Below are 72,089 nucleotides of genomic sequence, written 5' to 3' on the forward strand. Positions count from 1 at the left end.
TTTGTGTCTTTTTGCCTTGATCGATCTAGCTAGGGGTTTATAAAATTTACTGATTATTTTACCATACAACCAACTTTTGGATTTATTAATTTTTTTATCTTTCTGATTCATTGACTTCTGTTTCATTATTATTTCCTTCCTCTGCATGCTTTGGTTTAATTTGTTCTTTTTTGTTTTTTTATGGCAGAAGCCAAGTTGCTAATTTGAGATCTTCTTTTTTAATAGAGGCACTTTAAAATAGCAATTTTTCTCTAGAACTGCAGGTACATCCCACAGATTTTGATTTATTGTACTTTCATATCCTTCAGTTTAGAAGACATCCTAATTTCTCTTGTGATTTCTTCGTTGACAAAATTGTTGATCAGAATTTTGATGATTAATTTCCAGATACTTGGTATGTTTATGATCACGAATCTTAGTCCATTTGGGCTGTTGAAACAGAACACCGTAGTCTGTGTGGCTTATAAACAACAGAAATCTATTTCTCACAATTCTCACAATTCCAGAGCCTGGGAAGTCCAAAGTCGAGACAATAGCAGAGAGAGTGTGTGATGAAGGGTGTGTCCTGATTCACAGATGGTGTCTTTTCTTGGTGTCCTTACATGGTGGAAGGAGCAAAGGAGCTCAATGAGGTCCCTTTTATAAGGGAACTAATCTCACTAACAAGGGCTCTGCCCTCAGGACTTAATCACCTCCTAAAGGCCCCACCTCCAAACACCATCACATTAGGGATTAGGTTTCAATATGTGAATTTAGGGGATGACAACAACATTCAGTCCACAGGATCATCTTATTGTTACTGATTTCTAATGTGTTTCCATATGATCAGAAAATATATCTCATATGATTTCAATATTTTCAAATGTATCATTTTATGGCCTGAAATACAATTTCTCTTGGTAAATGTATCATTTGCACTTGAGACAATATGTATTTTTTCACTGATGTTCATATGTATATAAATCAATAAAGACTGTGTGGCTAATGCTTTTTGGTTTTCTAGGTCTTTGCTGGAATTTTCTATAGTTTTTAAATTTATTGCTAAAGAGAAAGTTTTAACATGTCTAATGTTTAACATGTTTAACATTCTAACCCCTGCCTCCCTGGTTCCAGCAATTCTCCTGCCTTAGCCTTCCTTGTAACTGAGATTACGGGCACCTGCCACTACACCCGGCTAATTTTTTTGTATTTTTAGTAGAGACCGGGTTTCATCTTGTTGGCCAGGCTGGTCATGAACTCCTGACCTTGTGATCCGCCAGCCTCAGCCTCCCAAAGTGCTGGGATTACAAGTGGGAGCCACCGTGTCCAGTCAGATTCTTTTTATTCTATCCATTGTAATAATCTCTGAATTCTGATTGGGGAGTTTAATCCATTTACATTTAAAGTAATTACTGATAAGGAAGGATTTAGTTCTGTAATTGTGATGTTGGTTTTATGCATGTCTTGTAGCTGTTTTGTCCCTTATCTCCTTCATTCCAACCTTCCTTTGTTTTTAGTCGATTATTTTCTAGTGATATGTTTTCATTGTCTTCTCATTTTCTTTTGTGTATAGTTTATGTCTATTTCTTTGTGATTGCTATGGTATTGCATATAACAATACAGTTATGACAATTTTGAATTGAAGCCAATATGAAATTCTGCTTCTTTACGTCTTTTCTCACCCCTCATTTTACATTGTCGATGTCACAAGTTACACCTCGGCAGGCTGGAAAGTCATAATGCTGCAGCCTTCAGTCTAAAATTTGTAGACCAGGCTGGCAGACTGGAAACCTAAACTGTAGTTGCTACTGTCATCTTCAGGCCGAATTTTTTTTCCTCTGGGAAGCCTCACATTTTGCCCAAAGGCCTTCAACTGATTCAAAAAGTCCCACCCAGATTTTTGAGGTTAATTTCCTTATCATAAAATCATCTGATACCAGATTTTAATCACAACTACAAAACACCATCATAACAACATATAAATTAGTGTTTGATTAAATAACTAGGTGCTCTGGTTTAGTCAAATTGACACATAAGACCCATCATCCCAGTTCATGCTTGTGAATTTGGCACCCATTAACGTTTTCTTAAACCTTACTTAGTCTCCAAATAAAAACAAGTATAAAGTCACACATTTGCCAAAGATGATACAATTAGCTTGCATCCGAATAAAAACACACTAACACTTTCCTCAGAAAAAGATTCAAACTGAATGCATGATATGCACTCTTCTCTTCGATGTACTGTAGCCTAAATTCCATGTGTAATAAAAGATACACCATCATTAATAAAAGGGAACTATTGTTAGCACGTCTTATGTTTTATTACAAGATGATCAGGAAAAGATGAAAAGAAAGGTATTTGCTCAAAACATGTCTGGATACATACACACAGACAGAAATATCATTATAAAAACATAAGGAAGTAATGCTGATAACATTTGCTGTCTTTATTTCTGTAAGTGCTCACATGGTTACAGCTGGTTATTTATTTATTTATTTATTTACTTGTTTATTTGAGACAGGGTCTTGTTCTGTTGCCCAGGCTGGAGTGCAGTGGCATTACCTCGGCTCACTGCAACCTCCACCTCCTGGGCACGAGTGATCCTCCTACCTCAATCTCCTAAGTAACTGGGACTACAAGCACACCACCAAGTCTGACTAATTTTTTGTATTTATTTTCAGTAGAGATGGAGTTTCAGCATTTTGCTCAGGTTGGTCTCACATTCCTAGACTTAAGCAATCCACCCGCCTCAGCCTCCCAAAGTGCTGGGATTACAGGCATGAGCCACTGTGCCGGCCACAACTAGTATTTATAAATACTTTTTTTGTTGTTTTTTACTAACCATCCCATATTCCCACTGCTTTCAGCAAGTCCATCAGCTGATCAGGTTTCTTTTCCTGCTTAGGAGACTCAAACCTTCATTTCTGAAGGGAATGGGTCATTAGTAGTCCTGCCTGACTTGGGTTGTTGTAGTTTTTATTGACTTTCATTACAGGGCAGAGTATTACTAAGAGATGCTCTAAAAGATCTCCTGTGTTACAGATATAGTCCTATTACTGCCATTGTGTAGTAGCAGACCAATTCCCCGTGATGACCAGGACCAATCACCCCAGACGGTGCAGTCACTCCTTCCTTTGTTGATTCAGAATCATGAGGAGCTGAAGCCCCGGGTGGCTGTCTTAGCTTCCAGCTCAATGCTTCATTTCTGTGTCTCCTCCTTTTGTAAACCTCTAGATCCTGATCCTGTTCCTCCAGACTGGGAAAGACTTCACAGTCAGGGTCTCCAGCACCTTCTACAGGTGTTTTCAGGCTGGCAACAGGTCTGTATTTTCCTGGAACAGACCTCCCAGAGGAAGGGGCAGACTGTCATCTTTGCTGTTATATACCCTTCACTGGTGATACCTTCAGGTACTGGAAAATTTGAGGTAACTATGGACCTCTGTAGCAGCCCCCAGCAAACTGTACAGCCCTACAGAAAAGTGGCCAGACTGTTAAAAGAGAAAACAAAAGAAGAGAAAAGAAAACCCACTCAAAGGTCAGCAACTTCAAAGATTTAGGGTAGATAAGCCCACAAAGGTGAGAAGAAATCAGCAAAAGAATCTGATAACCAACCTGACAGAGCTGAAAAACACGCTATAAGAATTTCACAGTGCACTCACAAGTATTAATAGCAGAATAGAGCAAGTGGAGAAAAGAACCTCAGTGCTTGAAGACTGGCTTTCTCAAATAAGACAAGAAGATGAGACTAGAGAAAAAAGAATGAAAAGGAATGAACAAAACGTCTGAAAAACATGGGATTATGTAAAGAAACTGAATGTATGAATGATTGGTGTACCTGAAAGAGATGGGGAGAATGGAACCAATTGGGAAAACATTTCAGGATATCATTCATGAAAACTTCCCCAACCTAGCTAAACAGGCCAACGTTCAAATTCAGAAATGCAGAGGATCCCAGTAAGTTGCTCCAAGAGAAGATCATCCATCATCCCCAAGACAAATAATCATCAGATGCTCCAAGGTTAAAATGAAAGGAAAAAATGTCAAGGGTAGCCAGAGAGAAAGGCCAGATCACCTACAAAGGGAAGCCCATCAGACTAACAGTGGATCTTTCAGTGGAAATCCTACAAGCCCGATGAGATTGAGGGCCAATATTCAACATTCTTAAAGAAAAGAGTCTCCAACCCATAATTTCATATCCAACCAAACTAAGCTTCATAAGCAAAGGAAAAATCAGATTCTTGTCAGGCAAACAAATGCCAAGGGAATTCATTACTACCAGACCTGCATTACAAGAACTCCTGAAGGAAGCACTAAACATGGAAAGACAGTTCCCAGCCACTACAAAAACACAGTGAAGTACACAGACTAGTGACACAATAAAGCAACCACATAAGCAAGTCTGCAAAGTAACTAGGTGACATCATGATGATAGGTTCAAATCCACACATATCAATACTAACCTTAAATGTAAATGGGCTAAGTGCCCCATTTAAAAGACGTAGAGTGGCAAGCTGGATAAAGAACCAAGACCTATCAGTATGCTGTCTTCAATACACCCATTTCACATGCAATGACACACATAGACTCAAAATAAAAAGAAGGAAGAAAATTTACCAAGCAAATGGAAAGCAGAAACAAAAGCCAGGGTTGCAATCCTTGTTTCTGACAAAACAGGTGTTAAACCAACAAAGATCAAAGAAGACAAAGAAGGGCATTACATAATGGTAAACGGTTCAATTCAACAAGAAGATCTAACTGTCTGAAATATATATGCATCCAACACAGGAACACCCAGATTCATAAAGTAGGTTCCTAGAGACCTTCAAAGAGACTTAGAATCTCACACAATAATAGGAAGAGATTTTAATACTCCACTAACAATGTTAGACAGATCATCAAGACAGAAAATTAACAAAGATATTCAGGACCTGAACTCAGCCCTGGATCAAATGGACCTGATGAATATCTACAGAAGTCTTCACCCCAAAGCAACAGAATACACATTTTTCGCATTGCCACATGGCACTTACTCTAAAATTGATCGCACGATTGGAAGTAAAACACTCCTCAGCAAATGCAAAAGAACTGAAATCACAACAAATAGTCTCTTGGACCACAGTGCAATCAAATTCAAAATAAAGACTAAGAAATTCACTTAAACCATACAATTACATAGAAATTGAATAATTGTTCTTGAATGACTTTTGGGTCAATAATGAAATTAAAGCACAAATCAGGAAGTTCTTTGAAGATAATGAGAACAAAGATACAATGTATCAGAATCTCTGGGAAACAGTTAAGGCAGTGTTAAGAGAGAAATTTATAGCATTAAATGCCCACATCAAAAAGTTAGAAAGATTTCAAGTTAACAACCTAAAATCACAACCAAAAGAACTTGAGAATAAAGAGCAAACATATCCCAAAGCTAGCAGAAGACAACACATAATAAAAAAGATTAACAAAGGCATTGTCTCCTGAAGGAGGCAGAGACACGAAAAACCACTCAAAAGATCAACGAATTCAGGAGTTTTTTGTTTTTTTTTTTTTTTTTTTTTTTTGAGATGGAGTTTCACTCTTGTTACCCAGGCTGAAGTGCAGTAGCGTGAACTCGGCTAACTGCAACTTCCACCTCCCGGGTTCAAGCGATTCTCCTGCCTCAGTCTTTCAAGTAGCTGGGATTATAGGCATATGTCACCATGCCTCGTTAATTTTTTGTATTTTTAAGAGAGATGGGGTTTATTCATGTTGGTCAGGCTGGTCTTGAACTCCTGACCTCAGGTGATCTACCTGCTTCAGCCTCCCAAAGTGCTGGGATTACAGGGGTGAGGCCATCGCTCCTGGCCTAGGTTTTTTTTTTTTTTTTTAAATTAATAATATCAATAGACCCCTAGCTAGGCTAGTAAAGAAGAAAGGAGAGAAGATTTCAATAAACACTATTAGAAACAATAAGAGGGACAATACCATTGACCACACAGAAATTCAAGCAACCACCAGAAAATATTATGAACACCTCTATGCAAATAAACTAGAAAATCTGGAAGACAAGGATCAATTTCCTAGACACATACACTTGCCCCCTCCAAGACTGAACCAGAAAGAAATTGAATCACTGAACAGACTAAAAATGAGTTCTGAAATTAAGGCAGTAATAAACAGCCTACCAACCAAAAAAACCCAGGACCAGATGATTGACAGGCAAATTCTATTAGATGTACAAAGAAGAACTGGTACTATTACTACTGAAACTATTCCAAAAAAAAAATGAGGAGGAGAGACTTCTCCCTAACTCATTCTATTAGGCCAGCATCATCCTGATACCAAAATGTGGCAGAGATACAACAACAACAGAAAAGAAAACTTCAAGCCAATATTCTTGATGAACATCGATGCAAAAATCTTTGACAACATGCTGGCAAGCCAAATCCAGCAGCACATCAAAAAGCTTATCCACCACAATCAAGTAGACTTCATCCCCAGTATGCAACATTTGCTCAACATATGTAAATTAATAAATATGCCTCATTATATAAACAGAACTAAAGACAAAAAAACCACATGATTATCTCAGTAGATGCAGAAAGGGCTTTTGATAAAATTCAACATCTATTCATGGTTAAAACTCTCAATAATAGTTTAGTGAAGGAATAGACTCCCAAAGTGCTGGGATTACAGGTGTGAGCCACCACGCCCAGCCACTACCACTGACATTCTTCACAGAACTAGAAAAAACTATTTTAAAATTCACCTGGAACCAAAAAAGAGCCTGAATAGGCAAGGCAATCCTATACACAAGGAACAAAGCTGGAGGCATTACACTACCTGATTCTTTTTTTTTTTTTTTTTTTTTTTGGAGACAGAGTCTCACCCTGTTGTCCAGGCTGGGGTGCAATGGTGAGATCTCGGCTCACTGTAACCTCTGCCTCCTGAGTTCAAGTGATTCTCCTTTTCTCAGCCTCCTAAGTAGCTGGGATTACAGGCACATGCCACCATACCCAGCTAATTTTTTGTATCTTTAGTAGAGACAGGGTTTCACCTTGTTGACCAGACTGGTCTCAAACTCCTGACCTCGTGATCCACCTGCTTCTGCCTCCCAAAGTGCTGGGATTACAGGTGTGAGCCACCATGTCCAGCGTATGCTACCTGATTTCAACTACATTTCAAGTCTACAGTAACTGAAATAGCATGGTACTGGTACAAAAACAGACGTAAGGACCAATGGACAGAATAAAGAACCCAGAAAGAAGACCACACACCTACAACTATGATCGTTGACAAACCTGAAAAAAATAAGCAATGGGGAAAGGATTCCCTATTCATAAATGGCGCTGAGATAACTGGCTAGCCATATGCAGAAGATGAAAACTGAACCCCTTTCTTACACCATATACCAAAATCACCTCAAAATGGATTAAAGACTTACATTTAAGATCCAAAACTGTAAAAACCCTAACACGACCTAGGCAATACCATTTAGGACATTGGCATGGGCAACGATTTCACTACAAAGATGCCAAAAGCAAGTGCAACAAAAGCAAAAATTGTCAAATGGGATCTAATTCAACTAAAGAGCTCTGCACAGCAAAAGAAACTATCAACAGAGTAAACAACCTACAGAATGGGGGAAGATTTTTTGCAAACTATGCATCTGACAAAAGTGTAATATCTATAAGGAAGTTAAACAAATTTACAAGAAAAAACAAAACAACTGCATTAAAAAGTGGGCAAAGCATATGAACAGACATTTCTCAAAAGAAGGCATACATGCAGCCAACAAACATGAAAAAATGCTCAACATCACTGATCATTAGAGAAATGCAAATCAAAACCACAGTGAGATACCATTTCACACCAGTCAGAATGGCTATTATGAAAAAGTCAAAAAATAACAGATGCTGGCAAAGTTGTAGAGGAAAAGGAATACCTATACACTGTTGGTGGGAGTGCAAATTAGGTCAGCCATTGTGGAAGACAGTGTGGTGATTTCTCGAAGACCTACAGACAGAAATACCATTATACCCAAAGGAATATACATCATTCTATTATAAAGACATAGGCACACATATGTTCCATTGCAGCACTATTCACAATAGCAAAGACATGGAATCAACTGAAATGCCCATCAATTATAGACTGGATAAAAAAATGTCATACATAGATACCATGGAATACTATGCAGCCAGACAAAGGAACATGATCATGTCCTTTGCAGAGACATGGATGAAGCTGGAAGCCATTATCCTTAGCAAACTAATGCAAAAACAGAAAACCAAATACTGCATGTTCTCACTTCTAAGTGGGAGCTAAATGATGAGAATGCATAGAGACATAGAGGGGAATAGCACATGCTGGGGCCTTTCAGAAAGTGGAGGGGGGGAGGAAGAAGAGGATCAGGGAAAATAACTAATGGGTACTAGGCTTAAAACCTGCATGATTAAATAATCTGTGCACCAAACTCCCACAATGCAAGTTTACCTGTAAAACAGCCTGCACTTGTACCCCTGAACTGAAAATAAAGTTAAAAGAAGGAACTGATCTGTGGATTTTGCCTGTTGCTGAGTAGGTCTATTTCGATTATGCAAACCGGCACAGAGGAAATAATCACAGGGTGGTCAGGGGCCCACCGGACCCGCTGTGAGAATGGTTCATGAATATTAGGGCTTCAGGTTTTCTATTCTTCCTAATTTAATCTTAGTAGGTTGTTTGTTTCCAGGAATTTATCCATTTCCTCCAGATTTTCCAGTTTGTCAGTACAGAATTATTCATAATAGTCTCTGATGGTCTTTTGTATTTTTGCAATATCAGTCGTAATGTTTCTCTTTTCTTTCCTGATTTTGTTTGAGTCTGTTAGAAATAAAGCTCAAAGTCGCAAAGAAAATGAGCACTTGAACAAAGGATTTCTCAGCAAGGCAATTTTTACTTCTGCAGAAGGGTGCTACCCGTAAGCCTGATTGCCATGAGAGCACCCAGAACAAGGGAAAGCAGGGGTTTATATTCCTAATGCAAGTTGTTTCTACTATTGGGTCCTGTCTCCATTGGCTGGAGCTGGACCACACAATCTAAACTGATCCCATTTGGCTAAAAACATTAACTTTCCTAAGTAAGGTAAAGGTGCAATGGGGAACAAAGGAAAGGAGGGGGAAACCAGGAAGACAATAATATTTTAAAATAAGGCAACAGCATAGGCTGCAAGCTAGAACGTGTCCGGGTATGTCTGGTCAGATCCAGGCAGACTAGGAGTTAGGCCTTGGTTCAAGTACAAGAACATAGAATGTGTTTATTTCTTTACTGTATGTAACAACTACTTGGAGCACAATAAAGAGTCATTAGTAAATTAGAAGATTTGTTAGTTTGAAGAGCGAGGGAAACTTAAAGAAACCTTTTAAGGGGAACTATCTTCTTAACACTGATCATGCTAAACCAAAAAGGAAAACTTTGGAGAGGAACTTTTATTCTTTACAGTTTCCCCCTCTTGATTTTACAGTTCTTCCTCTTCAAATCTCCTTAACATATCTTGACTTTGTTGCTCTTCTTGATCAGTTAAAAGGAACAACTTATCTGAGTAAGGGGGAGGAGAATTGAAAGGTGTTTTGGTAAGAGCCTTTTCTATAAGCCTTTGCACTAATCCACGAATGCAAGGCATAATACAACATTCTACAAGGATAAGTACACTGATTATGAGAGCCAGTGAGGTGAGAATTGAGGACACGAGTCCTTTCCACTTACCAAACCACCTTTCCATTAAGCTAGTGAAAGGATCATTTATTCCAGAGTTTTTAGCTAGTTCATTTGATAAAGCAGTAAGACCTTGTAGTGGTTTTGTTATAGTTCCATCAGGGGCAGTACTATTACAGATAAAAGTACAACATTGAGTTCCAATCATAACACAAACCCTGCCTTTTTCTGCTAGTATCATGTCTAGTGCTATTCTATTTTCCCAAGTCATCTGACTGGTGGGTCCTAGTTGCACAGCTATTCACTCATAGTATCCCTTGTGCAATTAATGAATCATTGCTGATTGTAGTAAATATAATTTATCCAATCTACCTTTTTCCCCCCCCCCCCCAAGATGGAGTCTCAGTCTGTCGCCCAGGCTGGAGAGCAGTGGTGTGATCTCGGCTCACTGCAACCTCCGCCTCCTGGGTTCAAGTGACTCTCTCCTGAATAGCTGGGATTACAGGTGCATGCCACCATGCCCAGCTAATTTTTGTATTTTTAGTAGAGACAGGGTTTCACTATGTTGGTCAGGCTGGTCTCAAACTCCTGACCTTGTGATCTGCCCACCTTGGCCTCCTAAAGTGCTGGGATTACAGATGTGAGCCACTGCGCCCGACCATCCAATCTACATTTTTATTGATAGTTACCCCACACCTGAATAATGACTTAAATCCTGCAGCTATTTGGTTTCAAGCTTTAAATTCATCTGTTACTCCAATAGCATCTATATAAACATTGGGATCAAAAGACTCACAGGAAAACTTTTTGTACTATGATGCCTGGTTGTTAATTTTTTTTTTTTTTTTTTTTTTTTTTTTTGAGACAGAGTCTCGCTCTGTCACCCAGGCTGAGATGCAGTGGCTGGATCTCAGCTCACTGCAACCTCCGCCTCCTGGATTTACACCATTCTCCTGCCTCAGCCTCCCGAGTAGCGGGGACTACAGGCGCCCGCCACCTTGCCCAGCTAGTTTTTTGTATTTTTTAATAGAGACGGGGTTTCACCGTGTTAGCCAGGATGGTCTCGATCTCCTGACCTCGTGATCTGCCTGTCTCGGCCTCCCAAAGTGCTGGGATTACAGGCTTGAGCCACCGCACCCAGCCTGGTGGTTAATTTTTTTGGTGAATGAAATGCCAGGGCAAAAAAGATAGCTAATTGAATTACAGCGCAAGTACCACTCCTGTTATTTGGCAGAGTATCCCACAAAGGTCCACCACAATGCCACCATACATCTGCTTGGGGACGGATAAGGGCGGACTGATAGGTTAGCTCTTGGAAGTGCTTGACCTCACTGCATCCCATCAGGTTTCCAAGGAAAGCCAAATTTTCTCCCTGTTGTGAGAGACACGAAGCAAATTTGGTCCCAGAAGATGGAGGCTGAATGGCCTTCGGGGACTGACCCACAGGGTGCTGGACCTCAGGGAATAGCAGAGAAACTGTTTGACATGATTTATTGCCCCAAGCTGTGGGGTCTTGGAGCAGAGCTACCATGGAGTCCATATCTGGTCTATTACAAGACCATCGAGTGGAAAGGGGACAATTTGAGCCTCTGGTCTGCCGTGAGCCCAAGCGTAACAATCGTTCTTATTTTGACTGTGGATGAAATATTTAATCCATTCCAGCCAGGCATTTGCATCCTGAGACCCTGTTTCAATGGCTAGAGTTTGCCTCAGGTCTTTTACTTGTACTATCACTACTTTGGTTTTGTCACTGGGTACAGGTGGGGTGATGGTTTGAGGAAGATGTGATAGAGAGATGGAAGGGGCAATAAAGCAGATTTCAAAAATTCCCCTAGGATCCTTTCCTGAGATGTGGGCCCATATGCCATAAATACGACTTAATGAAGGGGAAGAGTTTTGGGATGTTGCAATAGTAATAGTAAGCTGAGTAGGATTACATTGGTTATATGGACAATTAGAAGAGGCATTCCCTTTTGTCAAATGGATATATGACTTTAAGGACTGGCAAAGACTGGTGAGAGCAGTCCAGCCTGAACCTTTCGTGTTCCATAGGATATTAGACCAAGTATAGCATAGGGACTCTGTTTTAAGGTGACAAGAGTCCCATTCCCACCAGGTAATACAACTACTATTTTTGGGGTTATCATGATCTTTACAGCAATTTGCTATATCTTTCCAATCTGAGGAAGTCCAAGAGGGACAAAGATATTTATCTGAGGCAGTAAGCTGTCTTTGGTCCTGTAAATTTCCATAAGACATGACTAGACAAGGATCAAAGGTAATAATTTTGGGCAAACTTGATCTAGTTACATTAATGATGAGGTGGGGGCAGTTAAGGGAAAGAAAAGAAGAAAAAGAGATAGATAGATTACGTTTTTCTTTTTATCATTACTCTGGTGAGAGTCGATGGAATAATGGCCCATGTCTCCAGAGAAGGTGACGCCTTCTTGACTGGAGTATAATGGGTCCACCCTTTCTCAGTGGTCTGAACTGTGGTTTCAGTTGTTGTGAGCACCAGATAGGGTCCTTCCCAGGTAGGGTCAAACTTTCCCTCTTTTCAGCCTTTGATAAGGACATGATCTCCAGGTTGATGCTCGTGGGCCAGGAGTTCAAGGGGTGGAGTCTGTGCTAGGAGACCTTGAGCCCTGAGGGAAGAAAGTGTGGAAGATAGACCAAATACATAATTTCTAAGGAACTGATCTTTTGTTTTGTTCGTAGGAAGGTCAGTAGTAGTGTTTAGATAAGGTAACCCATAAAGCATTTCATAAGGAGACAAGCCAAGATCCTTCTGAGGGACAGTTTGGATTCTTAGCAAAGCAATGGGATGACATTTTGTCCATGGCAGCCCAGTTTCTAAAATTAATTTGGTTAGAAGATTCTTTAAAGTTTGATTCATTCTACTCTCCCCAATGAAGGCAGAGGCCAGGAAGTATGATATTCCATTTTATCCCTGATACTTGGATTAGTCCTTTACTAATGTGTGTGATAAAGTGGGTCCCATTGTCTGAATTAATATTCTCTATTATTCCAAACCTTGGGTCCCATTGTCTGAATTAATATTCTCTATTATTCCAAACCTGGGTATGATATGTTCTAACAGGGCTTTGACCACATTACTGGCTGTAGCACTTGGAAAAGGGATGGCTTCTATCCAGTGGGTGGATAGATGGGTGGGTAAGATCATCTACTATTACCAGTAAATACTTAAGGTGGCCTATTGGGGGCATTTCAGTATAGTCGACTTGGACACTTTGAAATGGCCTTAACCCAGGATTTCTCCCTCTGGGAGGTTGTCTTTTTAGGGTCTGCTTATGAGGTTTTCTGCACACTGTACAACTTTCCACTATTTGCTTGGTGAGGGTGTATATTCCTATGCACCCATAAACCCTAAGGACTACATCACACATGGTTTGAAGACCCCAGTGAGATCCTTGATGAAGCTGTGACAATATTTCCCTCATAAGAGGTTTGGATAACATTTTCCTTCTATCTGGTAATAACCACTTTCCTTTTGAGTTTCCTCAGCTCCTAATTTTTTTTAGTTTTTTCTGATTTACTTGAGAGAAGATAGGGAGTGCAGCTGGAGATGGAAGACAAGGGGTTAGTCGAAAACTGGGTTCTGCTGGAGAAGAGGCAGCTTACTTAGCCTTTTTGTCAGTGAGATTATTTCCCTGGCCTTCAAATGGAGGATTCCTTTGATGTCCTGGGACATGTACAACAGCTATTGCTTTTGGCAATTGTCAATTTTCCAGTACTTGTATTATTAGGTATCTATGGAGTAAATTTTGACCTTTGCTGTTAATGAGGCCCCATTCAGTCCAAATTTTTCCAAAAGTATGAACTACTCCAAAGGCATAGTTGGATTCTTTATAGATTATTCCTTCTTGATTTGCAGAAATTTTAAGGCCTGATTTTTTTGTTTTTTTTGTTTGTTTTTGAGATGGAGTTTCACTCTGTCGCCCAGGCTGGAGTGCAGTGGCACCATCTTGGCTCACTGCAAGCTCCTCCTCCCAGGTTCATGCCATTCTCCTGCCTCAGCCTCCGGAGTAGCTGGGACTACAGGCGCCCACCACCACGCCCGGATAATTTTTTTTTTGTATTTTTAGGAGAGGCAGGGTTTCACTGTGTTAGCCAGAATGGTCTTGATGTCCTGACCTTGTGATCCGCCCACTTTGGCCTCCCAAAGTGCTGAGATTGCAGGCTTGAGCCACTGCGCCCGGCCTAAGGCCTGATATAATGTGAACAACTCACATGTTTGTGCAGACCAGTCATTTGGTAGCCTTTCAGACTCTTTCTGTGAGGGTATCTCCATCTATCATTGAATACTCGTTATGCCTTTTTCCTTTCATTACTTGGGAGGAACGATCTACAAACAGGTGTTTCTCAGTCTGAACGGGTGTTTCCTTTAGATCAGGTCTAACTTTTGTTTGATAACTAATTAAATCTAAACATCTGTGTTCTGGGCAAAGCTCAGGGGTCTGTGGGTTGGGGTTTCTTGTTAAGAAAGCAGCTGGATTAATTGAGTCATTAGTGGTTAAGGTTAGATCATCTCTTTCTGACAAGGTGGCTTCATACTTAAAAATTCTTGAATCAGTAAGCCACCTTCCCGCCTTCTGATTGAGAATTGTTCTCACCTGGTGAGGAGAACTAATGCTAAGTTTCCCCAAAAGGTTAAGTTTCTGCTCTCCTCTGTGACCAAGGCTGTTGCTGCCACTGTTGGACACACTCGGGCCATCCATGGGCTACTGGGTCAAGACTTTTTGAGAGGAAAGCTATGGGTTGCCAATGGCCTCCATGTGTTTGAGTAAGTACCGCTAAAGCTACTTCATTACCTACATTAGCAAAAAGATGAAACGGCAATTCTAAAGAGGGTAAAGCTAGAACATGGGCTGTCACTAGTAACTCTTTTAATTTTTTTGTCTGCTGTTTTTCTGGTAAAAACCATATAAGGGGGTCCGATTCATCCTGTGTAAGTTTTTTTTTTTTTTTGAGATGGAGTCTCACTCTGTCTCCCAGGCTGGAGTGCAGTGGCCGCATCTCAGCTCACTGCAAGCTCCGCCTCCCGGGATTTACGCCATTCTCCTGCCTCAGCCTCCCGAGTAGCTGGGACTACAGGCGCCCGCCACCTCACCGGGCTAGTTTTTTGTATTTTTTTTAGTAGAGACGGGGTTTCACCGTGTTAGCCACGATGGTCTCGATCTCCTGACCTCGTGATCCGCCCATCTCCGCCTCCCAAAGTGCTGGGATTACAGGCTTGAGCCACCGCGCCCGGCCGTAAGTTTTTTTATATAGAGGTTTGGTTACTAAAGCATGAGTCTATCCATAAGTGACAATACCCTACTAACCCTAAAAACTTTCTAAGTTCCTTCTTTGTCTTAGGCAGAGATAAGGATATGATGCCTTCAATCCATTCAAATCCAATTCTCCATTTGCCCTTACTGATTAAGTGCCCTCAATACTTGACTTCAGGTTCTACAAACCAAAGTTTGTTTTCACACTCATAATCCCTCCAGTTGTAAATTATTATAAAAACCGATTGAAAATCCTTCTACTTTTTGTCAATCCTCCCCTGAAATAAGGATATTATCCGTGTATTGGAGCAGGCATATATATGGCAGTTTGTAAAACTTTTCTATGATCTGTTCTAGTCTTTGACCAAGCAAATCTGGAGATTCTGTAAATCCCTGGGGGAAAACTGTCAATCATACTGTTATTTTCTACTGGAGTGAGGGTCCTCCCATTCAAAGGCAAACAGGTCTCGGCTATCTTCTGCTAATGGACAAGCCCAGAAGGCATCCTTTAGATCTATTACTGTGAACCACTCATGGTTGTATGGAATTTTACTAACAATAGGGTAAGGATTAGGAACAACAGGGTGAGTTGTTTGAACTATTTGGTTAACAGCTTGAAGATTCTGCACTAGCGGATATGACCCATCTGGCTTTTTCACAGGTAGTATGGGAGTGTTATGAGACATACAGGGTTCAATGACTCTATCACGGAGAAGGCTTTCTATTATGGGCTTTAAATTGATCTTAGCTTCTAAGGGAATTGCATATTGTTTTCTTTTTACGTCTTCCCCCAGGTTTTTCAATTTAACTTGGATTGGGAAAATTCGTAATTTTCTTCGGTTTCCTTCCTTTGCCCATGCATCTGGATGGATGTGTCCCTCATTTAGAGTAGCGAGCAAATTTAAGGAGGCGAGGAGTTTTCCTTGACTAACATAAAGGCCTAGGTTTAATTTTAGCATTAAATCTCTTCCTAGTAGATTTATGCCTGCCTCTGGGATTAACAGAAGTTTAATATTTACTGAGTGGTTCTGATATTTAATTTTTGCTTCTTCTAAGACTTTTGCTTTAACCCCTCTCCTTTTGCTCCCAAAATAAAAAGTTCTTCTTGTGACCAAGTTACACCAGGGGGAAGATAACAAACTGAGGAATGAGCAGCTCCTGAGTCAATTAAAAAGGTGATATTCTCAGGTTTGGGTCCCACCTCTACATTTATCAGGGGCTCTTAGTGGGACTCAAGGTAAAAAGAGTAGAGCCCCTGGCCCCCCATTCCTCCTCAAAGATCATAAATGGGGTGATTTCCTTTTCTTTTTTCCATTCAGGGCATTCTCTTATAAAGTGACCTTCCTTCCTACACTTGAAGCATTTATTTTGCCCTATTCCTCTTTTTATTCCCTTGTTCCCTGGTTTGATTCCTTTACCTCTGTTATAGGGTCTGGCAGTCGGGTACCTAAAAGATTTACCAGCAACATTTCTTTGAGCTGCCTGTTGGGGAGTTCCCTGCTGTAAGGACAGTAGAATCTTTGCTTTGTGCTTTTGCTTTTCTTCATCCCTTCGTACATACACCACTTGGGCCTCCCTTAAGAGTTCCCCTATGGGATGGTCCTTCCAATTTTGTATCTTTTGTAATTTCTTGGTAATGTCTGGCCAGCTATTTGTGACAAAGTGAAGCTTTAACATTCCTTGTCCAAGTGAGTCTCCTCCATCCAAACCAGCATATTTCCTCATTTGTTCCTTAAGCCTATTAAAACATTCCATAGGCCCCTCATCCTTTTCTCGCTGTATATTAAAAGCTTTGGTCATATTCTGGCTGCAGGGTACCAATTCTCTAATTCCTTTTATTATCATTTCTTGCAGGTCTCTCATATTCCTCCTATGAACTATGTTGTTATTATCCTACTGGGGATCTTGAGCAGGAAATTTCTGTTTGGCTGCAGGGACGTTTTGACTGGGAGGATGCTCACGCTCCCAAATGGTCATAGCGGCCCTATGCATCCTGCTCCTTTCTTCCCCTGAAAAAAGGATGCCTATGATGGACATTAACTCAGTCCCAGTGTACAACTGGGGTCCTAGAAATTGATCAATTTGATCTGCTACTCCATAGGGATCATCTAAGAGTGGCTTGAGTTCCCTCTTCAAGCTCCAGACTTCTGAACTGGTCAGCGGAGCTTTTACAAAGCCAATGCCCCCTCCTCCTAGATGCATTTCCCTCAATGGGAAGAGGTTTGAAGTCAAACCCCTAGAGGAAGGGGGAAAAGGGAGGTTTTGGATATCCTTTTTACATTGTTCTAACTCACGTTGAAGTCTTCCTGAGGGAGGGCATTCAAGCTGGGGATGACCCCAAGAATCAGGGTTATAAGCAGAGAAAAAAATCTGAGTAGGGGAAAGGTCTGGGACTGAGTAGGGGAAAGGTCTACTGAAGTGGGAGTTGGGGGATGTTGGTCTACTCGGTGAGGGGAAGAAGGTTTGGTTGGGGAAGATGATCTAAGGGGTCCCACGTGTTGGTGGGGTTCTTGGAGTAAGGGGTATTAATTTAATGAGAAGTAGTTTCTGGCTTGTCTCCTTTAGTTTTTAGATGACAGAGGAGGGTGGGCCCTTGCTGCCAACACAGAACATAATGTATTTCCTCCTGGGAAACAGGACTCTTATCATTTACATATTCTATTAAAAGCTGGCAAGTCCAATCCTCATTTGACCCGAATTTTGGCCAGAAAACTGAAGGCTTTAGAATAGGTTCCTTGGTCCAAATGAAACAGTATACTTCATCATCTGTTGCTTTTTCTCATTTTTAGTCCTCTCATATCCTTCCAATATTTTAACATGTCCTAAATGACTATTAGAGTTGATTTCACTGTCTGCCTTTTCCTTTTTACCTTCTATCTTACTCAGGGTATTTCCCATGTTGAATATTGGTTAGGCTCAGTCACTTGAACTAGAGATTTCCCACCTATCCTTCCCTGGAGGTTTAATCCCTACCCTGGAGATTCCTTGCACTCTTCTCCTTTTGCTTCATCCACTCTGGCTGCTTTCCCAGAGGAAATTAGGGTCCACTTAGCATCAGCGGGACTGTATAAACTCCAACATCAGGATCCCTACAAGAGGGCCACCATAAGCCGTATGAGGTGACTATGGAACCGCAGATTGAACTCATTCACCCTGCACAGCAGTAGTGCTTGTTACCTTTCACACCCTCTCACCTCCAGAATATCCTGTCCACCAAGGAAATACTGTTGCCCTTGTGACTTTTTTTTTTTTTTTTACCTTGGTCTGTGCACAGAGTTACCTGGTCGTTGTGGTACTTGCAGGCCTTCTCCTTCCACATTGATGAGAGCCTGGATTTATTCGTCACAATGGGTAATCTCAATCTCCCATCCCTGGAGCCACCATAGTGGGGCAGTGGGGTGTGCCTACCCTAGATGGGGTGACCAAGCCCACTTCTCAAAGGAGAACGGGAATGCTAGATGAGCCATCAGAAAATTATTAGAAATAAAGCTCAGAGTCACAAAGAAAATAAACACTTGAACAAAGGATATCTCAGCAAGGCAATTTTTACTTCTGCAGAAGGGAGCTACCCATAAGCCTGATTGCCACAAGAGCACCCAGAACAAAGGAAAGCAGGGGTTTTTATTCCTAAAGCAAGTTGTTTCTACTATTGTGTCCTGTCTCCATTGGCTGGAACTGGACCACACAATCTAAACTGATCCCAGTTGGCTGAAAACTTAAACTTTTCCAAATAAGGTAAAGGCCCAATGGGGAACAAAGCAAAGGAGGGAGTTGCTTGTGGGAAACCAGGAAGACAATAATATTTCCAGATAAGGAAAGAGTATAGGCTGCAAGCTGGGACACGACTGGGCATGTCCAAGCAGATCCAGGCAGACTAGGGAACAAAGGAGTTAGGCCTTGGTTCAAGTACAAGAACATAGAATGTGTTTATTTCCTTACTGTATGTAGCAACTACTTGGGGGCACAATAAGGAGTCATTAGTAAGATAGAAGATTTGTTAGTATGAAGAGCGAGGGAAACTTAAAGGAAGCTTTTAAGAGGAACTATCTTCTTTTTTTTTTTTTTTTGAGACGGAGTCTTGCTCTGTCGCCCGGGCTGGAGTGCAGTGGCCGGATCTCAGCTCACTGCAAGCTCCGCCTCCCGGGTTTACGCCATTCTCCTGCCTCAGCCTCCCGAGTAGCGGGGACTACAGGCGCCCGCCACCTCGCCCGGCTAGTTTTTTGTGTTTTTAGTAGAGACGGGGTTTCACCGTGTTAGCCAGGATGGTCTCGATCTCCTGACCTCGTGATCCGCCCATCTCGGCCTCCCAAAGTGCTGGTATTACAGGCTTGAGCCACCGCGCCCGGCGGAACTATCTTCTTAACACTTATCATTCTAAACCAAAAAGGAAAACTTTGAAGAGGAACTTTTATTCTTAACAAATTTTCTCTCTTTTTTTTCCAGGTTTGTTTAGCTAGTGGTTTGTCAATTTTCTTTATGTTTTAGAAGAACAAACTTTTCACTTTGTTGATCATTTACATGGTTTTTAAAAGCTTTTATTTAGTTCTACTATGATCTTTATTATTTCTTTTCTGCTAAATTTGGATGAGTTTTTTTCTTGCTTTTCTAGTTCCTTGAGGTTCATTGTTATATTGTTAATTTGTAATGTTTCTACTTTTCTTAGGTAGGTATTCATTGCTATAAACCTCCCTTTTAGCCCTGTTTAGCTGTATCCCACAGGTTTTGGTATGTTGCGTTTCCATTTTCATTTGTTTCAAGAAACTTTTTGATTTATATCTTAATTTCTCTGTTTACTCAATGGTTATTCAGGAGCATGTTGTTTAATTTCTATGTATTGGCGTAGTTGCCATCATTTCTCTTGGTGTACAGTTCTAGTTTTATTCCATTGTGGCCAGAGAAGATATTTAATATTTCAATTTTTGAAAATTTATTGAGACTTGTTTTGTGGCTTAATATAGGCTCTCTCCCAGAAAATGTTCCATGTGTTCATGAAAAGAGTGTATATTCTGTAGTGTTAGATAGAATGCTGTGTAAATATCTGTTAGCTTTATTTGGTGTAAAATTCAGTTTAAATTCAATGTTTCTTTCTTGATTTTCTGTGTAGATAATCTGTCTCATGCTGAGGTTGGGATGTTGAGTCCCCTTCTCTTATTGTGTTGGAGTCTATCTCTCTTGCTAGATGTAGTAATACTTGTTTTATGAATCTAGGAGCTCCAGTGCTTAGTGCATATATATTTAAAATTGTTCTATTCTCTTCTTGGATGGATCTCTTTATGATTATGTGATGGCTTTCCTTATCTTTTAAGAAAATTGTTCTTGACTTAGTTTATTTTATCTGCTATAAGTATAGCTACTCCTGCTCACTTTTGGTTTCCATTTGCATAGATAACCTCTTGCCATTCTTTTACTTTCTGTCTCTATGGATTGTGGTGCGGCGGTATTACCGGTGAGTTTTTTTGTAAGCAGAATATAGTTAGATCATGTTTTCTACCCATTCAACCATTCTAAATCTTAAAAGTGGAGAATTTAATCTGTTTACATTCCAGATTTTTATTAATATGTGGGGCTTTGTGCCAAGACCAGCTCAGTTGGGGAGACGCTAACCCAGTGGCACTAGAGGAATTAAAGACACACACACAGAAATATAGAGATGTGAAGTGGGAAATCATGGGTCTCACAGCCTTCAGAGCAGACAGCCTCGAACAGAGATTTACCCACATATGTATTAACTCAAGCCAGTGATAAGCATTGTTTCTATAGATTATAGATTAACTAAAAGTATTCCTTACAGGAAGCAAAGGGATGGGCCAAAATAAAGGTATGTGTTTGGCTAGTTATCTGCAGCAGGAGCATGTCCTTAAGGCACAGATCACTCATGCTATTGTTTGTGGTTTAAGAATGACTTTAAGCAGTTTTCTGCCCCAGGTGGGCCAGGTATTCCTTGCCTTCATTCCAGTAAACCCACAACCTTCCAGCGTGGACATCATGGCCATCATGAACATGTCACAGTGCTCCAGAGATTTTGTTTCTAGTCAGTTTTGGGGCCAGTTTATGGCCAGATTTTGGGGGGCCTGTTCCCAACAGCTTTGTTCCTGTCACATTGTTGTTTTCTGGTTGTTTTATATGTCCTTTGTTACTATCTTTTTCTCATATTGCTTGTCATTAAGGTTTAGTGGATTTTTGTACTAGGACCATTTGAGACCTTTCCCTTCCTCTTCTGTGTGATTGCTTTACCAGTGAGTTTTATACTTGGGTATGTTTCCATGGTGATAATGTGGAAATGCTGAAAATGTTGTCCTTTCAATTCCAGGTTTAGGACTTTCTTGAGCATTTCCTGTAGGCCTTGTCTAGTGGTTATGAAGCCTTTCAGCATTTGCTTGTCTTGGAAAGATAATTTCTTTTTCAATTATGAAGAATAATTATGCTTGGTTTATTACTCTTGGCTTGGCAGTTCTTTTCTTTCAGAACTTTGATTATGCTATTCTATTCTCTTCTGGCTTGTAAGATTTCTTCTAAGAAATCTGCTGTTAGAGCTGGGCACTATGGCTCACACCTGTAATCCCAGCATTTTGGGAGGCTGAGGTGGGCGGATCATTAGGTCAAGAGATCGAGACCAACCTGGCCAACATGGTGAAATCCTGTCTCTACTATAAATACACACACAAAAAAAATTAGCTGGATGTCATGGCGTGTGCCTGTCATCCCAGCTACTTGGGAGGCTGAGGCAGGAGAATCACCTGAACCCAGGAGGCAGAGGTTATAGTGAACCGAGATTGTGCCACTGCACTCCAGTCTTGCAACATAGCAAGACTCTGTCTTAAGAAAAGAAAAAAGAAAAAAAAATCTGCTGTTAGTCTAATGGGGTTTCCTTTATAGGTAACTAAACGCTTTTCTCTTGCTATTTTTAGGATTTGCATTTTACATAGACTATAGAAAGTCTGATTACATGCCATGGAGAACAACTTTTTGCATTGTAGTTTTCTCAGAATTGTTGAACATTTTGTATCTGAATGTCTAAATCACTTGCTAGAGTTGGGAATTATTCATCTATTCTTTCATTAAATAGGTTTTCTAATGTGTTCTTTGTCTCTTTTCTCTTGAGGATACCAATAATTTGAATATTTGGTTGTTTATGTTGTACCAAATGTCACAAAGTCTTTGCTCATTCTTTTTGTGTGTGTGTTTTTGTCTTTTTGAATTATTTTACAATGTACATCTTCAAGATTTGGAATTCTTCCTTCTGCCTGACCTAGTATTGTTGGTTGTTGAAGCTTTCAAATGTATTTGGAATTTCATGTCATGAATTCTTTAATCCAGAATTTCTGTTTTTTTTTTTTAAATCTATATCTTTTGTGAACTTCTTATTCATATCCTGAATTATTTTTATGTTTTCTTTGTGTTTTTTCACAATTCTTTTGTATCTCACTGAACTTCTGTAAAATAAATGTTTTGAATCCTTTATCTGGAATCTTGATAATTTCTTTTTGATTAAGATCTATTGTGTTCCTTTGGGGCTTTTCTTTCTTTTTTGCTTTTTCATGTTTCTGTGTTCTAACATTAACATTTTTGCATCTGATATAACAGCCAGTTCTTCCTATTTTTGAATTTTGTTTCATTGTGGAGAACTTCTTCCTGAAGATAAGTCTATGGTGTTGGTTGTGTGGGGTACTTTGGATTTGATTCTGGGTGTAGTACACAGTAGAGTATTATGGTCTCTGTATAATTTCTTTGGCTGTAGACAATATTAATGGTATCTGTGATTTCTTCTGTGCATTAGGGTGTGGTTATTAGTGAGACTGTGGTGACGATGTGCTGGGGGGCTGGGATGCCACATGAGACAGTCTTCAGTCTCCAGTGGTGGCAGTGGCGTGATGAATGTTCCTATCTTTGTGCCCCAAGATGGTGTATATTGGTATTTGTGTTGGTGGTTCCTGGTGGGTTGATTCCTGGGCCTCTGGGTGGCTTGCTTGGTTGCCAGTAGTGGCAGTGGTTGACTGGGTGGGTGGGTGGGTGGGGTCTTTGTCTCCTGGGCAGCTAGCTTGGCAGTGGCAATGGTGGGCTGATTCTCTGGGTCCCAAGCAGTGTGCATTGTTAGCGGCAGCTGTGATAGGCTGGGTGGGATGCCCATAGGTGGTGTTTTCAGGTAAGTGACAGCTAAAGTGATAGCACCCAACCTCAGGTACCTAGGAGGAGTGTGCAGGTGCCCAAAGTGGTGGATTGGGTTGAGGAATTCCCAGGCCCCGGGGCTGCATTCTCTGTCTCAGTGGGAGGGGTCAATGAAGCTGTCTCTTCATCATCAAATGCTATGCCAACTAGTCCCTTAATTTTCTTTTTGACTAGAGGACTGAAACATTTATTATAGTTTAGATCTGCTGGTTGTTTTTTTACTCACTGTATGTCTAAAATCCCTTTGTTTGTTTATTTGTTTGTTTGTTTGTTTCTGAGACAGAATCTCACTCTATTGCCCAGGCTGGAGTGCAATGGTGTGATCTGGGCTCACTGCAACCTCCGCCTCCCGTGTTCAAGTGATTCTCCTTCCTCAGCCTCCTGAGCAGCTGGAATTACAGGTGCGTGCCACCATGCCTAGCTAATTTTTGTATTTTTAGTAGAGACAAGGTTTCACCATGTTGGTTAGGCTGGTCTTGAACTCCTGAGTTCGTGATCTGCCCACCTCAGTCTCCCAAAGTGTTGGGATGACAGGCATGAGCCACCGCACCTGGCCTAAAATCCCTTTATTTTTTGATAGATATATTCGAGGTGTGTTAGCTTAATTTAATCATCACACAAGGTATACATATATCAATACATCAAACAATATCTCACAAATGTATTATACTTTGTCAATTAAAATTATACATATATATTTGAAAAAGGTATTGTTTTCCGGGAATAGAATCTAGTTTCACAGCATTTTCCTTTTAGGACTCTAAAGATGTTGCTCATCTGTCTCCTTATATGTATTGTTTCCAATGAAATACCTGCTGTCATCTGTATTATTATTATTAGTTTTTTCACTTTCTGCTTTTTCAATTTTCTCTTCTTCTGTGCTTTTCAATAAATACATGTTTGTTTGTTTTTTACCCAGAATTATAGAGTAAACTTGAGAAACAATCTATAGGGAGGGCTTTTTGACTATTGGTTGTAAATTTTTAGAAACAGTTGTTTGCTACTTGTTTTATTCGGTCACAGGCTAATTTCCTCAGAGTATTCTTATATTGAAGAATGTCATAATTCATTTTTTTGGTCCTCCCTAAAACCAAAAAAACCCTAAAAGAAAACCTAGACGATACCATTCAGGCCACAGGCATAGGCAAGGACTTCATGGCTAAAACACCAAAAGCAATGGCAACAAAAGCCAAAATACACAAATGGGATCTAATTAAACTAAAGAGCTTCTGCACTGCAAAAGAAACTACCATCAGAGTGAACAGGCAACCTACACAATGGGAGAAAATTTTTACAATCTACTCATCTGACAAAGGACTAATATCCAGAATCTACAAAGAACTTAAACAAATTTACAAGAAAAAATCAAACAAAAAGTGGGCAAAGGATATGAACAGACACTTCTCAAAAGAAAACATTTATGTAGCAAACAGACACATGAAAAAATGCTCATCATCACTGGCCATCAGAGAAATGCAAATCAAAACCACAATGAGATACCATCTCACATCAGTTAGAATGGCGATCATTAAAAAGTCAGGAAACAATAGGTGCTGGAGAGGATGTGGAGAAATAGGAACACTTTTACTCTGTTGATGAGACTGTAAACTAGTTCAACCATTGTGGAAGACAGTGTGGCAATTCCTCAAGGATCTAGAACAGAAATACCATTTGACATAGTGATCCCATTACTGGGTATATACCCAAAGGATTATAAATCATGCTGCTATAAAGACACATGTAAATGTATGCTTATTGCAGCAGTATTCACAATAGCGATGACTTGGAAGCAACCCAAATGTCCTTTGTAGGGACATGGATGAAGCTGGAAACCATCATTTTCAGCAGACTATCGCAAGGACAGAAAACCAAACACTGCATGTTCTCACTCACAGGTGGGAATTGAACAATGAGAACACTTGGACACAGGGTGGGGAACATCACACACCAGGGCCTATCATGGGGTAGGATCAGTGGGGAAGGATAGCATTAGGAGATATACCTAATGTAAATGACGAGTTAATGGGTGCAGCATACCAACATGGCACATGTATACATATGTAACAAACCTGCACCTTGTGCACATGTACCCTAGAACTTAAAGTATAATTATAATAAAAAAAAAAATTATTGGTCATCTTGGCTAAAGCATGGTGCCTAGATAGGTAGTCAAGCATTATTCTGGGTGATTTGTGAGGATATTTGTTGGATGAGATTAACATATAAATAGCTAGACTTTGAATAAAGTAGATTGATGTCTATAATGTCAGTGGGCTTCATTCCATTCATTGAAGGTGTAAATTAAACAAAACACTAACTTTCCTCGAGGAAGAGGGAACTCTGCAGCAGATAGCACTGGGATTTGAACTGAAGTATCAGTCAACTGACCCACAAACAGCTGGTTGGTTTGTGTAGAGCGTTTGCAAGATGAATGGACAACATCCTGTTTGGAAGTCCACCTCTTTTATCACAGAAGGTAAAAACAGAAGAGCTCTTGTGGACTTAATTGCATAGTGTTTTCTTAGCAGTGGTGGAAGAATTGAACAATGATAAAGCTCCTATGTTTTAGTTTTTACTGATTTATAGGGAGTGACTAATGGCCTGGCCGTATAAGTAATCAGGAGAGCAATGGGAAAGTTACCTATGAAAAGAATGCCCATATGAGGCAAGTCCTATGGAAATCACTATGGTAATTTGAGGGGTTGATTAATGTAAGATCTGTTGGTTCCTGATATAGATTGGATGTTGTTCTTGTGCAGATCTCATGTCGAGATGTGATCCCCAGCATTATAGGTGGGGCCTGGAGGGAGGGAGGTGGTTGGATCATGAGGTCAGTTTCTCATGAATCATTTGGCACCGTCCCCTCAGTGCTGTTCAGGGCCCCTCAGAATAACTCCCTTCCAGGTTTGGAAGGTGATTGAAATCAACAAGAATTTATCTCCAAGTGTTTGCCAGCTGCCCCTGAAATTCCAGCTATGAGACTGGCTGAGGCAGAAGGATATCTTGAGTCCAGGAGTTAGATTTTAGCCTGAGCAACATTTGAGGCCAGCCAGGGAAACATCAAGACCACATCTCAAAAGCAACAACAACAACAAAATCCACGTTTGCTTGTGGTGATCACCTGAGTCCATGAAATAAGTAGACATTGGGGCCTTAGCAATGCAGAGATAGGTGGAATCAAGACATATTTCTCTTGCATTCCACACATCACAGCACAAAATACACATAAGAAGGGCTTTCTTTAACAGAAAAGAGAGATAGCATATGGCTATGTGGCAGATTCTTTTGTGGGAAGGCCTTGAAACTACATAGCTGGCAAGTTAGACTGATACCATTAGCCCCAGGAAGCAGCAAATGGGTCTTGGCAGGAATAGATCCTCACCCTGGAGTGGGCTTTGTTCAGCTGGTGGTAGGTGTGTTACCAAACTAAACTGGGGTCCACTCACCTGGGGCAGTAAAAGCAAACATCCACACTGAGATTATAGTGGGAGAAAGGAGGGCATTTATGTGCAGGGCGCCAAACAAGGAGAATCGGGCAACTCATGCTTAAGACCCACCCTTTTTGATGGCTCACAATCAAGGATTTTTAAAGGCGGGGGCAAATTTTGGGAAAGCAGAGTTACAGGCAACATCATAAATCAATGCCTAGAAGTGACACACTGCTTCGGCCTTAAAAGGTGGAAAATCCTGTTGAGGGAGCTTACAGGTCTTAAGTAGATTTAAAGATTCTCTGATTTGTGATAGATAAGGAAGCAAAGGTTCCTTACACAGCTAGGGGAGTAGAGAGGAATGTTCAGGCCTGGCCTATAGCCTTGACTCTCTCCAGTCCCCTCAGGAAGAAATTTAGAACAAAGAACAGCGGTCAGATTTCAGTCCTCAGTTTCCCCTTATCTGTGGTCTCCCTGTCAGTAGATCTATTAGGTGGGATTCCATGTTTCTGAAAAACAACTCAGGGACATATATTAAGATGTTACTTTTAGTTTCTATAGAGAATCAAACATCTTGTGACTCTAACTTTCTTAGCTATTGTTTTAAGCTATCATTACCTTCTTGTTTATAACATCACTCACTTACTTTTTAGGGCTGGCCAGGTGCCTGGAATTTCTCTTGAAGAAACTGAATGTTTTTCTTTATTTCCAGGTTGGGAGTCCATGGCAGGCTTCTAAGAGAGGTTCCTCCTTTATCTCAGATGCAAAAGCTCGGAGTGCTACAAAGAACTTGAATGGGACGTACTGCAACCATGTAGACCACCGAGTCACATTTCTTTACACTGGAAAATGCACCTGCTCAAAATGTCCAACAATGGTCAGAGAGACATCCTCCTAAAAGGAAGAGTTCCATAGAGAATTAAAATAGCCAGTTGAAACATTGGGTGTATAAAGCAAGGGTGGGCTTATACACCTTCATGAGTGTGCTCACACTTGACATGAGAGTATCCTCTCTTTTCCTGGTGGATCAGGGGAAGGTGCTGGTGTGATCTACATATATTCCTTCCCATGGTGGGAGGACACTGGAACAATGACTGTAATTCACCTCAACTTGCTTTTCTCATCCCTGATGCAGTGGTCCCAGGATTAGGGATGCAAATAGAGTCCAGAAACAGGAATTATTCCTAAGCAAGAAACTGTAAATATATTTTATGTCCTTTATGTAATAATTCCTAAGGGCCTGGAGAAGAAGGTTGTGCCTTCACTGCATCTGGCAAAGTTGGGGCTAACACTGAATGCAGCTGTATTGCCTGGGGTCAGATAGCCACCCAGTTCTCTACCTGCATAACCCTACCCTCTATGAACTGGAATGGATGATGCGAGACAATTGCTAGAACAGTATTGGTCCCCGAAGTCTAAGCCAGTACAGCAGCAGAATGTAGTGTTCCTTCCAAAATTATAAATGTTTAGTATAAATGAAGAGAAGGAGAAATAGTAGCTGAGGGTAAATGAATTAATAAATGGGTTATGTAATAAGGAAAATCTAGTGTTACATGAACTACTCGAAAGCAGTATAAGCAAGAGATGGTATTGTCTCTTAGCTCAATTTCACCAGATACCTGAAAGGGTGCAGTAATATTTTGCTGAGACTATGCCTGTTTTGGGACTGCCCGGGGATCATTGTTAATCACCAAAGAGGATTCTGGTAATGTACCAGGATCTTTTCACTGTTATGACTCTTCTGGTGTAGGAGATCTGTGATTGGCCAGGCACAGTGGCTCACGCTTGTGATTCCATCAGTTTGGGAGCCAATAGTAGGAAGATTGTTTAAGGCCAGGAGTTTGAGACCAGCATGGGCAAAATGCTGAGACCCATTCCTACAAAGTATTTAAAAATTAGTTGGATATGGTGGTGTGCACCTGTAATGCTATCTACTTAGGAGGCTGAGGCAGAAGGATCACTCGAGTCCAGGAATTCAAGGTTACAGTGAGCTATGATTGTGCCACTGCATTCTACCCCGGGCAACAGAGCAAGAGATTATCTCTAAAATAAAATAATAAATATTATAAAAAGAGATAATGTGGTCGAAACCAGGGTGTGATCTGTGGTCCAATAACAATATTTGGTCTTTGTCCCTGTTTCCTGACAATCAGGTTCTAAAACATTTCCAATCTCCTCAGTGATAAACATGACTTCAATATGGCAGGGGGCTTAGAAAATACTCAGGCCACTCCCCAGAAACCCTGTCTCAGAGTATTATGCACAAGACCAGCGAATCATTTACATAACAAGCCCTAGAGGTAAGGCTGATGCTCAGACATGTGGGATCCTGGTGTTCTTGCTACTCCAAGTGTGATCTGGAGAACAGCAATATGAGCTCCAGCCTTGTCATAAATACAGAATCTCTTGCTTGACTCCAGACTTCCTGGATCTCAGCACCACGTCTGGGTGATCCCTGTGCACATGGGAGTTCCTTGTCTAAGTGTCCTCTAGACTTAGGGTCAGAACTGTGCAGTCTGCTCTGGGTGTGGTCTGATCACATCCCTTAGAACTGGAGGTCCAGGGTTCAGTCTGTGTCCTCATTGTTTTCCACAGTCAATCACTCCCTTGGTTCCCTCATCCATGCTTGAGGTTTTAAGTATCGTTTATGTGGTGTGACCTCCTAAATCTTTTTCTCCTGCCCAGTCTATTTCTCCTTTCCTTTAAACTCTGGGGTTGTCTGTCCAAATTCCACCCCAGCTCCCTCACCTGCATTCCTACTAGACATCTCCACTGAGTGCCTGTGATGCCCCCTCCTCAGTATGCTCCTGCCAGAGTCTCCCCATCTCCACTGACAGCAGCTCCATCCTTCCTTCTACTCACTCATTTTACAACTACGGGCGTCCTTGATTCGTCTTTCTCACACCACAGATACAATACATTGACAAATGCTGTGAGTCCATCTTCAAATGCATCCAGAATCCCCTCACGTCCCACTATTTCCCCTGCTCACAGCCCAGTCAAGGTAACTGACATCTCCAGCCTGAAACAGTGCACTGGCTTCCTACTGTTTTCCCCGCTGCCTCCCTCGTCCCTCATCTCTCAATTCTGTTGTCAGCACAGCAGTCAGAGAGATCCTTTTAAAACATAAGTTATATCATGGCCCTCCTTCTGCTCAAAACTGTCCTTTAACTCTTCATCCCACTCAGAGTAAAGGTCAGATCCAACCCCATTCCCCTCAAGCCCACCTGCTCTGGCCGCACCTCTGACCTCACCTCAGTTTGTCTGTCCAGCCCTCCTGGCCTCCTTGCTCTTCTGGGAACACAGACACCTTCCTGCCATAGTGCATTTGGACTGGAGGATCCTCTACCTGGAAAGAACTTCCCCAGACATCCTCATGTCCCTCAAATCCTTCCTCAGAGGTCACCTTTGCAACAAGGCACACACTGACTACCCAGCACAACAGCCACCTTCCCTGTCCCCACTGCCCACATCCTGGATCACCTGCCTCACAGCACTTACCACCTTCTAGCACTTTCCTTCCTTACTCTGGTTATAGCGTATCTATCGTCTGCCTCTTCCCACTGGAACATAGGCTACAAAAGACCAGAGACTTTTCTGATTTTACTTCAGTGGTGTTCCCAGATGCAGAACCATTCTGTCCCACGTCTGGCCAATGACAAAGGTCAGTTGAATGAATGATCACTGTAGAGCACCTCCCTATTCTAAAGACAGTATCTTTATTAACATAGCCTTAGGCCAAATGCTGCTTTGTGGCAGCTTCAGCACAAGGTCCCCTCACACTAAGATAGAGACCGCCTATGTTTTTCTCAGCAGTGCTGCTTGTTTGTCCTCCCTCCCCCATCCCTCTTTCTACAGCAACGCCCCCCGCACCCCCCACCCCAGCACACTGCAACTCACAACCAGGTTCTCTCTTCAGGAAAGAACAGTCCTTGATGATGGGTCCAATTTCACAGACAAACATAAGTCTAAATTAGACTCTGCTTTATAAATTCATGAGTTGGGATTGGATTCAGCACCAAGATCACTAGAACCAGGGCAGGGAGAGAGGGCAGGAGAGCAGAGCAGAACAGAAGCTCTAGAAGCAGGGCAGGAGGTGAATGACTCTGAAAATTTGTCTCAGAATACACAGAGACCCCCGTATGCAGGGGCTGCCCTCGGTAATGTCTGAGCCTCTGTGGTCACAGCTCCTGCTGGACAAGTTTCCACTGAAGGGACAAGGACGATGGAGCAGTGAAGGTGACTCAGTCGAGGACTGACCACACAAAGTCCATGAAGAACTGAACAGCAACTAGGTACAGGCACAGTCCACACTGGGCTCCTCACTGCCTTCTCCACCCCCACCCGCAACAGACTCAGCACAGCGAACATGCGGATTCTGGAAGGTTCTCAGGTCTTTATTTGCTCTCTCAAATTCCAGGAATTGATTTATTTAATTAGTCCATCAACCTCTCATAGCAGATATTTGAGAAAACAAATTTATATTCAGATTCTTATTTTTAGTAGGGAAGTAAGAAGTTGCAGCTCAGTGCACATAAAGCTGAGACTGAGATGGAGACATCCAGCCCCATCTCTCTGGAACAGGAAAGATGACTCGGGGGTAAACACAAGTCAGTGTGGGAACAGGGGTCACGGTGGACACGGGGGTGGGCTGTCTCTCCACCTCCTCACATTATGCTAACAAGGACACAGACACATTCAGATGCCTTTGCAGAAAGAGATGCCAGAGTCTCTTTAAAAGGGAGGCATGAAGAAATCCTGCATCTCAGTTCCACACAAGACAATTGTCTCAAGCTACAGAAAACAAGTAATGAACAAAAAAATTCAAGTCAGTCATGGTAAGTGATGACACTCTCAACAACCCATCACACACTTGAAATGTTACAATCAAAGAATCTCCATTACCGAAGCCTTTCCCCTCTGCCCCCCACCCCCACTAAACGCCAAGAATCTCACCTCTTCAAGCCATGAGAGACACATCAGAGCCCTGGGCACTGTCGCTGGCTGGGGTAGAACAAAAACAGGAGCTGGTCAGAGCCCTCAGGAGACATGGGACAGGAGGAATTACGGGATGGGTGAGCTCCTCCACACTCCCACTCCCACCACTTACACGCAGCCTGAAAGTAGCTCCCTCCTTTTCCACCTGTGGGAAGAAAATGTCCTGTGAGGGGGCTAGGAGGAAGCAGGGTCATGAGATCTTAGAGGAACCTCCTAGTCTTGGACCCAAGAGAAATTTCCAGAACTATGACTACAGACCCAGGGCAGGATCAGGGAACAGGAGGAAAGCAGCTGTGTGTCCTGGACCAACTGCCCTCCCAAGGTCTGTCCTTAGTAGGGACCTTCCCCTGACTCGTAAATGCTGGAATCAGGACCCCAGTACCACAATCATCAAGGTGATACATCCATCCTTCACTGTCACATGTGCTGCACAGAAGAGTAAGTGCTGGCACACAGGGCCCTAGGCTGGGTTAGCCCCTGTGTGGATGCTGCTTCCCAGTAATGAGGCAGTGAACACTTCTACCTGAGGTTTGAAACCCCCAGTGGGACAAGAAAACCCAGACCCCACCCCACACCCCTTCCCTACCTGAGCTCTTCCTCCTCCACATCACAACAGCAACCAGAGCTCCGGTGACCACAACTGCTAGGACAGCCAGGCCAGCAACAATGCCCACGATGGGGATGGTGGACTGGGAAGATGGCTCTGGGAAAGGAGGGGAAGGTGAGGGGCCCTGACCCTGCTGAAGGGCTCCAGAAGGGCTCCTGCTTTCCCTGAGAAGAGACAAGACCCCTCATCCCCCTCCTTACCCCATCTCAGGGTGAGGGGCTCCAGCAATCCCTCGTGCTGCACATGGCACGTGTATCTCTGCTCTTCTCCAGAAGGCACCACCACAGCTGCCCACTTTTGGAAGGTTCCATCTCCTCCTGGCCTGGTCTCCACAAGCTCGGTGTCCTGAGTTTGCTCCTCCCCATCCCGCTGCCAGGTCAGTGTGATCTCCGCAGGGTAGAAGCCCAGGGCCCAGCACCTCAGGGTGGCCTCATGGTCAGAGACGGGGTGGTGGGTCACGTGTGTCTTTGGGGGATCTGATGGGAAGAGTCAGAAAATTCAGGCGCTTTGCATCTCTCATGGGACACCCCACCAGCACGCATGTGACCACCCTGAGAATGGACAGGAAACCTCGTGTGGGGAAGGGAGCACAGAAGCCAGACACCAGCCTGGACACAGGCATCTGGGATAATCTCCTATTCCTTGGAGAGTTCTAGTCTCTGAGGGAGGAACAGGGACTTCTGGTCCTGACCTGAGTGGAGGCCGAGGGACTCAGAAAAGCTGGAATCAGACCTTCAAACGCATTGAGTGTGAGGCAGGGAACAAGGCCTGAGAGAAAAATTCACAGTGCCTAAGGCTGCTGCAGGGGTCAGAGGACCCCTGATCTGTATTCTGGGGACTGTCTTCCCCTCCATTTCCTCAGAGACGTCATCCCTTAATTGTCCTAGAGAGCGGAGGGGGCCCTCAGAGGAAACTCAGGAAAACTCATGCCATTCTCCATTCAAGGGAGGGCGACATTCTAGTGCTGATCCCATTTTCCTCCCCTCCTCATGGGATGCCATCCCGGGCGCTCTAGACGTGATGGGGAAGGCTCTCCACTGCCCCTGGTACCCGCGCGCAGCAGGGACTCCTTCTGGTTCTCCAGGTATCTGCGGAGCCACTCCAGGCACTTGCCCTCCAGGTAGGCTCTCAGCTGCTCCGCCGCACGGGCCGCCTCCCACTTGCGCTGGGTGAACCGAGCCGCCATGTCCGCGGCGGTCCAGGAGCGCAGGTCCTCGTTCAGGGCGATGTAATCCTTGCCGTCGTAAGCGAACTGTTCATACCCGCGGAGGAGGCGCCCGTCGGGCCCCAGGTCACAGCCATACATCCACTGGAGGGTGTGAGACCCTGGCCCCGCCCCCGCGGTCAGCCCCGCCCACCGAGCCCCGCCCCGCCCCGACCAACCCGCGGGGATTTTGGCCTCAAGTGAAAATGAAACCGGGTAAAGGCGCCTGGGGCTCTTCCCGGTCGAGGGTCTGGGCGGGCCTCGCGGCTTCGGGGCGGATCTCGGACCTGGAAACTCAGGGAGACCCGGGCCGTCCGTGGGGGGTGGGGAGGGGTCGTGACCTGCGCCCCGGGCCGGGGCCACTCACCCCCCTCGCTCTGGTTGTAGTAGCGGAGCGCGGTCCTCAGGTTCCCTCGGTGAGTCTGTGCGTTGCCCTTGGCTCTCCGTGTCGCCTCTTCCCAATACTCTGGCCCCTCCTGCTCCATCCACGGCGCCCGCGGCTCCATCCTCGGACTCTCGGCGTCGCTGTCGAACCGCACGAACTGCGTGTCATCCACGTAGCCGACTTCGAGATACCAGGGTTCCCGGCGGCCGGGCCGGGACACGGCGGTGCTGAAATACCTCAAGGAGTGCGAGCCTGGGGGCGAGGAGAGGCTGAGACCCGCCCGACCCTCCTCCCCGCGCGGCTCCCCGGTCCTGCGCCCCCGCCTGCGGTCCCCTCGCTCCTCCCCGCAGAGGCCATTTCCCTCCCGACCCCGCACTCACCGGCCCAGGTCTGGGTCAGGGCCAGGGCCCCCGAGAGCAGCAGGAGGAGGGTTCGGGGCGCCATGACCCGCATCTCGGCGTCTGAGGAGACTCTGAGTCCGGATGGGCGGGTGGGGACTTTAGAACTGAGACCGCGGCGACGCTGATTGGCTTCTCTAGACATCCGACACCCAATGAGAGTGGGAACTGGGGACGCGTCACGAGTATCCTGGAGGAAGGACCCGACACAGGTTGGAAGAAGAAGTGAAACTACTGGAGTGGGGAATCCCCAACTCTGCGCCTCCGCAATGCAGACAAGGCTCTGGGAGCCTGAGACCCTGAGAGCCACGCTTGGGACCTGGGACTTCGTCCTGATCCCTCTTCTCCTACACCAAGCCTCTTTGTCACACTGTCTGCCTGAGTCCTGGAAAAGGATCTGTCTGTGGAAACCAGGGAGAGACCCCCAGGCTGCGCCCAGATCGTTCCCCTTCCCTACTCGTCCTGGAATCACTGTCCCTGAACTGGACTCCCTGCCTCCCACTCCTTACCTCTCCCCTTGGACCTTTGTGCAGGGAAACTCACCACAGGGAACTTCATGCCAGAGAGTGAGCTCGCCCTGGGAATGGAGGTGTAGAGACAGGGGTTTTCTCTCTAAACCTGGTGAAGTTTTGTCTGAAGGCACCACATAGAGATTCTCATAGACATGAAGTTTCCTTTTTGTTTATTAATACAGTAGGTAGCACAATATTGGTAATCCCTGAATGATTAGAAATCCAATTTGTAAAAGACCTGTGTCAAAACAGCATTACAAAGCTCCTAAGTTTTACTTTCCCAGACTATGGATCTGTGACTGAGTTGTTGCATTTAAAATTACGTTCATTCCCTAGTCCTAGTTTCTCTGTGTGAGTCCAGAACATCTCCTGAATACAAAGAAGCAGAGTTTGTTACTGTCTATTGCAACCGGGAGCCTGTAGTCATCACCTCAAAGTTGCGAGTGCTGCATGCAGTCCCAATGCTCTTCTCTTCACCGACGCTCAAGCACTGCCTGTTTTCTTGAACTATGCACATCTAAGCAGTGTGCATATTTTATCTGGACACTTGGTATTTTTGTAACTCTTTTTTTTTTTAATCGTAAGGAGCCAATTAGTTTTTAGGAAGTCCAACAAAATGTATTGAATACTGAATGCAAAGAACCCCCTGCTAGGCTCTTCCACTGCTTTAGAATTCTTTCCTCTCTTCTTTTCCTCACCTCCTGCTTCTCCAACCCTTCTCTCTGCCCCTCTCATCCTCACACCTCCCCCTTAGTCCCCGCTACCCTGTCACTCCTGAATTGTGGCACTAACACTGTCCCTCAGCTCCTGCCCATGTCTGTTCTCCCCACAGTGCTCAGCGGTCCTGCTAACGTGAGCAAGGTCGTGTCATTTCTTCACTTACTATGGCTGGATTTTGGTTTATCTTTTTGCTAAATGTTTTCAATTTGTCTCCTATCTTTTTGTTTCTGTCCCTCCTTTGCTACTTTCTTATGTGTCAAATAAACAGGTTTTAGTTTATAGTTTTAATTTTCCTAGTGGCTTTTAGCTTTATTTCTTTACACTAGTTTTTTATTGTTGTAAGAATGGAAACCCGATTCCTTGACTTTTCACAGTGAAGTTCAGGTTCTATTAAACTACATCCGGCAAAATAAAGGATACTTGTAACAGTGTAGTTTCATTTAACCTACCATTATGCTATTATTGCTTTATATATTACATCAATCTGTATTATAAACTCAGTGATACAGTGTAATACTGTTTGTTTTAGACAAGCAGCCACATGTCTTCAGGAAATTAAGAAAATGAGTGTGAATGTGACACGTGTATGTGCATCATTCCTGTTGTTAATTGTTCCTTTCTGTGTATCTGGGTCACCATCTAGTATCATTTCCCTTCACCCTGAAGAATTTCCTTTAAAATTAAATGAGTTTTATGGTTTTGATGATCTAAAAATATCTTTATTTTTGCCTCCCCCCGCCTTTTTACATGTAATAAAATTCACCAGTTTTAGCTGCGGTTTTTGGTGAATATTGGTAATTATTTATAGTCATGTACTACCACACTGCCCAGTAGAGAAACACCGAATGCAGACAACCCCCTGCTAGGCTCCTCTACTGCTTTGGAGTCCTTTCCCCTGCTCCTTGTCCTCAGCTCCTGCTTCCCCAGCCCTTCTCTCTGCCCTCATCCCTCACACCCTCCTCTCCCCTTAGTTCCCACCACTCAGTCACTCCTGAGCTGTGGCACTGTAGAGAACAGTTTCTTTTTCCTAAAAACCTTCTTTATGCCCCTTTCTGTTTAATCCTTGCCTCCCACCCTCACCCCTTCCCTTCACTCAACCACCACTCTGTTTTCTGTCACTGCAATAGTGAAATTTCTAGAATTTAATGGACATGCAGTCATATGTTGTGTAGTCCTTCGTTTGATCTCTCCCTTAGCATAACGATGTTTGAGATGATGCCATTCACTCATTTTTGTTGGTGAGCTGCTGCTGAGTATTGCTGGAATCCCAGTTTATTCATTGGTTTCTCTATTCTCTAGTTGATTGACATGTGGATTCCTCCAGCTAGGGTTTGTTATTAATGAAGCCACTAGAAATAGCTGCTTACAAGTGTGGTCTTACATTTTTATTTCTTTAGGATAAATACATATTTGTGGAATTGCTGGGTCATGTGGTAATAGATGGACAACTGTATAAGAAGTTGCCATACTGCTTTACAAATTGGCTGCCACATTTTTTGCATTCCTACCAGCAATATCAGACATTCTTATTTTTTCCATATTCTTGACAGTATTTAGACTTATCCTATGTCTTTTTAACTTTACCTATTCTGAGTGATGTGTGATGGCTTCTCATTGTGGTTTTAACTTGCACTTCTTAGATGACTAGTATTGTTTTCTATGTTTTCATGTTTATCTGAGTGACTTATTACATATATTTTATGAATTATTTTGCAAATTCAATGATTAATTCCAAAGACTTTTTCATAATCTCCTAGTGTTTTCTACATATGCAATGAAGATGGAGACAAAGAAAGACTATCGTTTCTTCCTTTCCTATCTATTGATCTTTTTTCTTTTAAAATTATTTTTATTTGGTAGACATGAGGTCTCACTATCAGGCTGGTCTCAAACTCCTGAACTCAAGTGATAATCCCACCTCAGTCTCCCAAAATGCAGGAATTACAGGCATGAGCCACCATGCCCGGTCCTTCTATTGGTCTCATTTCATTTCATTTCATGTAAAAGAGTTCAACCATTTTGGAGGATGGTGTGACCATTCCTCAAAGATCTACAACCAGAAATACTATTTGACCCAGCAACCCCATTACTGGGTATACACCCAAAGGAATACGAATCATTCTACTATAAAGACTATAAAGTATGCTTATTGAAGCACTATATTCAATAGCAAAGACATGGAACCAACCCACATGCCCATCAATGATAGTCTGGGTAAAGAAAATGTGGTAGATATACACCATGGAATACTACACAGTCATAAAAAGGAATGAGTTCATGTCCTTTGCAGAAACATGGATGAAGCTGGAAGTCATCATCCTCAGCAAACTAACATGGGAACAGAAAACCTAACACCGCCTTTTCTCACTCCTCAGTGGGAGTTGAACAGTGAGAACACATGGACACAGTGAGAGGAGCAACACACACCAAGGCCTGTTGGAGAGTCAGGGGTGAGGGGAGGGAACTTAGAGGATGGGTGAATGGGTGCAGCAAACCACCGTGGCAGACTACACGTATGTAACAAACCTGCACATTCTGCACATGTATCCTGGAACTTAAAGTACAATAAAATAAATTAAATAAAAAAAGAAAGTGCATGTCTTACATGTACACATATGTTTATTGAAGCACTATTCACAATAGCAAAGACTTGGAATCAACTTAAATGCCCATCAATGGTAGACTGGATAAAGAAAATGTGGCACATATACACCATAGAATTCTATACAGCCATAAAAAGAATGAGATTATGTCCTTTGCAGAAACATGGATGGATTTGGAGGCCATTATTCTTAGCAAACTAACGCAGGAACAGAAATCTATATACCACATGTTCTCACTTATATTGGAGCTAAATGATGAGAATACATGGGCACGTAGAGGGGAACAACACACACTGGGGTCCACTTGAGGGTGGAGGGTGGGAGGAGGGAGAGGATCAGGAAAAATAGCTAATGGGTACTAAGGCTTAATACTTGGCTGGGTACTAATGGGTATAGAAATAATCTGTACAACAAAACCCATGACACAAGTTTACCTATATAACAAACCTGCACATGTGCCCCTTAACTAAAAATAAAAGTTAAAATAAAACAAACAAACATAGTGCATGTCTGGAAAGAGCATATGGTTGGGTTCTGTGTTTTTTTAAACCAAGTCACACAATCTCTGCCCTTCATTAGAGTGTTGATTCATAGAGGTTTTTGTCATTATTGATATGACAAGTTTTAGGTCTACCACGTTATTTTCCCAGTTCTGGTTTCTCTGTTCCTCTTGTCCTGATCCATGACTTCTTATTAGAAACCACAGAAACATAAGAAAGTAGAATAACATCCTTAAAGTGCTGGAAGACAAAAAGGTTAACTAAGAATTCTATATCCAGCATAGATGTCCTTCAAGGATAGGCAAATAAGGAGATATTTCAGGTAAAAGAAAATTAAGAGAATTTCTCACCAGCAGATCTGTACAATAACAACTGGTAAAGAAAATTCTTCAGACTAGAGGCAAATGATACCAGGTGGAAAATGAGATTATCAGAAAAGATGAAGATGATCAAAAATGGTAAATACTGAGCTAAGTGCAAAAAGCTATCTTGCTCCCTTCATTTATTCTTACTTTATATACATAGAACCATTTAAAGATAAGAAAGTTTTTTATCGTGGGACTTACAACCTATACAGATATATTCCATATAATATCTACACCATAAAAGATGGACATTTTACAGAGGATAAATGATTGCAGTATTTCTATATTTATGGGTACTAGTACATTATTAACTGAAAATAGACTGTGGAATGGTAAGAATGAGTTAAGTTCTGAAGGAAATTGCAACACTAAAAACCATTCAAAAGATCAACAAATCTTGGAGATGGTTTTTTGAAAACAAATCCCAGCCAGTCTTGAGTCTCATCATCCTGCGACTTCAGAACTATTGTGAATACAAAAGTAATCACAGAACAGTCCTGCCCAGAAAGAGGAGTTATCCCTAAATATGGTGGCCCTGGGACAGTTGGCCCTCTCTGCTGGACCTCTTCCACATGGGCGCTTTCTGCAGGGACTTTGTTGCCTTTCTATTCCACTGTACCCAGTGTCCTGACCCAAGAGACAAGGGGTGTCTGCTGCTGTGTCCACACTTGGAGAAGGAAACCTTGATGGTGTTAGTCAATTACAAGCCAGGCATGACAGCTCACCCCTGTAATCCCAGCAGTTCAGGATGCTAAGGCAAGAGGACTGCTTGAGATCAGAAGTTGGAGACCAGCTTGGACAACATTGTGACACGCTCATCTCTAAAAGATATAAAAATAAGTAAACTTAGCTGGGCCTGGTGGTGGACGCTTGTATTCACAGGTATTGGGAAGGCTGAGATGGGAAGATCTCGACTCCAAAAAATACATTGTAAACCTTTGCTCACTATGGGTTATTTTATTTAATATTTTTTCAATGTGTGTTTGATTTTATTTTACTGGCAGCACAATAAACCAGGACATGCGGAAATTAGAAATCACATCCACTTTCCAGTGGTAAAAAGTCCAGTCCAGGGAGGTGAGAAGGAGACAGTCCTCATTAGTGCTGAGGATTCAGGGAGAATGAGATGGGCTGGGCAGGAAGGGTTTTTGTTTGTTTGTTTGTTTTCTGTGAATGAATGTAACTTTTTATTATGATAGAGTTGTTTTATTAAAGAAATAGATGAAAATGATTAAGTAAAATCAAATGGCTCTAAAAGTCTTACAGTGAAAGCAACAGTCCTGCCATTTGTTCTTTCCAGAGACAAGCACTTTTCATTCTCTCAGTTTTTCCTTCTGGTAGTTGCCTTCATGGGTTTTTCCAAATTATTATTTTTTCAGTTTTTCAAATGGATGCATATATTAATACATGTAATTTTAAAAAGCCTTTTCAGTTTATAATGCATCCTAACCGTCCCCTGCCCCATCCCTCCCAATCCTCCAGAGCAATGACTTTCAACTCTTTTAGCAACGTCTTCTGTTTTTCTCCTCACATAACTACTTAGTCATTTCTTGATTATTTTACACATTTTAAGTGATTTCTTGAATGACAGATGAGGATTTAGCTCTTACACCATCACTATCTTCACTTTTCCTCCCATATTATCCCAAAGTAGTTACCAGAGTTAGGGGCTAAGCAGTCACCACATCATTATGACTATGTACATATTGCTCATTGTCGAGAAGAACAGAGTATTGTGCTCTTACTTCCTATCCTGTACTTCCTTCTGCCCTAGAATTAATGATTGCCTAACCAGCCTTCCCTCTTGTTTTTTTCACTTTTGCTTTATCTTCAATGAATTCCTTTCCAAATGCCCCAAATCTGGCAATAACCTATTATTATTTTTGAGAGAAGGGAATCTCACTATGGTGGCCAGGCTGACCTGGAAATGTTGGACTCAAGCCAACCTCTTGCTTTTAGCCTCCTGAGTAGCTGGGACGCGGGCATGAGTCATTCCACCCAGCTAACCTATTAATATTTCTACTTTTGTTTGTTTGTTTGTTTTTTAAGCCAGCTCCTTAGCTGGAATATTTCCTGTGTTGGATCCTATTTGCTGGATCCGTGTCATTCTCTGGTAAACTCCTTCATTTTGCGGGAGTATTTTCTCCAATAGCTTCCCAAGAAAGGGTCCATGGAGGTAACCCCTGAGTCTTTGCTTGCCTAAAAATGTATTATTTTACCTTCACTCTTGATTATTTGGCTGAATATAGATTTATCCGTTGAAAATCACTTTCTTTCTAGAATTCTGAAGGCATGCTTCCATTGTTTTCAGCTTTCTTTTCGAGGCAGGGTCTCTTCTGTCACCCAGGCTGGAGTGCAGTGGCTCAATCACAACTCCCTGCAGCCGTGACCGCGCGGGCTCAGTTCATCCACCTCAGCCCCGGAGCAGATGGGACCACAGGTGGGCGCCACAACGCCCAGCCAACTTTTGTATTTTTTGGAGAGATGGGGCTTCACCATGTTGCCCAAGCTGGTCTCAAGGGATCTGTCTGTCTCTGCCTCCCAAAATGCTGAGCCAATGTGTTACAGGCATGAGCCACTGTGCCTGGCCAGTTTTTCTTGTATTCTCTCTCTTCTTCCTTCATTTCTCAAAGGCATCTCAAACCCAGTGGGCCCCAAACCAAAGTCAAACTCCATCAGAATATCCTGCTACTTTCAACTTTAAAATATATCTTGGCCGGGCGCGGTGGCTCAAGCCTGTAATCCCAGCACTTTGGGAGGCCGAGACGGGCGGATCACGAGGTCAGAAGATCAAGACCATCCTGGCTAACACGGTGAAACCCCGTCTCTACTAAAACTACAAAAAAACTAGCCGGGCGAGGTGGCGGGCGCCTGTAGTCCCAGCTACTAGGGAGGTTGAGGCAGGAGAATGGCATGAACTCGGGAGGCGGAGCTTGCAGTGAGCTGAGATCCGGCCACTGCACTCCAGCCTGGGCGACAGAGCCAGACTCCGTCTCAAAAAAAAAATAAAAAATAAAAAAAAATAAATAAAAAATAAAATATATCTTAAATCACAGTTTATTACATGCAACCTTCTGGTTTAAACTACCACAATCCCTCACTTGAACTTAGATTTGGATTTCCTGCTTCCGTATTTTTTTAAACCATAAAATATTTCAAATAAACCATGTGTGGCTTTATACTTTTTACTACATAAAAATAATAAAGATCTGCCAGGTGTGGTGGCTCACGCCTGTAATCCCAGCACTTTGGGAGGCTGAGGCAGGAGGATCACTTGAGATCAGGAGTTCGAGACCAGCCTGACCAACATGGTGAAACCTCGTCTGCACCAAAAACACAAAATTAGCTGGTGTCGTGGTGCACACCTGTAGTCCCATCTACTTGGTAGCCTGAGGCAGGAGAATCGCTTGAACCCGGGAAGTGGGACGTTGCAGTGAGCTGAGGTCACGCCATTGCACTCCATCTGGGTAACAAGAACAAAACTCTGTCAAAAAAAAAAAAAAAAGATATGAAGAGGTTATATACTTAAACATGGAATTGCTTTAAGTGTTTGCCATTCACGGTTCACATGCATGCCAGCAGCTTCTTACTGCAAACACCTGGGACTTGCTATAGGGCAGCTGGAGTATGTTCCACCCACACACAGGACACGGAGCTGACAACCAAGGAGTGGAGGATCAATAATACTTCAGCTTTCTCCCCTCTCTTTCCCATATCTCAGCAGTATGGATCTTGTTACCGATGAGAACCTGCTCACCTACTTTAAACTGCTTTTCTTACCTTCTCAGTTCCATTTCTCCATACCTCAATTGATGCTTTCTGGTAAGACTTAGCAAATAAACTGTTTTCACCGAAATTCAAGGCTTGGAATCTGCTTTGGCTTCCCCAGTCTAAGACAGAAATATATTCATTTTCCCATCACTGGAATTCCAGGTTGTTTTCAGTTTTTCACTGCTACAAACAGGGCTGCAACATTTGTCTACAAACCTCTAGATATACACGTAGGAAGATTTTGGTATTTCCCACTAGTGAAACTGCTCAGTCCCAGGGTATGTGCATCTTCATCTTTAATAAATATTACCAACGTTTGAAAAGTCCGACAATGTCAAGGACTGGCCAGAGTCCCATGTGCGATGGGTGTGGAATGGCAGCTCACTGTAGCAGGTGCGGGGACTCAGTTGGGGGCTTGCAGAGGCCCTTAGTTATAGCAAGAATGTTTCATAAATGGTATCTGATATACTCAAGACTAGTGCAGAATAAAAACACTTGCTTAGAAATAATTATTCATAGATCCAAAGTCAACAAAAGTCTTTTTCTTCTCATGTAAAAATATATAATTTTTTTTTCCACAGGGAGGGAGAACAACTTAAAATAAACCAGAAAACACCTTCATATTAATCATTCTTCTCATATACTTCAACTTTGAACTTAATGTCTTTCTCCTCCTGGACATCAGAGACAACACCTGGGTATTCTGGCAGAAGTTTATATTTTTCCAAATCAATTTCTGGAAAAAACGTGTCACTTTCAAAGTCCTGCATGATCCTTGTCACAAATAGTTGAAGATGGCCTGGGTGATTCATGGCTTCCTTATAAACAGAATTGCCACCAACTATCCAAATCATCTCTACTTTATTTGCTAATTCTGGTTGTTCAGTAAGTTTTAAGATATCATCCAGACTTCTGGCAAGAGAATGAGCTCCTTGTGGAGGTTCCTTGAGTTCTCTGCTGAGAACTAAATTAATTCTATCCTTTAAAGATAGATTCTTCTCAGGAATGGAGAACCGGATCTTCCTATACATAACACCAGATTCCGTTTACCTTCTCCTGAAGAGTTTGTGTCATTCTCTGGAAATACCTAAATTCATTCCTGAGCGGCAGCCAGGGCAGGTCCCCGTTCTTGCTAATGCCCATGTTCTGGGACACAGCGACGATGCAGTTTAGCAAAGGAACCATGACAGCAGCGGTGAGCACCTCCGAGCCCGCTCGCTACACCAGAACGCGCGGCCAAGATTGGCGGGAAGGTTTTTACTCTGAACCTGGAGGATGAGAAATGGCATCTCTCCACCTCAAAGCTCATCCTGAGCATTCACCTCCTGGGAGCAGGAGCAGCGCAGCAGCGCCACCTGGTGGTCCACGCGCTTCCTTTTGCAGATCAGTCACAGCCCTGAGACCCTCCTCACCTTTCCATGCACCTGGGATTTCTTCACTGGACACCAGCCTGCGTCAACTTTCCTGTAAAGCAAGAGAAGCGCACAGGGCTTGCTCATGGAGTCCCTGCACAAAGTGGTCGTGGTGGCTGCGATGGACACTGCATGGGCACAGCAATTGAGGCGCCACTCACCAAGGCTGACCTGGCAGCTGCCACTGCTGAGGGCCCAGCCAACCAAAAGCAACTGTTTTATTTTGGACGGAGAAATAAAATAGGGAATGGTAATTAAGAATAAAATAACATTATGATAGATAAATATGCCACAAACATATACTAGCAGTTTAAATAATTTTGAGACTATGAACAAGATTATGCCAATGGAGAGAAGTTATTACAAGTAGAGAAAGCTGGAGTATTGCTCCTCCCCTCCTTGGTTGTCAGCTCCCTGTTCTGTGTGTGGGTGGAACGTACTCCAGTTGCTCTATAGCAAAAGATGGTGGGGGGAGGAATGGTGTCATCTCCACCTTTGGCGAGATCCATGTCACCGTGTTCGGGGGAAGGGCCATGAACTCCCCATGCACAGAGGAGGCTGTGGCTGTGAAGGTGCCTGTGGGAGAGGTGAGGACCCGCTCCCTCTACACTGATGGTCAAGAGCCTGCAGACAGCGCGGAAGGCTTCGCCTCATCTGTGTCCTATCAGGTTTTTCCAAGAGTTAAGGAGTAGACCTGCATATTGCCTCTGCTGATGTGAGCTGCACGCACACCTAGAAGTGAGGTCACCCCTGCTGGGGGTCCTGGGTCTGCTGGTTGTTCTGGGTGCTCAGAGGGAAGATGGGGAGGGGGCTTTGTGCAAAACAGTAACCATACTCTATAAATTAGTTTTTCATTAACCTTTGTGTCATAAAATGTAGGACTCCAGAAGGAAAAAGAAACAGTCTAAAATTTGTGTCCTTGAACGAAAAGTGAACACCCATTAACCACCAGGGATAGACGTTTGTGGAGCAAACCAGAAGCCCCATCATTTGCCCCAGCTCAGCAGTAAACTCTTTCCTCCCCCAAATGAAAATACATCCTGACTTTCACATCATCACTTCTTTGTTCTATTTTATATTTTTATCATCCAAAATTATAATTTAGTTTTACCTATAGAAATATGCATTTGTTCTCTTTTATTCTATAGATTCTTTCTTGAAATTTATATTGTGTGGTAGAGCTTCCCATAGTGTGCATTTTGCTGATTGCTCCCCAAGCCATTGTTTAATATGTGTTTTTATTATCTGTATTGCCTCTAAATTGGTAATTGGCTATGGAGGTTAGCTTATATTCAGGTTTGGTTTCTTTGTTGCTTGTACTTCTTTGATGGTGCTGTATTGTGTTCTTCCATCAAGAGGAAGAACCTGACATTAGTTTTTTGTTTTATTGTGTTGTTAATTGCCATTGCTGTTCAATGGTTAAATCTGTTAACTCATGATGGTTTGCAAAAGAGTTATTAGAGTCTCGGTCTCTCATTCCTTCCTCATTTATTATCCGAATAATTTCTAAGTAAGAGATTCACGCTCCTCTACTGTTTGTTTACTACTAGAAATTTGTTAACCAGCGATTAAGCCAAGCATCTACTCACCTATGACCCAGCAATAGCACTCTTAGTTATCAACCAGTAGAAATGCGTGTTATGTGTGTGCCAAAATATATGAAAATATTATTCATAGCAGCACAACTTGTAAAATCTGGATACAACACAATTGTCTATCAATAGTGAAGGGACAGGAAATATGAGCTATTTATAAAGTGGAGCATTGGACAGCCACAGGAGTGAATAGGCTACGACCACACACAGCAAGATGATGAGACCCAGGGGCATGATGGTGACTGTATAATGCCATTCAACTGGAACTGGCAGAACTCATCTGTGTTAGAAATCAAGAGTGGCTACTCTAGGGTGGGGAGGGTGGTTTATGACTGAGGAGGGCCCAAAGATGTTTCCAGCAGGCTGTGATTGGTGTACTTTGATGTGCGTGTTGTTTACCCAAGTGTTCACTTTGTGAAACTACACTGCCCACCTGTGGGTTGTCCTCCTTTCTCCATGCATGCTGTCCTTCCCTCAAATATACATTGCTGGTGTTTTGAAGCAATTCTATGTACACTAAGAAGAATCACTCCTACTGCATATCCTTGGAAATGCTGAATTGAAAAAATTAGTGCAATTGTTTTTAATTCCAGGAAATAAATACATATAAAGAGGAAAATCTACAACAACAGCAGTAGGCTTGGGAGCTGACACCAGAACAGCTTTGGAAATGACTCACAAGCCAGGAACTAGGAATCAAACCCAAACAAGCCCATGGGAGGTGGGGGGTGTGAAATGATGCCCAGTAGTGCATGAATGAATGAGTCATGGGCAGTGGCTCATGCCTTGGCTGGCCAGTCACGAAGTTGGGGAAAATAGAGTTGGAAAATTGGGAGGTAGAGGAGAGAGGTACGCATAGACCTCTTGCTATAGGCCGAGTGCATGACGATAGTGGTTGTGTGTGGATGCCTACCAGAGGGTCTTTAAGGTACTGGGGCTCCCTGTAATCAGGTGAGTGAGATGACTTGACGGACGATGCCACTCAGCCGCACAGGGCTTGCTCATGGAGTCCCTGCACGAAGTGGCTGTGGTGGCTGCCATGGATACTGCATGGGCACAGCAATTGAGTTGCCACTCACCAGGGCTGACCTGGCAGCTGCCACTGCTGAGGGCCCAGCCAACCAAAAGCAGCTGTTTTTATTTGGATGGAGAAATAAAACAGGCAATGGCAATTAATAATAAAATAGCATTATGATAGATAAACATGCCACTAAAGATATAGTAGAGGTTTAAATAATTTTAAGACTATGAACAAGATTATGTCAATGGGGAGAACTTATTACAAGTAGAGAAGTTAAAACAGTTGTAAAACTTTATTTCCCTTCAGGCATATCCAGACTGTTTTACAGATGATTTCTATCAAAACTTTGAAGAAGGTTACTGAATTTATACATAATATTCAAGAGAATGAGGAAACATAGAGAAAGCCAGTAAACTCATTATTATTTATGTATAAATAACATTGATTCTAAAGCCAACAAGGGAATACATAAGAGAAAAGCAAGATAGGATAATCACTTTGAAGCAATTAGAGGTAAAAATACTGAGAAAAACAATACTAGACTGTGTCCACCAATGAGCTATAAATAAATTAAATATCCTGCCCAGGTTATTCATCCCCAGGATACAAGAATATTTAAACTTTAAATCTGTAATGCATTTTACCACTTAATTAAAGAATAAAAGACAGAGATAATCACATTTTGTTAGATGCAGAAATTACTGCAGATGAAATTCAACACTCCATCTCACCCACATTTCTTCACTTATCTCCACTTCTAAGAACTTGTGGTCAGTACTCGCTTTGGCAGCACATATATTAAAATTGGAAAGATACAGAGCAGATCAGCATGGCCCCTGCACAAGGTTGACATGCAAATTCATGAAGCATTCCATATTTTTAAACTCTCAGTAAACTAGGTATTGAAGGAACATACCTCAAAATAATAAAAGTCGTGTATGACAAACTCACAACCAGTATCATACTGAATGGGCAAAAGTTGGAAGCATTCCCCTTTAACACCTGCACAAGGCAAGGCTGCCCTCTCTTACCAGTCCTATTCAACAAAGTATTGGAAGTTCTCGCCAGGGCAATCAGGTAAGAGAAAGAAAGGATATTCAAATAGGAAGAGAGGAATTCAAATTGTCTTTGTTTGCAAATGACATGATCCTATATCTAGAAAACCCCATTGTTTTAGCTGAAAAGTTTCTTAAGCTGATAAGCAACTTCAGTAAAGTCTCAGAATACCAAATCAATGTGCAGAAGTCACAAGCATTCCTATAAAGCAACAATAGACAAGCAGAGAGTCAAATTGTGAATAAACTTCTATTCACAATTGCTACAAACAGAATAAGATGCCTTGGAATACAACTCACAAAGGAATTGAAGGATCTCTTCAAGGAGAACTACAAACTGCTGCTCAAGTAAATCAGAGAGGACACAAACAAATGGAAAAACACTCCATGCTCATGGATAGAAAGAATCGATATCATGAAAATGGTCATACTGCTCAAAGTAATTTATAGATTCAATGCTATTTTCATTAAACTAACATTGACATTTTTCACAGAATTAGGATAAATTATTTTAGAATTCATATAGAACAAAAAAGAACTTCATAGTCAAGACAATCTTAAGCAAAAAGAACAAAGCTGGAGGCATCGTGCTACTTGACTTCAAACTATACTACAAGGCTACAGTAACCAAAACAGCATGGTACTGGTACAAAAACAGATGCATAGACCAATGGAATAGAACAGAGAACTCAGAAATAAGACCACACATCTACAACTATGAGACTTCAGTAACCACATACAATAAAGAATACTGTCTATACATAAATAGTTTAGAAAATGTAATGTTCACAGTTACCACATTATAATATTGAAAATGTCTGCTTTTCAACTTCAAAAAACATGAGTTATGCTTGTATGAAAGTATGACTCATTCACAGGAAAAGCAATGGAAAGAAATTGTTCCTGAAGAAGAATGGACTGACTTACTAGACAAAGACTTTGAATCAACTGTCTTAAACATAGTCAAAGAGCTAAAGGAAACCATGGACAAATAACTAAAGAAAATCAGGAGAACTACGTTTCACTAAATAGCAGAAATCAATAAATAATTGTGAAAAGGAAGCAAATGGAAATCTGGAGCTGAAAGCAAAATGGAAAATTCACTGGAGGACTTCAAGAGCAGATTTTAGTTTGCAGAATGTAGAATCAGTAAACTCAAACATAGGCCAATTGAAAATGCCCATTTGAGGAGCAGAAGGGAAAAAGTATGAAGAAAAATGAACAGAAGAGATCTGAGAGAGAGCATCAAGTATATGCATTTTGGGAGTCCCCAAAAGGGAGAAGGAAGAAGAGGGGAGAAAGAGTATTTGAAGAAATAATGACCCCAAACTTCTGAAATTTTATTAAAAGCATGAATCTGGGTATCCAACACACTGAAACATTTAAAGTAGCAGTAATTCAAAGATGTCCACACTGAGAGACATTATAATGAAATTGTCAAAAGTCAAAGACAAATAAAGCATCTTGAAAACAACAAGAGAAGGGACTCATATAGTACAAGGATCATCCATGAGATTAACCACCAAATTTTCTTCAGAAACCATGGAGTTCAGAAGACATTGAACAACGTGTCTCAACTGACAGTTGCATATTTGGCAAAATTCTCTGTCGGAAATAATGGAGAAATTCAGACATGCACAGATAAATAAAAACAGATGGCGTTTGTCTCTGGTAAACCTATTCTACAGTTAATGCTAAAAGGAATGCTTCACACTGAAATAAAAGGACATTAGATAGCAACTTGAAGCCATATGAAGCAAAGAAGTACACAGCTAAAAGTAACTTCATAGGTAAATAGAAAAGCAAGGATTTTTTGGGGGGTGATAATCTGTAACTTCTCTTTTGTTTTTCTTTATTTAATTTAAAAGAAAATGCCCATCAACTGATGAATGGATAAACAACATGTAATCTATTCTGCAATGGAATATTATTTGACCATAAAAGGAATAATGTGCTGATACATGCTACAACTTGGATGAACCTTGAAAACATGTCAAATGAAAGAAGCCCATCAAAAAGGCCATATATTGTATGATTCCATTAATAAAACATTCAGAAGAAGCAAATCTAGAGAGACAGAAACTGGGTTAATGGTGCCAAGGGGCTGGTGGCAGGGGAGAGTGGAAGGTAACTGCTTCACAGGTACAGAGTTTCCTTCTAGGGTGGTGAAAATGCTTTGGAACTTGATAGTGATGATGGCTGCATAACATTGTGCATGTACTAAATGTTACTGCATTGTCCACTTAAATGGTTACAATGGCAAATTTTGTGTTGATGTGTATTTTATCACAACTGAAAAGAGGCTGGCAAATATATTCCAAGTTTGCTTGGGAATCTGCTCATCTGTCTTTTCCCCTCATGATTTCATCTCCTATTCAGAGCTCACCCTTGCTCTTCTGAAAGTAGAAAGCTTCCTTTTCAGAACACAGTCCAAGATGAGCCAGGTCCAAACCCCAAAATGACTTTCTGTCTTGGATCCAAATTGTCGGATGCAACTCTGGGGTTAACTTCAGGGGAAGTTAGGAGATTATCCAAATAAGATGATTCACTGGGAGAAAGAATGTTTGACTTTAATGTTAGGGAAGTTACATTTGCATTTCTAAAAGGGATCCTGCTTACCAGTGAATATATGGTTTTTGTCTGTACAGAATGGAGTTCTCAGCAGAGGAATGAAAGACAGCCCTAGGAATATGATACGCCTCGTGGGTAGCTGACTGACCCACACATCTGCCACCCCCAGCTGAAGGAAGCAGCTAGACTCTACCCTCTGCCCATCCTTCAGTTGTATTCCACAGGACATGGACCCTCTACAAGTGTGCACATTCCTGGATCTTAGTTCTCTTCCTGCTGTTGAGGAGTCTCCATTGGTTTGGTTTATGCCTAGGTGGGCTCTACAGGAGGCTGAGTGTCTCCCAATTCTCAAGGCTGACATTCAGTGAACCCAGAAAAAGCCTCGAAGTTCACAGGGGCTCACATTTTCATCTATGAAATGGAAGAATCCATCTCCCTCTTTCAGGGGTACACATTTATACACGAACACATACATGACAATCAGTAATCTATATATTGATGGTGTTCTTAGTGTTGCCTTTATGGCTCAGCTGAACTCTATAACCAAAAATTGGATCACGTATTGTGAAGGAAGAACTTATTTCTTTTCTCTGGTAGAGTACTCAGTAGGCATTTCTGCCCTTTGAGTTCAAATGAGAAAGTAGTTTTAGCTTGAGGCAGAAAGAAGATTGTGAATATTATTATTATTATTATTATAGAGATAAGGTCTTTATATGTTGCCCAGGCTGGAGTGCAGTGATTATTCACAGCTGTGATCATAGTGTCCTACATTCTTGAACTTCTGGGCTCTATTAATGTTCCTGCCTCAGCCTCCTGAGTAGCTGGGACTACAGGTGCATGCCACCATGTCTGGCCTCATTTCATTGCTATTTTACTTCAAATGTTTTATTTTAAATGTTAAAATATATGTTTTTATATTGGAAAAGTGAAACCCTATTTGATCACAGAAGACTTTAAAATACACAGACAGAAACATCACCTAGGCCCTTCTTTAAAAAAATCACTGCTATTATATTGCTGAACCTTTGTAGACTGAAGTGCAAATGGTGGTCCCTGGAGCTGTCTTGTGCAGTGGTGCTCATTTTCATTTTGCTATTTTCTATATATGTATTTATATATGCTGTCATTTTACAAAGTTGCATTCATATGTTATGGGTTATCTTGGATGTTGCTTTTTGAATGTATTATTATACAAGCAGTTTTCCATGTTATAAACTTTGCATAAAGTTTATAAACTTTTACAAGCCGCATCCCACTTCAGATAACATGTAACCCAACTTCTTTTGGATCCATCTGCTTTCATTTTGTCTTGTTGTAAATAATGTTTTGACAAGCATCTTTATATAGAGAGATTCTTCTATGTTTAGAATTTTAGAAAATTCATAAGTTACTCAAATGATAAATATTAAGACACAGACTTTTAAACATTTTTAATTATTTTCATCACATTGTCACATTGCTTCTCTAAATCATCTTACTGACACATTCCACCACACCTTTCAGGACATGCTGGGACTCAAGGCTATTTATGGATCTGGAATCACAGAGGGGTGTTGGGGGTAAATGTTGAGTGGAATCACAGGGTCTTGAGGGCAACTGCCTCAAAGAAGACCATTCATTACCTTTTCGTTAGGGAAAACTGGAGTAACTTCGCGAAATGTGGTTGAATGCAACTGGCAAATAATTTTCAGAGGAATTTAGGAGTTCAGGGTCTTTAGTTTCATCAGGATCTGCCCAGATGTCCCCATTCTGATTTTCAGGATCCCATTTATTCCCAATCAATGACTTCACTTAAATAACAGATATTCTTTGAGTTTGGGATTTGTTTTGTATTGCAATTTAGCCACCCACAGAATGAGATTCTGTGTTTATTTTTCAGAAATTTCAGCCCTGCAGCTACAGGAGATTAGGATTTCATTCAAAGGAAACAGAAACTTTTCGGTGACTTACATGGCTCATGAGCTAGAAGTTTGCAGCCCTGAGTTCATCTTTTTTTCCCCATTTTGTCCAGCACAAATGGCAAAAATCAGCCAATAACCTTATACTTGCTAGTTTAACAAAGTCTTCTAAGGTGTCAAATACATGGTCACCCAGATCTTATAAGTATTTGATTAGGTTTATCCAGTGGTGATATTCTGAGTATTCACACTCTCTGTACTACTGGAAATAGAGTCATTTGTGCCTTTAAATCCAAATGGATTAGAGAAACAAATCAAGAAACCCCCCACCAAATTCAGTGAACTCATTCTTAAAATTCTGTTCCAGTGTCCCTGTGCCCCAGCAAGCTGGTCTGGGCATGGTCTGAGGCCTGGTGGGTCAAGGACAGCTGGCTCAGCTGGGGTGCACTGTGCCCTGGTGGGTGAGCAGCCCACAGTGGTGCTGGGTTTATGGGCACCAAGCCCATTCAGGAGTTGCACACACTGAGTTGGGCTCCAGTGGCCCCCAGGCTTCTAAGGGAAACTCTCCTCCTGCTAGCGCCAAGCTAGGCTGTGGGGAACAGCATGCCTGTTCACACTGCGTGACAAACTGCAGCCCCAGCCCCTGTCACAGACACCCTGGCCTGTACCCTAGTGCTTTTCATGGCTGTGGCCATTCAGGCGCTACTTCAGATCCCCTAGGACTGGGAGCAGCCTGTCTCGGGGAGACCAGCAGGATGTCTATGGAAGGCTGCTTCATGCTACAAGGGCGGAGTTAAGTCTTTGGTACAGAGACTGGTTGGCAAAGTTGAAAATGTTGCCCCAGGCCCTTTTGGGGATTATTTACCAGCCCCTGGTTTGAGTGTTGTCTGGCAGGATCCCAGGCTCTGGGAGCCGATCCTCCCTCACTCAAGGCCTGCTGCAGCCTCCCGCTGAGGTCTTGACACCAGCAGGAACAGTTGTTCTTTGGCATCAGGGACACCGCAGGGCTGAGTTGCTCCCTGCCTGGAGGTGGTCCCATGGGGCCCGCTGTCTGGGCCAAGGATGGTGCAGAGCTGGTGTCCTCAAAATGCATTCTGGTAGAGTCCCTGCAGCTGCAGGTGCTGACTGCCTCTCATGACAACCTGGGGGCCTGCAGCTGCAGCGACTCACCCAGCAGCAGTGGTGCCACTCAGTGTGCACATGACAGATGCTCCATCCTCAGGAGATGACAAAGACGGGGAGGACAAGGCTGAAGACACAGGTGCATAATGTCCTACTCACCTCATCTGGCACATTAGAAACCTGTCCTCGGCTCATGCACAAATCCACCTTTGGGTGGCCACAGGCTCCAGCTTACTACAAAGGCCATGTGTACTCCATGTAACCAACACACCCCAGCTTCTTCCCACCTCCAGTCATCTCACTGTATGTGACATGGTGCCAGCAGTGGGGACCTGAGCCCTTGACCAGACTGTCTCAGTTCAAATTCCAGCTCCACTACTTACTGCTGTGTGACCTTGACCAAGTCACTTAACCTCTCTGTGCTTCACGAGCTTCCATTGTAAATGTGTGTGTTCACATATGCCAAGTACCCAGAAAGATGCCTGGCACATGGCAGCACCCACCACACAAGGGGTAGCTGCGATTATTGCCTTATTAAAACAGTGGAGATGTCACCCATCAGGGCTAGAGACAATTTGGGAAATCCTCATCTGCTTCTGGTTTCAGGTGGCAAATCCTGTAGGACCAGTAGGCACACGGCTGCCTCAGTGCAGCTGGCACAGGGCACCGCCAGCCCAGAGCAACTCAGAGCTCAGAACACTCTGGGGTCCGAAGTCCAAGCTGCTGGGGCTCAACTGTGGTGTCAGTCATAGAGTGTGGACCCCGCCCTGTGGAGTTTCCCAGGCTCAGAATCTTCCCCCAACTCCGGAAATGCAAATCCAACACGGACCTCACGGAGAGGTTCTGAAGGTTAAGGAAGAGACACGTGAAAAGTGCCCGGTGGACACCAGGGATGCCAGTGTGGCTGGGGGACAATGGTGAGGCAGAGCGGAGGGGCTGGTGCCCCCTCCTCAGTATGTCTCCCCCAGGCCCTGTGAGGACCGGTGGAGGCTCTCTCCAGGCTCTCACCCGGACCCGCCCCAGCGTGTCTCCAGGTTCCTCTCAGCCCTGGTTACCACCAGCCCTGCGGTCAATCCTTGAGCTGGGAAGGGGCCCTTGAATCCACCCTGTCCTGCATCACAGTGTCGTCCACTCGGGCTCACATGGCCACTAGGACGCTGGCAGCCACTTGGCAGCCAAGGGATGGGGCCACGTTTTGTACTTTCTGAAACACGGCTTCCCCTTCAAGTGCGGGTGGTGACAGCGCCACACAGAACCAATGTTACCGCCTATCCTCATCGAGCGTAATTTTCCAGTTTTCCAACCCTCAATGAGCGAAAGAGCATGGCGTCCACCAGAGGGCGTGAGGTCACCAGTCACAGGGGCAACCAACAGGCAAAGACACCAGAAAACGACCCATCAGGGAAGCGCAGGTCTTCACTGAGGGTGGAACCCACAGATCTGACCGTCTTCAAGCGCATTAGAGAGATTGCCATGAGTAGCAGCTGAGCCAGAGAGACTTATTTGCCTCCTCAAAAAGCGTAAAATTATGTTACATAACACTTTAAAATTTTCTATCAACACAAAACTAATCTGAGCGCTGTGACTTCTGGTGAGTCACTGGGACAGACTACATTGTCAGGAAGGCTGGCTCTGTGGTGCCCCAACCTGCCAGAGCCCAGGATGGTGGTGGCCTCCCCAGAAGCACCTGGCAACTCACCTGCACAAGGTCAGAGTCCCAGCTCCCCACACCCCAGCCACCACTCCTTCTGCTTTTTTCTTTCTTTCTCTCTCTCTCTTTCTTCTTTCTCTTCTTTCTTTCTTTCTTTCTTTCTTTCTTTCTTTCTTTCTTTCTTTCTTTCTTTCTTCTTTCTTTCTTTCTTCCTTCCTTCCATCTTTCTTTCTTTCTTTCTTTTCTTTCTTCCTTCCATCTTTCTTTCTTTCTCTTTCTTTCTTTCTTTCTTTCTTTCTTTCTTTCTTTCTCTCTCTCTCTCTCTCCCCCTCCCTCCCTCCCTCTCTCTCTCTTTCCTTCTTTCTTTCTTTCTTTCTTTCTTTCTTTCTTTCTTTCTTTCTTTCTCTCTCTCTCCCTTCCTTCCTTCCTTTCTTTCTTTCTTCCTTCCTTCCATCTTTCTTTCTTTCTTTCTCTCTCTCCCTTCCTTCCTTCCTTCCTTCCTTTCTTTTCTTTCTTTCTTTCTTTCTTTCTTTCTTTCTTTCTTTCTTTCTTTCTTTCTTTCTTTCTTTCTTTCTTTCTTTCCTTCCTTCCTTCTCTCTCTCTCTCTCTTTCTTATTTTCTTTCTTTCTTTCTTTTTTGTCACATCTCAAGGAGAAATACACAGTTGCCAGAGGGTTCGGAAGGTCCTGTTCATTCGCATTGAAAAGCTCAGGTATTTTTATTAGAATCACGTTTTACTTTAGGATGCTGACTCCTGTGTCCATCTCAGCCTGGGCATTGTGCTGCCACCTTCCAGAAGAGAAAAACTACGTAGTGCTTGTGAAGGGGCAGCGTTTCTCATTTCCGACAATATCGGCCCCATAGCCATCCAGATGAGCAGATGGGGGACACAGGTGAGGACCCAGAACTCGTCTCCTCCCACAAAATTCAAGAATGCCTTGATCTTGGAAAGAGTTGTGAAAATGCCACAGGTACAAACACCTGCGGGCCACTCTCACAGGGACAGCTCCATGAGGCACTGCCGCTCATTCCCAGAACCTCCTGCCACGGGCAGCACTTAGACAGTGACCCAAGGCCGACCAGGGAGGATGCCAGCCAGGATGTGTCATCCTCAGCTCTTCAGAACATAATGCCAGCAGGGGCAAAGTTATCCCCAGCAACAAGACAGAGGAAGAAAGGAAAACGGAAGAAAGGACAATGTCACAGTAGCCACCGTGACCAAGAGAGACGGGTCTAGAAGTGCAGGACGGCTTCACATGCAGATGCTGTGGCAGTGCGATTACACTCCGAGTGTAATCACTCTCAGGGTGCTCGCTGCCCTCAGCTGGGGATCTGCAGGGCATCAAGTCCTGAGAACACCGTGTTCTAGTGGAGTAGAATGAACTGACAGATGCACAGCAAAGCTCCACATACTTTTCCTTTTCTTTGTGCCTACAAAGTTCTTCAGTGTCCTCTCTCTTTTCAGCTACTACCGCTGTGTTGGTTTAAAAAAAACAGGACAATAGTAAAAAATGGAGACAAGTGTTTGGCCATGAAGAGAAATACTGGCTACCTCTCGTATTTTCAAGCGTGGGTGATGGTTGCAGTTTTCCAGCTCACCTTGTAGGTGATGAATCTAGAAAAATCTTCTGTTACAAACAAAAATAGACATGCCAGAAGTATTAGCTCAAATCAACCTTGTCCTGTCAAACCACCTAGTGACTCAAAAGACCACCTGGCCTGTTAATCTCAGTGGCCAGAGAGTGGAGCTGGAGAAGGAGTTGTTAGATCAGGGACAAATAACCATGTTCTAGTGGCAACAGAAAACGGAACAAATGGTTGTTTGTTCATAACCATTTGAATCACAGCAAGGTGTATAAACACATTATTGAGCAATAGTTTCAGTTGTATGCCCAAGAAAATGATCAGTGGAGTGAAGTAATTGAAGTACCACAGAAGATATATTTGTATTTTTTCTTTTTTCAACTTTCAGTTTCAGGGGGTGTGTAGATGTATAATATTTGCGTATATAAAATAAATATATATATAATTAAAGAAACCTTTGCACCGTTTGCTGGAGCCACAGAAGCCCCGCTCCAGAGCAGAACAATGCCTTACATCTTCAGTGTTCATCTGTACAACATTCACTAGCAGCTACAAAAGCGACTTAATTTTCCTCTGGAAATAATGCTTGCCTGTTGTGAGATGTTGGAATATATATGAACCATCATCACGTGTTAACATGCCATAAGGAGTTTTTGATACTTGATTCACATTATTAGAGTTGCTTCTTAGTATCCATGTGAATTTTCACTCGAAAAACACAAGCCAGAAACAAATGAAGGACACCTAGGGCAAATGGTGGCTGAAAGTGAGGAAGGTCCGAATTACTGTTGCTTGCCCTGTATAAGGAAAAGAAGACAATTCTTTTCTTATTTGCCAATTTAATTCTTAATTTGCTAATTACAATTATGCTTATATACATTTCAACATTTAAATACAGTATTTTTTATTGTTAGTTATAAAATTTTTAAAAGGATTCTGTTCCTCTAGAACCACTCTTCATACCACAGTCTCTATCAGTCTGGATTCTTCAGAGAAGCAGAACCAATAGGGTGTGTGTGTGTGTGTGTGTGTGTGTGTGTATTTGTATTCATATGGTGCTATTTATTCATGTGATTATTAGGGAGGTGCGTATGAAAATCTGCAGGATAAGCTAGCAGGCTGAAAACGCAGAAAGAAGATGTTCCAATCCTGAGGCAGAATTTCTTCTTTTCTGGGAAACCTCAGTTTCTGCTCACAGAGTCTTCCACTGATTGGATGAGGCCCGTTTACATTATTGATGGTCATTTTCTTTTTGTAAAGTCAGCTAATTCAGCATGGGGAAGGGGGTCATGGTAGACACGGGGGAGGGCTGGTCTCCCCACCTCCTCACATTAGGCTAACAGGGACGCAGACACATTCAGATGCCTTTGCAGAAACAGAAGCCAGAGGCTCTTGAAGTCACAAAGGGGAAGCGTGAAGAAATCCTGCATCTCAGTCCCTCACAAGACAACTGTCTCACGCTGCAGAAAACAATAATCATTGACAAATTCAGGTCAGTGGCTATAAAGGATAATGCTCTGAACTCCCCATTACACACCCAACATGTCCCAAAGAATCACCATAATCCAGTCTTGTCCCCTCTACCCCACCCCCCTTCCACATGAGTCCCTCCAGGACATCACCTTTACAAGTTGTGAGAGACACATCACAGCCATGGGCACTGTCAGGGCTGCCTGGGGTAGAACAAAAACAGGACCTGGTCAGAGCTTGAGGAGATGTGGGAGAGGAGGAGTTATGGCATAGGTGAGCTCCTGCACACCTGTCTCCCATACTTACACACGGCCTGAGCACGTCCTTCTCTACCCCTGGGAAGAAATCACCCTGTGTGAGGCCAGGGAAAAGACAGGACCATGAGGTCCTAGAGGAACCCCCTAGTCTTGGACCCCAGAGAAGTTTCCAAAACTGTGACTGCAGACCCAGGGCAGGAAACACGAGGAAAGCAGATGTGGGAACTGAACCAACTGCACAGTATATAAAGACATACTTGGCATAGAATAGACACAAAGGTAGGTTTGGTCTTTGGTGAATTCATGAATATGATTGTATTGAAATGTAATTGCATTGCATAAAAATTATAAAATGAAGAATACCAAAAAAATTGGGAAAGATTTTATTTTATGCAAGGAGTGTACATTTCAATTCATTAATTTATTCCAATAGAGAAAATGTTATATGCTTATCTGTTGAGCTTATGTATTAATTTTCTGTTACTGCATAACATATGACCACTAACTCGGTGACTTTACACAGCACCCATTTATTTCTCTACATTTCCTTAATGAGAAATCCACACCTGGCGTGAACGATTCTCAGTTCAGGATTTCACAAAGCTGTGTCCTCATCTTGAGGTTGGGGTCGTCCTTCAAGTTTACATGGAACTTGGTGGCAGAATTCAGTTTCCGGCAGTTGTAGGATTATAGTCCTTGTTCCTTGCAGCTGTCGGGTGGAGGTGGGGTGGAGCTGCTCTCAGTTCCTGGAGCCCACCAGCATCCTTTGCCACATGGCCCCTCCACTTTCAAAGCTCGCAGTGGAGGAAGCCCCTCACATGGAATCTCGCTCACACTGTGAATCTCTTTGCTGAGGAAGAAACAAGTTGTTTCAAGACCTCACCTGATTAGGACAGTCCAAGCCAGGATAATCATGGCCTTAAAGTCAACTGATTTGGGACCTTCCTTATATCTGCAGAACCCTTCACAGTAGCACCTACAGTAGTGTTGATTGAGTAACTGGGGAAAGGTGAATAACCAGGGTTGGTTATTTGGAGGCCATCACTGAATCATCCTCGCATAGCCAGGATCTTCGTTTAGTGTTTAATTGGGTCACAGTAGGAAACTGAAGTTCAAATAAATAGATTGCTGTGAATGTTAATAAAATACATCCTATTGATACATGGAAATACTGAAATCTTAAAACCAAATAACAGTGAATATCTTTTAGTTAATTTAGAGTAAGTAAAAATTAAAGTGTAGTAATTCTTTTTCTCTTTCGAAGCTCTTTTAGTTGTCTATTGCTGTATAATAAATAACATAAAGTTCAACAGCCCAAAACAACAAATACTTATCATCTCCCACAGTTTCCAGTGGTCAGGAATCTGGGAGAGATTTCCTTGAGTGCTTCTGGCTCAGGGCCTCTTACAAAGTTTATTGGGGGACACACCTTTCATAGAAAATGGGGAGGGAGCCAGAGAACCCTGATAAAAGTGTCAGGCCCAGATGCAAGGCTGACTCCAGTGCTGGACAGAAGGAGAGAAGGTTTGTTGGACGAATCCTAGACCACAGGCAATCTAAGGAGAGTTGAGCAAGGCCATGGAGGAGTCCTCCGGCCACAGATGGCCAATAGAGGGGTCCCCTGTTGCCCAGGAATGGCCTGCCTTAGTGTCCGTGCTGTTACCTGTCAGTGGCTGGAACAGCCTATGAGAAGCAGGGCCTCTGCACCAATGCTGCTGAGGATGTCAGAGCACAAGAGCGAGGCCTTGGGAAATTACCTGGGAGAGTGGCTCAAACCTTCCTCCTGAGGGGTCTGGGCCTTTGGAAATCAAACTCTCTCAGACTGGGTTGTTGGACGATTCTGTTCACATTTGCAATGGGACAAGGGGAACAAGGAGGCCCCCAAGTGAATCTGTGGGTTCCACACAAACTCCTCCTGCCCCATATTGTGTAACAGCAGCCCTGCCTCGTCCTGGGGATCCGGGTCCAGCACCTCTGCCTGGAGAGGAGAGGGGTGCTCTTCTCCTCTGCTTCTCTCTGGGCCCGTATTGTCCAGACTTCCCTGGAAGCAACTGCAATGTGTAGATCAATGGGCTCTTGTTTGTCCCCTTGTCCGAGTGCCTCCCTGTGGAAAACCAGGACCTCCCATACTACAAAGCCCAGGCTTGGGAGATGAGAAGTGCAAATTCCACAGTGGGTGAATATAAGGGATGGGACATGGAGCCACGCCCTCTTCCATTCCTTGTTTTCTGAACCCAAGTTTCTTCCTACTGAGAATACAGCACCGTAGTGATGTCTCTGATTCAATAAATGCACTGTGTCCTGAAAGATGGCACCCATTCCTCAGTGTTTCCTCCAGCCTGGTTCTGAGTTGTGCCTGTTGAAGGCCTGTCCATGGTTCTGTGTGGCCTGCAGCCCCTGCACGGTGCAGATGGTGATAGGATCAGTGGATCCCCTGGTCACGGCCCATGCTGCACCTACTTCCATTTCCCTGTGAGGTGGGTCCCCCAGGAAGACACTGTGCTGAGAGTATTTCCAAACCTGTGGATCAGGAATGTCAGCAGCTCCTGGATAGTGGTGCTGGCGGAGAGTCTGAGAATAGGGGGAAACAAGCCTACCCATGGAGGAAGTGTCTATCCCTGTGAGGATGAACCCCTGGCCCTTCCATGATGAGGCTCAGTGTGGTCAATGTGTCACTTAGTGGCTATTTGGTCACCTAAAGAAATAGCGCCCTAGCAGGGCTCATCGGGGCCTATCATGGCCCCTCTAATCCTGACAAGCTGCATATTCAGAGGCAGCAGCAGCTGGATCAGCCTTGGTTGGTGGGAGTCAGTGCTGTGCTGGGCCCATTGTAGCCTCCAAAGATGAGGCTACCTATGGGTCCAGCAGCACTGACTTGCACCTGCCAAGGCAGTCGAATGACCTGGCAGGATGGGCACGTGAAGGGACCTAGTGTGGTTCCTGCATGCACGCACCCATCCTGCCTGGTCGAGTGACCCACAGTGAAGGCTGGCTAACTTGCATTTGTCCACTTGGTTGTTCACTGACACCTCATGGGCAGGTATTTTCTGCGTGGATGGGGTGTTAACTTGGGGTTCAGCGTCAATCCACATGGACCATTTCCATCTCATGATGGACACTGTTGGGCCCATCCAATCTATGACTCTGTAGATCACACAGAAGCCAATTCATATAAGCAGTTGGAATCACATGGTTCTCGGTGTCACACGGTCAAGAATTCCATCTGATCAGGGCCAGTAACACTAATGTTGCTTCTGGAAGGAGGCATATGTCTCTGCTGTGGATGACATGATCTTACTCCAGAATCCAAGGTCCTCCACTGTAACTTTCCCCCGATGCTTGGTTCAGCTCCATCCTGCATCTTTCCCCGCCCCTGCCACCTCCAGCACCAGCGGGACTGAGGGATGGTGGCTGCCTGCGCCACAGCCTGGATCTGCTGCAGGGTCCTCTCCTGAGTGGGCTCTACTTGAAGCTGGCATCCTCGTATGTCACCAAAAATGTGGCCAAAATGATATACCTAGATATGGAATGTAGTGTTATCAGAACCCGAAGAGATTCACCAGGCAGTGTGCTTCTCTCTCTCTCTTTTTTTTTTTTTTCAGTGAAAATGAAAGATGCAACGGGTTTTTTTTTTTTTTTTTTTTTTTTCCTGTTCTGTTTTGTTTTCACTTGGAAGAAATTTCCCTGCATGCCCCTAGCCACCACACCCATAAAATTTCACTGTAGTGGCCACTCCTGAAGTTCTGTAAGATTTGTCCTCCTCTCTCTGGGGAGCATGTGTTTTACCAAGGCCTCCAGCATACTTTCCACCTTCTTTCTCATCCATCCCAATCTATGATGTTGCCAATGAAATGAACAGATTGAATATTCTGTAGAATGTTCAGAATCTCTTAAGACTCTGTTATAGATGGCAGGAGAATTCTAATAGCACTCAGGGAAACTGTAAATAGATATGACATGAATGTGAATAACTCCATATCCACTTTCTAATTGGAAAGGAAAGCACTCAGCAAATCCCCGGCTGCACACCATTGGCCTGCAGCCTTGTTAACCTCCGCTAGCAGTGATATCTGGCCAGCATGGCGGCTGCAATCAAGACTGCTACTAGGTCAAGTCTGAAGTAATCCTCTTCATTCTTTAGGCCCCATCAGGCTTCAGCAAGGACAGAATACACGGAGATAACAGGCAACCCCAACACCACCCCACTTCCTACAGCTCTCTAATGGTGGTGCTACCCCCACAATACCTGCAGTAACCTCCACAAGACCTGCCCTGGGATGTGATATCACTTCTGATTCAGTTGAGAAGGGGGCAGTTTCAGAGGCTTCCCTTTGGCCTTCAGCCCAATAAGAGTCCTTACTCCACAGGCGAGGGATCCAGTGTGGGGGTGACTCCAGCTGCCAGTGCATCAAGACCAATTATGCAATCAGGAAACAAGGAAATAAACAGGGCTGGGACTACGGGATTATGAGTTATAATGTGTCCTGGCCTCTGGAAGCCCCTCTGTGATGAACATGATGGAGCGGTGGGAATCTGGGCATCAATGTCAGTTCACACCCAATGTCAATCCTCCCCCAAATTCTTCCTATTTCCCTTGCCCAGTGTACAGTCTCCTGAGTAAATGGCTGTAGGTTCCTTTGCAGAAGAGCTCAGAGAATTAAGCCAGCATACACTTCCATGCTGTTCCAGTGTCTTCCTCCTACGGATATGGACTCCTCCTCTGTCACTGGGATCTGAATCTGAAAGTTGGCTGAGGTCTGGGCATTGAGAATGGATTATGATTTTGTATTGTGTCAATCACCCTCGGCCTCCTGCTCCTCAATTCTTGCTTTCTTTCCATAGATATCAAGCAGCACCCTTGCTGGCTGCCTTCTGTTCTGAACCTGAGACACTGTCCTCTATTAACCTTCCCCACACTCCCTGCAGGTCAAGCACAACCTTGGCACCTCTGTTGGAGTTGTCAATGTAACTGCACCCTCTGACTTTTGTAGGTCACGGCCACCACTTGATCTCTATCTTTTCAGGGCCACATCCTCAAACAGATAGTAACTAGCCCAACTCTGGGACCACGTTTCCTATCATCCCCATCCTACAGAGGACAGAACCCCGACACTTCTTAGTGATGCAGGTCTCTCCCACCAGCATGTTCATGAGGGCTCTGGTACAAGGTGTGCCCTCTGGGCCTTCTGGTGGGACATGACCCTGATGAGTCTCTGGCCTCACATAATGGCTCCATCCACACTCCACTTTCCTCAGCCTTCTTATTTCATCCTCTGCATGTTCCAGGGCAGCTAAGTCATGGTTAACTTGTTGAGAGTTGGGCATTACTTTTTCCGGTGTACATAGAGCCACCCAGCAGTGAGTGTGCCCCATGCCCTGGAGTCCTGGATAAACCCATGTCCTGAGAAACTGCCCTCAAGCCAAAGGATTTTTATTCATCCAGCCTGACATTCTGATGCTTTGATCAAACACCCTCACATTCCAATCCCGGAAGTGCTCCGTGGGCTCCTACAAGGCCATGCCGGCTGATTCCTGCAGAGCTCCTGAGAGGGGTTCCCGCTGCGTCACAGGGGGGAGGCTTCTGCAGCATCTTCCAGTACAGGAAGCGGGAACTATTACCAGAGAAAGGTGAGCCTCCCCTGCATGCCCAGAGGGTCCTGGAGGGCACCCATCGGATAACTCTGTTCCAATTTGCAGGGTCTCAGGTTTCCCCAGCAGGGCCCTGACTTCCCACAACAGGCATGCCTTGGCTGAGTGTCAAACATCTCTGGAGTGCTGTGACCCTCACAATGATGTCTTCAGCTGCTATTCCATGCTACCTGCCCTTCCTCTACAGGAGATAAAGGACTGTCCATGAGACACTGCAGAGGCTCTCACACATAGCCACCGACTGCTGTTAACAATCCTCAGATTCTCATTCTCCTTTTATAGGACACCAACACAGCCGAGTAGTATTCAGCCAACTCCACTGTCTCTGTAGGTTTCCCTCTCACCCTGTCATTACTGTGCAGAGGCTTCTATCATCACACCCGCCAGAGCTTCCCCTAACCAGGGCATCTTCTCAGGTCAGCACTGGGCAGATCCACAGTTGCTCGGCAGCACCTTGTGCTATGCACTTTCTGTGTCCTCCACCAACCCAGATGGCATCCTCTTAGCCAGCCAGGCAGTGGGTGAGCTCATCCCAAATCCCCATGCTTTGGCCTGTGTTCTTGGAACACTCCTGATACCACTCTTGTTAGCGTCTCCAGAGAAGACCCTAATATAGTATTAGATGTGTAAGAATTTATTAGGGGAAATGCTTGTGACAGAAATTAGGGAGGAAGATAGAAAACGCTGGGAGAGCCATCAGAGGGTGATGCAAGTCTAAACTCCAGTGAAGAAGAGAGGGAGGGACAGTCAGCTGGAAGTGCCCTAGACCTACTGCAGGCTAAGGGAAGTTCAGCAAGGGGATCAGGGGGTCCTGGAGCTCAGTCGGCCTTCAGTGGAGGAAAGGTCCTGCCTTAATTTCCCTGCTGTTCTCAACCTTGTACGGAGGAAGCCTATGGGAACATGGTTTCAGAGCAAATGTGGCGATAGGCTTCAGTCTAGAATAGCTGGGACCATCATCAGTTACACTTCCTCTAGCTGAGGGCCTCAGATGTGCATTCCTGTGACTGCCACAGTGGTCCAGCGGAGAGAGAAAAAATGATGATGATGAAAGAGAAAAAAAGAATGGACTGATGAATTATTATCTTTAAGTAGATGAGACAGGATGTGGTTTGGACACCGGCAGAGGAACTGGCTCTGGCTGGGACTAGGTTAACCTACAACAACTGTCTATGTGGTGGAAGGCCCATCAAGTGGCACAGCTGCAAATGCACGAGCTGATGGTGGTGGAATCTGTGAAACTGTCTTCTAATGTGTTCACTTCTCTCAGTGAGGTAGGAAGCAAAGTCATCAGCGGAAGTAAGAATGGGGAAGGAGGGTTTGATGTGTGAGCATAGAGAGAAGGTGTGTAAGAGTCACCCAGGCCAGGAGGAGGCAACCCCAGCACCACCCCACTTCCTACAGCTCTCTAATGGTGGTGCTATGCAGTGAGCTATGCAGGGAAAGGGTAATTGCTGAACATGGTGGGGGCTCCCCAAAGGTTTGGGTAGTGAACGTAGAGAGAACAGTCAGTGTGCTGTGTGCCACTCTCCAGCCTCCTGCACCTCATGGGGGCAGGTGAATGTAGGCAGAGGTGGAACCCACCAGCTGTGTAGTTTTGCCAAGCAAATGTAACAATGCAAGGGAGAGACAAGGGAGGGATGGAAATTATCTACCATAGAATTCAAAATGGGTGAGGAGGGAGGAGAGGACACCCAAGGCTCAGGGACAACGGGTAGATGACAGGATCACTAGATTGAGAATCCCGTGGTGGGGGGTACCGGGGGGGTCAAAGGATTGCTGAAATTGATATACTACAGGGTGGACACCAAGCCTGAAAAACAAGTACATATAGAATGAATTATTTGCTGATATCAAATTACAACATATGATAAAATGATAGTATCTGTGTCCTCAGAGCCTGTGGCCACCCTGCAAGGGGATGAGTGGGAAGACAGTCAGAGTGGGAAGTGTGAGACTGAGAGTATTTAAGGGCTGTGGTTCTTGGCCATGATGAGGCCTAGATGACAAGGGCACAGGGCCCAGGCACAGCAGAGGAGGTCATGGAAGAGAGGAGGTTTAGGATCTCAGAAGCCAGGGAGTCAGGGCATGCTCTCTGCTGTATGGGTGTCTATTGCTGTCATAAAATTACCACAAGCCGAGTGGCTTTAAGCAGTGCCTCTTTGTCACGTCACAGATGTGTGGGTTGCAGGTCCAGTCTCATAGGGCTAAGATCAAGGTATGGGCAGGTCTGTGTTCCTTCCTGGAGACTCTGGGGAAAAATCCACTCCCAAGTTTATTCAGGCTGTTATCTGAATTCAGTTCCTTGCAGATAGGACTGAGGTCACTGTTTCTTTTCTGACTGTCATTTGAGAGCAACACTTAGCTCCTAGCGCCTTGTCTTGCGTCCTTACGCGTGGCCCCTGTGGCACATCCAATGCCCCTGCTTGGAACCTCTGACTTCCTCTCCTGTGTCTCCTCTTCTTCCCTCTTCTGCAACATCTCTGACTCCAGCCAGAGCAGACTCTGTGTTTTTAATGGCTCATGTGATTTGATTGGGCCCATGAAAATAGTCCAGGAGAATCTCCCTATTTTAAGGTCCTTAATCTTCATTACATGAGTAATGTCCCTTTTGCCATGTATTGCAACCTGTTCACAGGTTCTAAGGATTGAGACTGGACTTTTTTGGGGACCATTACTCAGTCCCCCATATCTACATTTGTTGAAGTCATCAAGATCAAGGGGACAGCACTGCTGGAGAGGGAGCCAGTGAACCAGGAGTTACAAGTCAGGATTGAGAGGAACGGCCTGGGGCCCACAGGGAATGGCTACAATGAAGGGAGTGGGGCCCTAATCTGATGACAGCTTAGGGAGGTTTGGGAGGAGGGAGGCAGCAAGGTCTCAAAACCACAGTGAGAAATGAGTCCAAAGGTACAAGTCCCTAGGGAAAGTCCCCATGTGGGAGGACTTCTGAAGGGTCTGTGTCCTTCGGAAAACTCAGGTTCCTGCTGGAGCTGCGAGGCACAGAAACATCCTGAGAGAGGATGTGGAGGTTTTCCTGATCAAGGACTGAGAATTCCAGGGGGTACAGTGGAAAGATTTCTGGAGTTGCAGTGGGAGGATGAGGGGGACAGAAGAGGGGTGTGCAGAGCTTTTTGAGGATGCGAGTGCAGGGTGTTTGGGGGACCCAGTGTGACTGACACAAACAGGGAAAGGGCATGAGGAGCTCAGTCCTGGTGGACTCGAGGCAGATAGTGGTGCTGAGGCTGTGGGAGACGGAGACGAGGGAGGAGGAGCAGGGGTGGCTCTCACCTGGGCTCTGTCCATGGAGGTGAGGACGGTGGAGTGGTTGGGTCTTAGTGCTGTGTGGACCTTTCTTGACCCCCTGATGACAGATTGGAGTACCTGAGGCAGGGGGATTCTTAGAAGATTGACCCTTGAACGTGAGGAAGGGAAGTGAGCTCATTCCAGGTCTCAGGTCTACCCTGACACCTTCTGCAGGTGGTGTCACTTCTGGGTCCCACGTGTGACCCCAGCACAGGGGCCCTCTTCTTCTGTGCTGAGGAGATGGAGGCCCAGGGGAGCTGTGCTCGGATTTGACAATGCCAATATGAGTGTTTACATCTTAGAATACTCTGTGGACATGGAGGTGTTGTTTCCAAATAAAAGAAAACTGAGTAAATGGGAGTTTTAAGAAACCTGAGCAATGGAGAGTAGAAGAAAATGTTTCTACTTTTCGTTTCCCCAAATGTTGCTGTCAAGGGGCTGGAGAGAGAAGTTACAGGAAAAACAGAAACCTCAGAGAGGGTGGGAGCTCCTGAGCTCTGCTCACCTCCACAAGAAAGATGTTTGGGAAATTATTAAGACAATTTGACATTACTTGGAAATTTCATAATATTAGGGAATTATAGTAACTCTCTTCAGTGTAATAATATTATTGTTGGAAAAATGTTATTTTTTAAGAGATGAGTACTGAAGTATTTAAATGAGGGTCATGATGTTGGTAAGTGATTGTCAAATGTTTCAGCAAAAATTATAGAAATATAATTTATTACATACACAAAGGAAATAATTAGATATATGGTGACCATTGTATTCTTTCAAACTTGGTAGGACTCTGCAATTTTGTGTAATTATTTGGAGAAAAAATTAAAGTGAATAATACATAATCACATGAGAAATATTCACAACATCATGTTGAATGGAAATTAAGCTTCAAGACCAGATAAGGTGGCTCATGCCCATAATTACACAGCTTTGAGAGGCTGAGGTGGGAGGATCACTTTAGGCCAGGAGTTCAAGAGCAGCCTGGGAAACATAGGAAGACCCCATCTCTACAAAATGCTAAACAATTAATTGAATCTGGTGGCGGGTATACCTGTGGTTCTAGCTACTTGGGAAGCTGAGGTGGAGGACTGCTCAAGCCTAAGAGTTCAAGGTTATAGTGAGCTGTGATCATTGCACTGCCTTGGTGTCAGAGCGAGGCCCTGTCTCAAAAAAAATTAAAAATAAAGAAAAAAAAAGAATATTAAGCTTTAAGAGCATTCAAGAGCGTGTGTGTGAGAATGTGTCAGTGTGTGCCAGTTGTGTGTATTTTGTGTGTGATTGTGTCATTGTGTGGCGAGTATCTAAGAACATATGTCAATCTGTGTGGCGGCACCTTTGTGTCTGTGTGTGTTGCTGTGTGAGTCTAGTGTGCATTCATTCATTCATTCATTCATTCACTCAACTAGTATATTTAAAGTAACAATCAGGCACTATTCAAGGCAAGGGAAATACAGCTGTGAACAATCGAAATCACTGTCCTTGTCCTCATGAGGCTTGTATTCCAGAGGAGAGAGAGACTATAAGCAATTAAAATAAATACATCTGTAGCTGGGCACAGTGACTCATGCCTGTAATTCCAGCACTTTGGGAGGCTGAAGAGGGAGGATCCCTTGAGGCCAGGAGTTTGAGACCAGCCTGGAAAACACAGCAAGACTCCATGTGTACCAAAAAGAAATACAAACTAGCTGAGTGTGGTGGCACATGCCTGTAGTCCCCAGCTACTTGGGAGGCTGAGGTGGGAGGATCACTTGAGCCCAAGAGTTTGAGGCTACAGTGAGTCAAGACTGCACTACTGCACTCCAGCCTAGGTGACAGAGCACAACCTGGTCTCTGAAAATAAATACATAACCAAATAATTCTTAAATGTTAGTAAAAGTGTTGTGAACAAAAACAAAACAGGGTGGGGTCAGAGGAGATGGGAGATACCACATGAAGTGGGCAGTGCAGGTACGGATTGTGGTGGGAATGAGGAGAACGTCAGAGTGGAAGGGAGCCCTGGAGATGAGCTTCCAGGCAGGGGAGCAGCTGTGCAGAGGTTCTGAGGTGTGGACACCTGGGCGTGCTGGATGAACGATGCCGTGGAGGGCCTCAATCTGGCCCCATTGCACAGCCACATCTGGGTAAACTGGGCGGTCACTGGAGAGGGCCTTGCCAATGAGAGGGATTTTTCACGTAACATGTTTTGAAAAGATTCTTCAAAACATTCCAAAGGTATTACAGGGGACATTTTCCTCCATTCCCAGACCCCAGGTCCTCTGCCAGAAATGAGCACGTGACCAAGTCTCATGCATCCTTCCTGGAAAGCAGCTGTGCACGTGTTGTTATTGTTACATGAAGAAGGAGCACTGAAAAGAAAGAAGCAGAGGAAGAAAATGCTGCTTCTTTTCGGTTTTCCAGAGTGTTGTCATGAAGGGCTGGAGAGAGGGTTTGCAGGGAGGAGACAGAAACCTCAGGGACGGCACAAGGCTCCAGAGCTTCCCTCTCCTCTCATCGTTGTGGAGTCCCTTGCTGCCCAGAGGTTCCTTCACCCCCACTGATGCTCAGCCCCGGGTCAGCCATCTCTGCCTGACTTACAGCCCACTTGTGTCTTCTGCTCAGAGAATCTGAGAGCAGCGCGGCGGCGCCCCCCGTGTGGCCACAGGGCTAAGGATGGTGGCCCTGAGGTCCCACCTCACCTGCTCAGCCAAGATCTCTGGGTCTCTCTGGGCTCCAGGCAGCAGGACAGGGGTCTGAACACAAGAGGGCGCGCCTACCCTAGGTCAGGGTTGGGATCAGCCGGGGTCTGTGTGGTTCTATTCATGTACCCTTCATTGTATTCCATTGATTTATGCCTATTTTATGCCAATATCACACTGCTTTTTATTACTAGAATTTAGAGTAAATATTGAAATCACCCACTATGCATCCTCCAAATTTCTTCATTTTAAAAATAATTTTGACTATTCAAAGTTATTTTTATTTCCGTAGAAATGGTAGCTTCAGCTTGCCAATTTCTTTAAACATTTCTTTTAAAACTCACCAGTGCTTTAATTCAAATTGCACTTAATTTAATAGTTCAATCTTGGAGAATTAATAACATTGGAGATCCCAGTTCTTGAATACACTACTTCTCTGTCTATTTTGATCATCTTTACTTTCTGTCGGTGCTGCCATGTAGATCTTAGTGTACAAATCACAAACACTATTAAAAAATTAATGTCTGAACCTGGTATTACTTTAATAAATGTTTTATAAGTGGATTTTTAAATTTTTCGTTATTCTGATTTTACATTACTTATAGAGACTTTACTTTTGTATAAGAGTTGTACCCTACAATTTTGATAAATTCACTTCTTACTTCTAGAAGTTTTGTTTGCCTTAATATTTTCCACTTGCATAATATTGTGACCTGCAAACTAGTACATTTTACTTCTCTTTCATTTATAAGTCTTTCATTTCTTTTTCTTGGCTTAATGCTCTGGCCAGGACCTCCAGGACAATATCTTTGCCATTTTCTTGATCTTAGGTAGAGAGTAATCTATTTTCATCATAAAATATGATGTGAGTTGTAGGTTTTACATAGAAGCCCTTTATCGAATTGAAGAACTTGACTAAGATTCCTATTTACTGACAAATTTTGTCACAAATGAGGGTTACATTCTATTTTTCATTATTATTTTTAACTTTCACGTTCTGTGGTACATGCGCAGGCTTGTTATATATTTAAATTGCATGTCATGGGGGTTTGGTGTACAGCTTATTTCACAATGCAGGTTAGAAGCATGGGACTTGATTGGAAGATTTTTAATCTTCACTCTTCTCCCATCCTCCACCCTCCATTCGGCCCTGGTGTCTACTGTTCCCTTCTTTGAGTCCATGTGTACTCACTGTTGAGCTCTCACTTATAAGTGAGAACTCGTGGTGTTTGGTTTTCTGTTCCTGTGGTATTTCTCAGGATAATGGCCTCTAGCTCCATCCATGTTGCTGCAAAGGACATGACCTTGTTCTTTTTTATGGATGTGTAGTATTCCATGGTGTGTACGTACCACATTTTCCTTATCCAGTCTACCATTGATGGGCATTTAGGTTGATTCCATGTCTTTGCTATTCTGAATAGTCCTGCAATGAACATACACATGCATGTGTCATTATGGTACAATGATTTATATTCCTTTGGGGATATACCCAATAAAGGGATTGCTGGGTCAAATGGTAATTCTAAGTTCTTTGAAAAATCACCAAACTGCTTTCCATACTGGCCGAACTAATTAATTTACATTCCCACTGGCAGTGTATAAGCGTTCCCTGTTCCCTGCAACCTTGCCAGCATCTGTAACTTTTTGACTTTGTAATAATATCCATTTTGACCATGTGAGAAATTATCTCACTGTGGTTTGGGTTCATATTTCTGTAGTGATTAGTGATGTCAATCATCTTCTCATATACTCGCTGGCCCTGTGTATGTCTTCTTTTGAAAAGTGTTTGTCCGTGTTTTTTGCCTACTTTTTTAATGCGATTGCTTGTTTTCTGCTTGTTAATGTCTTTACATTCCTCATAGGTTCTGGATATTAGACCTTTGTGAGATGCATAGTTTGTGATATTTTCTCCCATTCTGTAGGTTGACTGTTTATTCTGTTGACAGTTTATTTTGCTCTGCAGAAGCTCTTTAATTAGGTCCCATTTGTCAATTTTTGTTTTTGCTGCACTTGACTTTTGGCATCTTTGTTTGATACCTTTTAAAAAAAGTTTTAAATGGTATTTAGTTTTTTTACTGTTTATTTTAGTTTCAGGTGTTAACACGTCAGCAGCTGAGGCAGCACAGTGGAGTGCAGGCACATCGGCTGGTGTGAGGTATCGCCGGGAGTGGGGCTGTGGTGTCCTGTGCAACGCTTGTGCTAGCAGTGGTGGTGGCGTGGCAGA

General features: G+C 43.4%; 1 protein-coding gene, 1 non-coding gene and 1 pseudogene across 7 annotated transcripts; 1 reads left to right on the plus strand and 2 right to left on the minus strand.

The window, feature by feature from the left end:
- Positions 1-22,976: 22,976 nt before the first annotated feature.
- On the minus strand, positions 22,977-34,704 carry LOC119623524 (class I histocompatibility antigen, Gogo-B*0103 alpha chain). 6 transcript variants are annotated; one of them, XR_012089102.1, is made up of 9 exons: positions 34,675-34,704; positions 34,114-34,321; positions 33,716-33,985; positions 33,195-33,470; positions 32,345-32,620; positions 32,124-32,240; positions 31,496-31,682; positions 27,186-27,394; positions 22,977-24,764 (listed from the first exon to the last, which is right to left on the minus strand). XR_012089102.1 is itself a non-coding variant. In XM_073005834.1 (9 exons), the coding sequence occupies exons 1-8, from the start codon at positions 34,687-34,689 to the stop codon at positions 31,500-31,502; spliced, it is 1,176 nt and encodes a 391-aa protein (XP_072861935.1). In that variant the 5' UTR covers positions 34,690-34,704; the 3' UTR covers positions 30,916-31,333; positions 31,496-31,499. The 6 variants fall into 6 exon arrangements, 4 of the variants coding, with proteins under 4 accessions (XP_072861932.1, XP_072861935.1, XP_072861934.1 ...); XR_012089103.1 differs by having other exon boundaries at positions 27,186-27,433; XM_073005834.1 differs by lacking the exons at positions 22,977-24,764; positions 27,186-27,394 and adding an exon at positions 30,916-31,333 and having other exon boundaries at positions 31,496-31,543; positions 31,650-31,682; positions 33,258-33,470.
- An 8,521-nt stretch (positions 34,705-43,225) lies between these two features.
- On the minus strand, positions 43,226-43,787 carry LOC119622862 (dihydrofolate reductase pseudogene; annotated as a pseudogene).
- A 3,617-nt stretch (positions 43,788-47,404) lies between these two features.
- Positions 47,405-47,511, plus strand: LOC119622870 (U6 spliceosomal RNA). Its single transcript, XR_012089268.1, has one exon. It is a non-coding gene; the product is annotated as a U6 spliceosomal RNA (small nuclear RNA).
- The last annotated feature ends 24,578 nt before the right edge of the window (positions 47,512-72,089 follow it).

The sequence above is a fragment of the Chlorocebus sabaeus genome, chromosome 17, assembly GCF_047675955.1.
Source record: "Chlorocebus sabaeus isolate Y175 chromosome 17, mChlSab1.0.hap1, whole genome shotgun sequence".
In the NCBI taxonomy this organism is placed as follows: Eukaryota; Metazoa; Chordata; class Mammalia; order Primates; family Cercopithecidae; genus Chlorocebus; species Chlorocebus sabaeus.

Excerpts from the sequence above, each read along its gene's own strand:
- LOC119623524 (XM_073005831.1), bottom strand. Across the intron at positions 32,621-33,194 it reads GGAGTCCCTGCTGCGCGCGG|ATCCCCCAAAGACACACGTG; the intron begins GTACCAGGGGCA and ends TCTTCCCATCAG. Across the intron at positions 32,241-32,344 it reads GCCCCTCACCCTGAGATGGG|AGCCATCTTCCCAGTCCACC; the intron begins GTAAGGAGGGGG and ends CTCCTTTCCCAG.